Source organism: Magnolia sinica, chromosome 8 (genome assembly GCF_029962835.1).
Source record: "Magnolia sinica isolate HGM2019 chromosome 8, MsV1, whole genome shotgun sequence".
NCBI lineage: Eukaryota > Viridiplantae > Streptophyta > Magnoliopsida > Magnoliales > Magnoliaceae > Magnolia > Magnolia sinica.
The window spans coordinates 75663451-75735539 of NC_080580.1; the positions used below are offsets into that span (position 1 = coordinate 75663451).

General features: G+C 38.4%; 2 protein-coding genes and 2 long non-coding RNA genes across 12 annotated transcripts; 3 read left to right on the forward strand and 1 right to left on the reverse strand.

Annotated features, from left to right (window-relative positions):
* Positions 1 to 19351: 19351 nt before the first annotated feature.
* LOC131253447 (uncharacterized) lies at positions 19352 to 22957 on the forward strand. The gene is made up of 6 exons (XM_058254429.1): positions 19352 to 19622; positions 19700 to 19903; positions 20009 to 20056; positions 20205 to 20300; positions 20398 to 20566; positions 22840 to 22957. Exons 1-5 carry the CDS (start codon positions 19455 to 19457, stop codon positions 20458 to 20460), a joined length of 579 nt encoding a protein of 192 aa, XP_058110412.1. The 5' UTR covers positions 19352 to 19454; the 3' UTR covers positions 20461 to 20566; positions 22840 to 22957.
* LOC131254317 (uncharacterized) lies at positions 22958 to 47615 on the forward strand. The gene is made up of 8 exons (XM_058255307.1): positions 22958 to 23061; positions 23144 to 23296; positions 43678 to 43737; positions 45045 to 45101; positions 46901 to 46945; positions 47075 to 47128; positions 47238 to 47299; positions 47558 to 47615. The coding sequence occupies exons 1-8, from the start codon at positions 23053 to 23055 to the stop codon at positions 47613 to 47615; spliced, it is 498 nt and encodes a 165-aa protein (XP_058111290.1). The 5' UTR covers positions 22958 to 23052.
* LOC131253448 (uncharacterized) lies at positions 30435 to 32216 on the forward strand. Its single transcript, XR_009175182.1, has 3 exons — positions 30435 to 30816; positions 31793 to 31836; positions 32153 to 32216. It is a non-coding gene; the product is annotated as an uncharacterized LOC131253448 (long non-coding RNA).
* Positions 47616 to 63068: 15453 nt separating the features above from the next.
* Positions 63069 to 67200, reverse strand: LOC131253449 (uncharacterized). 9 transcript variants are annotated; one of them, XR_009175190.1, is made up of 6 exons: positions 66805 to 67200; positions 66640 to 66687; positions 66467 to 66557; positions 65821 to 66309; positions 63811 to 64442; positions 63069 to 63173 (listed from the first exon to the last, which is right to left on the reverse strand). It is a non-coding gene; the product is annotated as an uncharacterized LOC131253449 (long non-coding RNA). The 9 variants fall into 9 exon arrangements; XR_009175188.1 differs by having other exon boundaries at positions 66403 to 66557; XR_009175187.1 differs by having other exon boundaries at positions 64046 to 64133; positions 64334 to 64442; positions 65821 to 66557.
* Between the last annotated feature and the right edge of the window lie 4889 nt (positions 67201 to 72089).

The following is a 72089-nucleotide window of genomic DNA, read 5'->3' on the forward strand; positions in this document are numbered from 1 at the left end:
ATATTATATATATGCATAGCCGCCCTTTTGTGTTGGTAATTAGTCCTTATGGACTAACTCCTTTTGGATAGGCCCATTGATCTTGGGCCTATACTCTCCCATCTATTGTGATGGGCTTAGGGGCAAGAATATGCAAGAAGCTGGGCCTTGGCCACCCATTAAAATTGACCCTATACTTGGGCTAAAAAGTGAGGCCCAACTCATATGTGTTAAATGTGAGAATTGCACATGTAAATGAACTATTGGGCTGCCCATGAAGCCAACCACAACATATGGGTTTTTGACCCTTATGGTTGGGCCCAAACCTCACTTGCAGGCCCACTATATGGTCTATGAGATTGGACTCGGAGTATGACCCACTAGACCATACATTACTTAGGCCTAAGACCTTACATTACATGCATAGTGGGTTACCTTTTGGGACCCAGTTGAGGTTGGATGTCCTCCTTGGTGGCCCTAAGGTAAGCCCATAGAGGCCCTTATAGGTGGTTGAAGGTCCACTAGAGGATTTTTCTTCTCCCAGAACACATGTCTATGTGCTTAGACCTTAACCCTCCTTAGGATGGAGGATTCCATATTTCACAGGTAGCACACTTACATTCTTGTGACCCATATGCATCATTTGTATGAATTGATTGCATTGTATGATGGTCATTGAGGGATGGAGTTTCTCCCCTCGTGCACATTGTGTGCCTGCAGCTAGTGCATGATTTGTGTGTGTGATTTATGCATTGCCATTGCATTTCATGATGATACCGCCCTTGCTTCATCAGGGCCTTGCCTCCACAGGGACGTTCATGGATGGTCGTATGTATGGACACTGAAAATATTATTTGAGCATACCGAGTGCATAGGATGTCTATGGGTGAAATTTTCAAAACTTTCATGGTACCAAGGGAATGCCCTAACGCCGTGACCGAGTGAAAACTATGAGCGCACGAGGGCCTTATACTGTTAGGCCACGACTCCCACTGTCGTGTAGTCAGTTGGGTAGGGATGTGGCCTTATCCACCTGTGAGGGAGGGCATTATTAGGCTGAATCTGACCAGCTCGTGAAATGGGTCCACTACCGCCAGGCCTTGATGGTGATTGACTGTTCAAAGGCAGGTAGTGAGGTCTCTTACGCTCATTTGACTGTGCAAGTCTGTAGAGCGTTAGTCATTCAGCAATGTATTGGACCCCGGTGATTTCCTTATGATTGGAAATGTACTTGATATGTGGTTTGAATATGAGCGCTGGCATTACTTACATCGCATTAGCATTGGCTGTGTAAGCCCCTTTATCTATTACCTTGGTATGGCGCCTAGTACTCATTGCATGGTATTCTTGATAAGCCTTGGTAAGGCTAGTGATATTCTCATTGAGCATGTTCTTTCCTTGTACCTCCTGCTATTCTTTTGTGCACCATTGACACACTTACACCACCCTCTAAGCTTCTATAAGCTTATGCACGATTGATGCGTGCTAGAGACTCTAGGCAGGCGACGTAGCAGCAGAGCTTGGAGTAGAGTTGAGCTCAAGGACTCCAGTGTTATTGACCCTTTTCTCTCTTTTCCCATTATCTTATGTATGTCCTTTCTGACCTAATGTAAGCTTGTAAAAGTTTAAATTCTTAGTGGATTTTGTGATGTGTATCCTTTGTTATTTCCAGATGTACTTACTATGATCTTGGGTATGCTCACATCGAAAATGATTATACTGTTATGGAAATCCTCCTTGTAAGATCCCAAGATCGGAACCTACCTAAGGAGAAGAGAATGGGGTACTACGGAGGCTGTTGTGGCCAGAATCGGCCATCAGGTTCCTTGTGAGTTCGGTTACCGAGTCTGGGGTGTGACACAAACTACATGTATCTGATATATTCCAACCAAAGATACTAAGAAGCTCCATAAGGTGTTTATACTTGTTTCTTGAGGAATGTTGTGTAGGAACATAGAAATGAGACACATTCAATATCCATCTATTGTTTTCTTTAGCAAAATTATGCCTGTAGAAAGAAATTATCTTTTATTTTTTTATTTTTTTATTGTTATTATTATTTTTAATTTTCTGAAGGGTTAGAAATTGATAAATCCCAACTTTACTAATGACTTTTTCTTAAAAACTTTACTAATGTCTTAATTCTTGAATCGTGATGTGCGTCTTTCCTTATAACAAGTAACACTATTTATCTTGGTTATCTTACCGAAACATTAAAGTTGCTTATGTAATGAACTTTTCTATTTATTTTTTATTTTTTTTTTTTGTAAATCATAATAATTCAAGGATAAAAGAAAAATAAAACTTTTAGAGTTTTTAAACATGCTCGGCTCAAGAGCATCTTTAGAGTTTTTAAACATGTCTTTCGAAAATAAACCTTTATATAAGGTTTTTTATTATTAGTATTATTATTTTTTTAAAATGATAAATTGAATATTTTAGAGTTTCTAAACATGCTCGGCTCAAGAGCATCTTTAGACAGAATTCCTCAATAATTACGATATTACCAAATAATGCCTTGACTAATTGAAATTCGTGTGTGGCGCTTTTCAAGGGAAGAAATGACTAATGCCCTCTATAAATTTTCTTTAAAAAACTGATAAGAAGTTACGTTGTATTTAATGTTGAGAAAGTGATGTGGACCCAAGCCTTTTTGGGCGTGGGCAAGGCTGAACTCGTGGGACGCACATTGATGTATGTGTATAATCCTTTTTGCCATGTCATTTTAGGGCTATAGCCCAAATATCAGCTTGATCCAGAGTTCATGTGGGCCACATAATAGAAAATAATAGTGCAGTGACACCCACTGTTGAAACTTTTCAGGCTCACTGTGATGTATGTTACCAATGGCTAGCCTTTCATTTGGTAGTAAAGGAAGTGAACATATAACATTGACACCTACGACCCATATAACATGACAACTATGACTCATATAATAGGACAACTATGACCCAGATAACATGACAACTACAATCCATATAATAGGACATCTATGACCCATGACAACCACGACCCATATAACATGACAACTATGACCCATAAAACAGGACAATTACGACCTATACAACTACGACCCATATAACGGGACGATTATGATTCATATAACATGACAACTACAACTCATATAACAGGACAACTACGACCTATATAACATGACAACTACGATCTATTACAACCACGAACCATATAACATGACAACTATGACCTATAACAACCATGACCCATATAATATGAAAACCTCAACCCTTACCAAATCACAACCACGATTGATCTAACATGACGATCATGACCCACATAACATGACAACCATGACCTTGACACTTACTATAATACAAACATGACTTTAATCCGTAGCCTTTGATCCATTTTTGGTAATATAGGCAGTGAACAAGTGACAATCTCAACCCTTAACACATCACAACCCTGATCCTTAACACATGATAACCCTGATGACCCCGACCCTCACAACCTCAACTCTTAACACATGAGGTTGAGGTTGTCATGTGTTAAGGGTCGATGTTGTCGTGTGTCAAGGGTTGAGATTGTCACTTGTTCACTACTTACACCACTAAAAATGGATCAAAGGTTATGGATTAAGGTCATGGTTGTAATGTAGAAAGGTTCAAGGTCATGGTTGTCATGTTATGTGGGTCGTGATTGTCATGTTAGATAGGTCATGATTGTAATATGGTAAGGGTTGAGGTTTTCATGTTATATGCGTCGTAGTTCTCATGTTATATGGGTCGTAGTTGTTATGTTATATAGGTCATGGTTGTCATGGGTCATAGTTGTCATGTTATATGAGTCGTAGTTGTCCTGTTATATAGATTGTAGTTGTATTGGTCATATTTGTCGTGTTATATGGGTCGTATTTGTCATGTTATATGGGTTGTGGTTGTCATGGGTCATAGTTGTCATGTTATATGGGCCGTGATTTACATGGGTTGTAGTTGTCATGTTATATTGGTCGAGTTGTCATGTTATATGTTCATTTCTTTTACTACCAAATGAAAGGCTAGCCATTAGTACTATACCCTAAAGCCCACAATAGGGTAATTCATTCCATCCACCTAGAGCTGGGCATATCTAACCCGATCCAGTGGATCTAACCCGATCCAACCAGTTCTGAACCGAACCAATGGCCTAGATCAGTGCAGATCGGGTAGGGTCATTTAGATCTGACATTTTTTTGGATCAAGATCGGGTTGTGGTCAATCCGGACTGATCTGATCCGAAAACCCGATCCGAATGGATCCGAACCGACCCGATCCAGGGTAGTTCTTATCAGTAATTCTACTTTTTCTAGTGGTATGGTCCACTTAGAGCTTTAAATATGCATCAATTTTGGGTTTAACCACTGAAATGATCTGAAAAAATGAATGGACGGCGTGGATAAACCACATGCATTCACGATGGGCCCCAACAGAGTTTACTTAGTATAATAGCAAGAGGTTTGCTGGTATACCATACACAGCTATATAGCTGTTGTAGGATAGGATAGGATAACTAATGTAGGCTATAGGTTATAGCTGGAGGTGCGTGTCATGTGAAGAAGAGCACTGACGCTCCCTCGAGCTCCGAGTTGTACGAACGGTTCAAAGGAGATCAAAGTTAAATGGGCCCCATAGTGATGTATTTATTATATCTACACCGTTCATCTATTTTTAGAGATCATTTTAGAACATTATCTAAAAAATGAATCATATCCAAAGATCATGTGGACCACACCACAAATAGCAGTGAAGATAATGATTTTCACCCCTAAACAATTCATAGGGCCCACCATAACGTTTATTTTCCATCCAATCTGTTCATGAGGTCACAAAGACCTAAATTAAGAGGCAAAACAAATTTCAAATTGATCCAAAACTTCTATGAGGCTTGTGACCCCCAAAAGGCTTTCAATGGTAGACGTTTAATCCCCATTGCTTTTTTCAATGTGGTCCACCTAATGGTTAGATCTACCTTATTTTTCGTCTCAAGCCTTAAAACTAGCTCGCCAAATGGATGAATGGTTTGGATATAACACATGTTCCATGATAAGACCCACAAAACTTGCTAACATATGTAGCGATGTAGGCACTTTCGTGCACGGCACGCTGCACACCGTGTACAGCACATAAACGCAGTTGTAGCCTGTAGCTCCTCGAGCTCCGAGTTGTACGAATGACTCAAATGGGAACAAAGTGGTTAGTGGTCTGTGGGCCCCAAAATGATGTATGTGTTTCATCCATGTCGTCCATCTATTTTTCCAGGTCATTTTATGGTGTGAGACAAAAAATGAGGTTTATCCAAATCTCAAGTGGAACACATTACAGGAAACAGTGTTGAATGAGCATTGGCCATTAAAAAAACTTTTGGGTGTCATAAAAGTTTTAGATCAATCTATTCTTTATTTCTTCCATTCATCTGGACCTTTATGACCTAATCAATAGATTGGATTTCAAATAAACAGTACATTGGGCATTAGGAGGATTTTAATTGTGGATATCCAATCACTATTGTCTTCCTTTGGTGTGGTCCACCTGAGATTTATATCCCTCTCATATATTTGAGTCAAGTGCTAAAATGATCTTTAAAAATTGATGAATGGAATGGATATAAAACACACATCATGGTGGGTCCCACAGAACACCGACCACCAGCCACGGGGCTGGTGGTAGGGGGAGTAGCTAATCCATTTCTACTCAAATGAGATTAACATCACATGAGCCCCATACTGAAGTATTTATTATATCCATACCGTTTATACATTTTTCGTGATCATTTTAGAGCATTTGGAAAAAAAATGAATCATAGCTAAAGCTCAAATAGACCACATCAAAAATAGCAGTGAGGATAATGATTTTCACTGTTAAAAAAAGACGATCCGAATCGTATCCAACCCGATCCAACTCTGTTCTCGTGACCGAGTCGGACTCGGTTCAGGTTAGGTTAACTGCGTATCAGATTGGTTTGAGTCCTGTGTCCCAGACTCGGTCTCGGATCGGATCTGGTTCGGATCAGGCCAGCTACATTTCGGACCGAATCGAGTTGGACCGAATCTGATCCGACTCGGTCCGATGCCTAGCTCTACATCCACCTTGTCGGCCACCACATCATGGGCCAAAAAGTCTTGATTTGGGCAGTGTCCACTTCTAACATACATCATAGTGAGCCTGAAAAGTTTTAATAGTGGGTGACACTGTCACCATTATTTTCTATCATGTGACCCACATGAGCTCTGGATCAGGCTGATATTTGGGCCCTAGCCCTAAAATGACACGGCAAAAAGGATGGGCGGTGTGGATTATACACATCCATCAATGTGGGCCCCACGAGTTGGGCCTTACCCATGCCTAAAAAGGCTTCTGTTCACGTCACTTTCTTGGGATTAAAATAATATGTAACTTCTTCCGCACTTTAAACCGTACAATTACTTATCCAAGCATAAGGGCATTTTAGTCTAAAAATTTTTCCAAAGCTTGTTAGAAGGCCACCCTGGGAATATTTGAAAGGTTGAATCCCTCTATGAATTGTTTAGCACATGGGTTTAAAGGGGATTAGGTGGGAGTGGGTTTTAATATCCCATGGATCATCCCAACGTCCAGTTTGGGATTGGGTTGCGAAGCCTCTTCTTGAAATCTGCATCTAGGCAGGGGATTTCTGCATTCTTACTTTGGTTAGTGTTATTTAGACCCCACCATGATGTATGAGTTTTATCCACGCCGTCCATCCATTTTGAAATATAACTTTAGGGCTTGATCGCAAAAATGAGGTAGACATAAGTCTCAGGTGGACCACACCATGCGAAAATAGTAGTGATTGAATTCCACCATTAAAAATCTCCTAGGGCCAACTGTAATGGTTATTTGACATCTAATCGGTTAATTATGTCATAAAGACATGGATGAAGGGAAAAATATATATCAGCTTGATCTAAAACTTTTATGGCCCCCAAAAAGTTTTTAATGGTGGTCGTTCAATCAACACTATGTGGACCACTTGAGATTTGGATCAAACTCATTTTTGGGCTCTTACCATAAAATGATCTGGAAGAATGAGTGGACGGCATGGATGATACACATACATCATGGTGGGGCACACAGAGCACCGACCAGTAGTAGTAAGGTGATTTGCCAATCTGTTTTCATTCCAACGCCAAGCCACGGGATTAAACAATCCCTGACACCGTGTAATTATTACATTTTCCAATTCCATCCCACTTAAACCCATGTAATCCCATGCACCATATACCCCTTTGGGAATTTGACCATACAACAAGGCTAGTACGGTCAAAATCCTATGCAAAATAGATTCTCAAGAAAAAGTGCATGTTTGGTAAACATGTATTTAGAGAAAATGACCACTGTAGACAAAACCTTTTATCCAGCGGTTTTTATTAAGGAATACAAACTTAAGTTACCAACTTAGACTAGCATGTGCGGACAATGAATTTGAGGATGAAACTACCCCTCCTTTCACTACTATTGCATTTCCTCTCCCTCCCTTCCCTTGCTCCATTTTCAAAAAACAAGAGATGAAAAATCCAGCACTACTTCCACTTGCTTGGATCGCACCACCCTTTAGCTGGATCCCACCCTCTCTATTCATCAGCATTATCTCATTTTTCTGAAAATGGTCCTTCCACGGAAGAAAGCACGCACCATAGGTATAATGTAGTACACTACCTAAATGGTGTAAATTTTTATTTTACATGATGGCTTACAAATAAAACATCAGTATGGGGGCATAACAAGGTTTCTACGATGGAACCACTGTTTCCTGTGGTATGATCCACTTGATATTTCGATATGCCACCATTTTGGGCTGAAACCCTTACTGTAGATGGAAAAATGGATGAACGTCGTGGATAGTCCACATACATTGAAGGCGGGCCCAACTCAGTTTATTTTTTATTTTTTATTTTTTATTTTTTTGGGTTAGCTTATTAGTACACACCCATGTTAGTACACACACTCCATGTTAGCCACCCCCATTAGGGATCGATACCAAGACCTCAAGTTTTGACACGGAGGTATCTCCACTCAGTCTGCCAATTGAGCTATGGATTTGGGTGTGCCCAACTCAATTAACTCAACACTATACGAGCGTACTAAGCAGACTATAAATCCAATTTGCAAGAGGTTTTGGTCTGTTTGACGTAGTTATTGGTTCATGATTGGTGAATTTCCCTAAATAATTCATAAATTTGATGGAGATATCATAAAAATATGATGGGGAACTTCCACGGATTCATGTAATGTAACGAAAAATTTTATGAACCGATTAGTCAATTTCATTAATTGCTCGGTCAAATTCACCGAAGAGAATTTCATGTAAAGCTCAGTCAATTTCATTAACTGCTCGGTCAAATTCACCAAAGAGAAAATTGTCAGGCTAGGTCAATGTTAAGGGTCAAATATTGCATATTAGACCCAAATTATCACATGATTTTGCATACATGATAATGCTTAATGACCTGTTATAATCGTGTTTGTGTTGCGAGGTGTATTAGGAACCTGGACTGAAAAGGGTACTAAAAGCATGGATATGACGCTCTGAAGTCACCGAGGCAAGGGAAGGACCCTTGAGGACTGAGATCAAAGAATTTACATGTCAGATATACAAGAAAATCACGCCACTCACATTAAACGGGCCTGAAAATCATCCAAAATGCAAGGTCACAGGGTTTGCACTATCCGTTCATCTCGAAACTTTATATTTGGCCTGAGGATCATAAATTAACCATACACGTCAAAATTTAGCCCTTTGATCAGTGTATAATGACCCGATGGGCAAGATCAGACAATAACCATTAAGAAATCATCTTGGACATCCTTGGGAGATCGGGACCCCAACTGACCCGATGGAAAGAGCATGAAAAACGGGAGACACCCGCCAAATTTCAGGGAATTTGGCAATGTACTCTGATATAATAGACGTCGGAAGATGATTGAAGAATTGATCGTAAATTCGTAAATAGAGCTATAATCATGCATGCCACTATTCAACAAATCGATTTAACGTGAGTGTTAATTTCCATTTATTTAGATGGTACGGCCCACCTGATTTACGAAACTTCCTCATCTTTTACCCTGTGTCATAACATAGTAGGACAAAGACGGTGAACGAAGTGAATTGCTTACCAAACATTACAGTGGACCCTACTTGATGCTACAACCAATATATGCCAATGTTACGTTGCCTCAACAGTAACGTTAGAGCTTTATCCGGTCGGATTGTCAAATGTGTTATGGCCCACCATGGCCATCCAAATGGTTGATCTGAACCATCCAACCTGACTGGACAAGGGTTTCAACCAAACCCTAGTCATTTTCATACATCCATGGCCACAGAATAATAAAAATTTCACTACGTCGGTTGATGGTGTGGCCCACCCAAGACTCGAATTCAATTCAGATTTTGGCTCATGGCCTAAACCGACCTCACTAATCAGATGGACGGAATTGATGCTTTAAACATCATAAAATGCAACCCCACCGTTCACACAAACATCCATTTTCCGTATGTTTTACGCACTAACATGCGTTCGGAGAGACCGGAACGATCTGGGTCATTCTATGACCATGGACAGGATCAGTCCGACGATCCTGATAGTCCAAATCTAGCTCAGGGGACCACCGACCAAACTCAAGGAGCTTGAATGGCTCAGATCTTACATATGAGATGGCCATGGGCCGACAATGCTGGAAAAATGCAAGTCAGTGCTGCGTAAATCTCTGTTGCTGCATAAGGCTTTACGAAAAAAATCGACCAACTTCCACCGCCTCGCTTTGTACGAAAATTGCCTCCCATCCACCGTCTTCAGAAGTTATAAAGAGGAGATGAGAGAGAGAGAGAGAGAGAGAGAGAGAGAGAGAAGGGCATATGGGGGCTGGACGTGAAGCACAGAATGAGGGAGAGAGAGTAGAGTTATTTTTCTTTTTCTTTCTATTTTTATTTTTCTTTATTTTATTTTTGTTTAAGGGATCTAGCCTAATCATATTGCTAGGCTAAACCTCTTAGCTAGGGCTAAGAGGTGAAGCTTGTAGCATGATGGGAGACTTTTTGCTTGTACCTTTTGTTTAGATTGAATTGATGTTGATTTTGGTTTAATTAAGGGATTGTTTTTCATTTTTAATGGTCTATTGTAACTAAAATTACAATGGGTCTGCGATAGCTTTGAGCATGTTCCTTTCCTTTTTATGATAATGACGTCAAGAAGTCCTGTTGTTCACCATCATCTCTTGGGCATGGTTGGATGACAGTATCCTTCCTAACCTTCATATATTCTCTGATTGGTTGATAATTAGTTTAATTCTATTATTTTCTTTGTCTCTTGGGCATGGTTTGGTGATGGAATCCATTCTAATTCTTATACCTTCCATCTCTTGAAAAGTAGATCAAAGGAAGTTCAGTTTTGATTTTCATGGTTACACCCTCCAACTGGATGATGAGGAGACTCTAAATCCAGTTGAGTTCTTGAAGCAGGCATAAGATCTCCCTAATCTCCACAAGTGGATCCTCTGAATCCCTAGTTTCCTTCCTCTGAATTCTCTAAAATTTAGATAAATATTTCACCATTACTCCTTAAATTTATTTGATTTAGATTTCTTCTTAGTCTAGTTCTAGTTCTACTTAGTTTCAGATAACGTACAGGTATCAGTCCCTTGGGATTTGACCTCAGTCTCACTAAGTTTATTACTACATCACAATCCTATACTTGGGGAGTAAACAAGTTTTTGGCGCCGTTGTTGGGGATTGACGGCTTCGTTTTTCTAAAATTAATTAGTCTTAGGATTAGTTTAAGATTATGTTTTATTTCTAGTTTTTCCTTTCTTATTGATTTCTAGAAATTAACCTATTTTCCTATTTTGTAGGATCCTAACATAAACGTCTAATTTGGTAATCCCTTTCTAAATTCTCTACTTTTTCTATTTTTAGAATTAGGATTTTTGTTTTAGAAATTTTTTCCTTTTTTTAAGAAACTAACTCATCTTTCCTTTACTTTTCTATTTTTAGTAACTTTCTAATTCTAGGATTTCTTTTGTTTTTAGAAACTAATATACTTTTAAATTTTAGGTTTAGAACTTTCCTAATTGTCTTAGAAACTTTCTAATTTTAGGATTTCTATTTGTAAAAGTTAATTTCTTTTATTTCCTTTTGCAAGATTTTAACGTAGGAACTCTAATATGGTAACTTCTTTCTAACTTCTCCTCTATTTACTTTCTATATTACTGTAGGATTTTTTCTTTAGGATTAGATTCAGAGTTAGGGTTTCACCATGTATATGCACGAGTGGGAACGTTAGTATGCTAAGAAGAATAAGATATATTGGGATGATGATTATGATAGAAATCAACGTATGTCTTAAAACTTCTCTATCATCGAGAACTGACCAGAATATAATGATCCACCAGTTAAGAAGTCCTTACGCGATCATATGAAGGAGAACAATTATACCCCCCGAATTAACAAAACAGTATGTGAGTGTTGGGGTTATCATAACTATGGGAGTGATAATTATTATCACCCATCTGATAAAAAGAAAATAATGCGTGATTATATTATGAGTGAAATATATATTACCAACCATCAGATTCTCCCACCTATGATCCGTATGACTATAATCAGTGGAAACATTAAAATTGGAGAAATGAACCAACAACATATTATAATGATTATTTTCTTGGATCCCCTACCTTCGAGATCCAACCAGAAACGATCCAAGAGGATTTAATTCAGCGTCACATGGCCTGTCTTGCTATAATTAGAAAATTGTTGGAAGTGCTTAATTCGCGCCTTGATAAGGTAGAGAAGGCTCGTTCATCCCAACCACAATTCATTCTAGAAATACAATGTGAGGAAAGTGATCCTAACATACTTTTAAAGAATTCTGGAATTACAAATGAGGAGTTGGAGTCCATTAATGAGCATATGGTTCAATTTCCCGATGAGTCGATCTCGATAATGGTCCACAGGAATGGTCAAGAGACATGGGTGTCTTTCAAATACAATGATGATAACACACTTCACTCACATGACATACTCGAGTTCAATGATGAGGAAGAGGTTAGTTTATGTGAACCTCAACCCGATCTGGGAATAGAATGTGAGGAAAGCGATCCCATCCCAAGTGTGCACTGCATTGAACTAGACTACGATGAGTATTGGGATGATGATCATGAATGTGCAGCCCCATGCCCCTGGAATTAATCTCAAGTTTGTTCCAGGTCAATGATCAAGAAGTACACAAAGTGAGCGGTCATAATGAGCTACTCCACTCACTTGAACTGTTTGATTCAAAAGTGGATAAGCACCTTACAACCAACCCTTCTATCTCTTGTGAGACATGTTTCAACGACTCCCTCGAATTGAATGATGATATGATTCAGGAGGTGGACAATTTACTTTATATGACTCTGGAATTTGAAACCACCCAGTTAAGGCCACCATCTGAGCTATACACATTCGCTGATTCAATGCCTCGACTGAGTAGTTTCAATTAATAGAGTGTTCACATCAATGCTTTACCTATTGATTTCTAATCTGTTTGTGCAGGGTAAGAATAGGAGAGCATATGTTCATCCACTTTCAGAGACGATGGAATCATTGGGCAGATCATCACAAACTTTGATGCAAAAAATGAGCCATTCTCAAATGAATTACCCAACTCTTTGGACAATTGCTTGGCACATTTTTCAGATTCAAATGATCATATGATCAAAAAAATAGTGGATGCCTCGCAAGAGAATATCTCGATAGTTATCACGGACCGAGAGAACCCTTACTCTGAAGCCCCTCCCTCCCCAGATCCTCACTGTCTACCATTAAATGAGGAGGAGCTGACAATGGCATCGAAGTCTAATACTTCGGAATGTGTTGAGACTACATCACTTCCTGAGAAGTTTTCTGAACTTTATCTACTTGTAGTCTCTGATTCACCATGGGATACTAACGCTGAAACTTCTTCTGTCACAGGTGAATCGTATATACTCTGGATACCTAAAGAAATTCAATGACAAATTTCTTATGAGATACATAAGTTTCTTTGGAAAGTCATGCTCCACGGCATTCAAATCTATTACAAAAAAGGGCTTTTGGATGATCCTGTTGAGGAACTTACTGAGAAACTTATCAAGATACTAGCCGAAAGAGGAACCTTGCATCATGACTCAGTAGTTTTTCTCTACTTTCATAGGACTAGGGTAGTTTTCTTTATGTTGTTCTAGGATAGACAGTTTTGTGCCATTAAGTTACTTTGCTTCTTGCATTGTTTTAGGATAGTTTGCTTTCGTGTCTTCACTCTCATGTTAATCGACTTTTATGCTCCAATCTCTTGGAAAGTCTCTCGCAATTCGTTATCCAGTTACTATCTTTCCATTACTTCTCATTTACTTTTGTTGTCCCATGTGCATTACATGCTCATATATCTTTTACATTGAGGACAATGTAGATTTTAGGTTGGGGATGGGAGATTAGGTTACTTAAGCAGTGTTTTCTTAGTCTTGAGCAGAAATTTGTGAAAATTTTTCAAATTTTTCTAGAATTTCTTCTAAATTCGAAGTGATTTTGAAGGATAGTCGTGATTTTAGAATTACAAGATATGTGATGTTGGTAATTTATGACTCATGGATTCAGTTATCCGTTAGATTTCACAGTTAAGTTCGAATTGTTAATCTATGATTAGAAGTTTTAAACATTGATTGAGTCATGATTTCACAGGACACATCTCACTTGCACATTAAGGTTTCAGCTCGATATTGAATTGTAACTTGGTGGTCATTAAGTATGGAAGGAACCAGCTTAGAAAATTTTTTGCCCGTCATGATCAATTGAAGAAAAAGAAAACACCTTCCTAAAAAAAAAACAGATACCTTTGGAAAGGGTTGAGCGAATAATCTTCATTATAGGTTTGCTCCCTATAGGTGAGGATTTGATTCCCCATGGATGATATGTGAAAAGGGTTGGGTGTACGGTCTTCACCATAGGTTTGCTCCTTATAGGTGAGGATTTGATTCCCCTTCTTGGCGTTAATTTTAATAAAAAATCAAAAGCTGGAATAATGAAAAGATGATCTGTGACGCAAGTTTTTGTTTAAGTTTTGGTTATCATGAATTCTCTTGTTGGTTACCAATGATATCCTGAAATAGAGAAGTGAATTTTAATGATGATAAGCTGTGATTAAACTATACACTCATGGATCCTAATGTTTATGATTTTTTCTAATTGATGGATTAATACTTTGATCTTAATTACAAAGTCTACCGAGCACTTGAGTATAGGGAACATAATGCCTAACATTTATGAATCTTAGACTTCTAGTATCATGATTATTTTCAAAAATTACTTGAGTTTTTAGAAATTGTCCTGTAATTCTCAACTTATTTTTCGCATACTTTGCTCGGGACTAAAAAAATGCTGGTTGGGGGTTGTGTTGAGGGTTAAATATTACATATTAGACCCCAATTATCACATCATTTTGCGTACATGATAATGCTTAACGACCTGTTTTAATCGTGTTAGTGTTGCAAGGTGTATTTAGGAGCCTGGACTGAAAAGGGTACTAAAAGCATGGATTTGGCGCTCTGAAGCCACCGAGGCAAGGGACGGACCCTAGAGGACTGAGATCGAAGAATTTACATGTCAAAGATCCGAGAAAATCACGCCACTCACATTAAACGAGCCCAAAAATCATCCAAATGCAAGATCACAGGGTTTCCACCATCTGTTCGTCTCGAAACTTTATATCTAGCCTGAGGATCATAAATTAACTGTACACGTTAAAATTTAGCCCTTGGATCAGTGTATAAGTGACCCGATGGGCAAGATTAGACAATAACCATTAAGAAAGCATCTTGGACATCCTTGGGAGATCGGGACCCCAACTGAACCGATGGAAAGAGCATGAAAAACAGGAGATACCCGCCAAATTTTAGGGAATTTGGACAATGCACTCTGACATAACAAACGTCGAAAGATGATTGAAGAATTGATGGCAAATCCGTAAATAGAGCTATAACCATGCATGCCACTATTCAACAAATAGATTTAACGGTGAGTGCTAATTTCCATTTATTTAGATGGTCAGCCCACCTGATTTACGAAATTTCCTCATCTTTTACCCCGTGTCATAACATAGTAGGACAAAGACGGTGAAAGGAGTGGATTGCTTACCAAACATTACAGTGGACCCCGCTTGATGCTATGACCAATATATGCCAATGTTACATTGCCTTAATAGTACCGTTTGAGCTTTATACAATCATATTGTTAAATGTGTTATGGCCGACTATGGCCATCCAAATGGTTGATCTGAACCGTCCAACCTAACTGGACGAGGTTTTCAACCAAAACCTAGTCATTTTCATACATCCATGCATGCATTCATGGCCATAAAAAAAATAAAAAATTTTCTACATCGATTGATGGTGTGGCCCACCCAAGACTCAGATCCAATTCAGATTTTGGCTCATGGCCTAAATCAACCTCACTAATCAGATGGATGGAACTGATGCTTTAAACATCATAGAATGCAGGGCCCACCATTAACACAAGCATCCATTTTTTGTATGTTTTACGCATTGACGTGCGTCCTGAGAGACCGGAACGATCTGGGTCATTCTACGACCTTGGATAGGATCAGTCCAAGACGATCCTGACCGTCCAAATCCAACCTAGGGGACCACCGACCAAGCTCTAGGAGCTTGAATAGATCGGATCTTGCATATGAGATGGCCGTGGGCCGACAATGCTAGAAAAATGCAAGTGAGTGCTGCATAAATCTTTGTTGTTGCGTAAGGCTTTACGCACTAAACCGACCAACTTCCACCACCTCGCTTTGTGCAGAAATTACATCCCATCCACCATCTTCAGAAGCTATAAAGAGGAGACGAGAGAGAGAGAGAGAAGGGCATAAGGGGGCTGAACGTGATGCACAGAACGAGGGAGAGAGAGTAGAGTTGTTTTTCTTTTTCTTTTTCTTTATTTTATTTTTGTTTAAGGGATCTAGCCTAATCATGTTGCTAGGCTAAACCTCTTAGCTAGGGTTAAGAGGTGAAGCTTGTAGCGTGATGGGAGACTTTTTGCTTGTGCCTTTTGTTTAGATTGAACTGATGTTAATTTTGGTTTAATTAAAGGAATGTTTTTAGTTTCTAATGGTCCGTTTTGACTAAAATTACAATGGGTCTGCAATAGCTTTGAGCATGCTCCTTTTCTTTTTATGATAATGACGTCAGGAAGCCCTATTGTTCACCATCATCTCCTAGGCATGGTTAGATGATGGTACCCTTCCTAACCTTCATATATCCTCTGATTGGTTGATAATTAGTTTAATTTGTTGTTTACTTTGTCTCCTGGGCATGGTTTGGTGATGGAATCCATTCTAATTCTTATACCTTTGATCTCTTGAAAACTAGATCAAACGAAGTTCAGTTTTGATTTTCATGGTTACACCCTCCAACTGGATGAAGATGAGACTCTAAATCCAATTGAGGTCTTGAAGCAGGCATAAGATCTCCCTGATCTCTATAAGTGGATCCTCTGAATCCCTAGTTTCCTTCCTCTAAATTCTCTAAATTTTAGATAAATATTTCACCATTACTGCTTAAATTTATTTGATTTAGATTTCGTCTTAGTCTAGTTCTAGTTCTACTTAGTTTCAGATAATGTACAGGTATCAGTCTCTTGGGATTCGACCTCGATCTCACTGAGTTTATCACTACATCACAACCTTATACTTGGAGAGTGAACAGTCAATTACATTTAAAGTTCATTCCAATTCATGTTAGCCTCACCCAATTTCAAGCTTGCCTCGCTCAAATTCATGTTTCCCTTGCTCAATTTCTCGATTGCCTCGCTAAATTTCTACGTTTCCTTGCTCAATTCCTAGGTTCCCTCACTCAATTTCTGGGTTACCTCGCTCAATTTCTAACTTCCCTCGCTCAATTCAGAAGACTTTTTTTACTACATAAATCTTATCTTCCAGAACCCTGGCAGAGGAATGAGGATAATCTCATTTGGCAGCTCAATCCTCGCGGTCATAATTATACTAATTCTACCTACAAATCTCTTCAGGTGATCAAGAGGGCCCCCTTTTCCAGTAGATGAGATTAAGATGAAAGGTATTATCTTAATACTTCTTTCTCTATCTTACTCTTAAAAATCATTGAATCTAAAGCCCTCGAAGAAGAAAGCTCTCCTGATAAAAAATGAGGGGGATCTCTCTTCTATATTATATCTATGAGAAAAGATATAGAGATCTTCTCTATTCTATCTATTTCTCTATCTATGAGAGGATAGATAGTCTCTCAAAAAAAGTCATTCTCATCTTTGTTGATGATTTAACTAGTGCTTAATCCATTGGTTGCCTCGCTGAATTTCTAGGTTCCCTTGCTCAATTTCTAGCTTCCCTCGCTCAATTCTTCGGTTGTCTCACTGTATTTCTACTTTGCCTCACTCAATTCCTAGGTACCCTCGCTCAATTTCTAGGTTACCTCGCTGAATTTCTAGCTTCCCTCGCTCAATTCCTAGGTTGCCTTGTTCAATTTATAGGTTGCCTCACTGAATTTCTTGGTTCCCTCTCTTAATTTCTAGCTCCCTTTACTTAATTTCTAGCTTCCTTTAGCTTCCCTAGCTCAATTCCTAGGTTTCCACGCTGAATTTCCATGTTGCCTCGCTCAATTCCTAAGTTGCCTCACTCAAATCCTAGGTTTCCTTGCTGAATTTCTACGGTCCCTCGCTCAATTTCTAGGTTTCATCACGCTCAATTTCTATGTTGCCTCGCTCAATTCCTAAGTTGCCTCATTCAATTTCTAGGTTCCCTCACTTAATTCATAGGTTGCCTCGCTCAATTGATAGGTTGTCTCGCTCAATTTCTAGGTTCCCTGGCTTAATTACTACGTTGCCTCGCTCAATTGATAGGTTGACTCGCTCAATTTGTATCTTTCCTCACTCAATTCCTAGGTTCCCTCGGTTGCCTCGCTCAAATCCTACGTTGCCTCGCTGAATTCCTACTTTGCCTCGCTCAAATCCTCGGTTGCCTTCCTCAATTCGTAGGTTCCCTCACTCAATTGTTAGGTTGCTTCGCTCAATTCCTAGGTTGCCTCACTCCATTTTTAGCTTCCCTCGCTCAATTCCTAGGTTGCCTTACTCAATTTCTAGGTTCCCTCACTCAATTTCTATCTTTACTTGCTCAAATCCTAGGTTGCCCCACTGAATTTCTAGGTTCCCTCACTTTATTTCTAGCTTTCCTCCCTCAATTCATAGGATTCCTCGCTCAATTCCTAGGTTCCCTCGCTCAATTCCTACGTTGCCTTGCTCAATTCCTAAGTTGCCTCGCTCAAATCCTAGGTTGCCTCGCTCAATTTCTAGGTTCCCTCGCATAATTTGTAGCTTCCCTCACTCAAATCCTAGGTTACCTCGCTGAATTTCTAGGTTCCCTTGCTCAATTCCTAGGATTCCTCATTGAATTTCTACGTTACCTCACTCAATTCCTAGGTTCCCACTCTCAATCCCTACGTTGCCTCGCTCAATTCGTAGGTTGCCTCGCTCAAATCCTAGGTTTTCTCGCTCAATTTCTAGGTTCCCTCGCTCAATTTGTAGCTTCCCTCACTCAAATCCTAGGTTGCCTCGCTGAATTTCTACGTTCCTTCGCTGAATTTCTACGTTGCCTCGCTCAATTCCAACGTTGCCTCGCTCAATTCCTACGTTGCCTCGCTCAATTCCTAGGTTGTCTCGCTCAATTTCTAGCTTTCCTCGCTCAAATCATAGGTTGCCTCGCTCAATTTCTAACTTCACTCGCTCAATTCCTAGGTTACCTCGCTGAATTCCTACATTGCCTCGCTCAATTCCTACATTGCCTCGCTCAATTTCTAGCTTCCATCGTTCAATTTCTAGCTTCTCTTGCTCAATTCCTAGGTTGCCTTGCTCAATTGATAGGTTGCCTCGCTCAATTTCTAGCCTTCCTCGCTCAATTCCTAGGTTGCCTCGCTCAATTTCTACGTTCCCTCGCTCATTGTCTCGCTCAATTTTTAAGGTTGGCTGGGATCAGTTATAAAGGACTTTGATATGTTTGTATTAAAATAGATGAAATACTATTAGAACATGGTTTAATACTTGTACTCTATTTTATTGGCATTTGTATAGCTTAAACATTAGTTAAATTTCAAGAGGATGGATAACCTACAATCAGTTGTATGCTGCAATCAAGATTTTTATGTCAAAACTTCAGTTTCCAGTTTTGCCTATGAAAATAATATTATATATTTTCAAAAGCGAAGTGCTTAGAAAAATGTGGCCGATGCTTGTAAGGCAGCTGATTGTAGACCCTTATTTGTCAATCTACCATTTAAAGCCAACCGTATCTTGCTAGAAGAGAGGTGAAGATGATATATTTGTGAGCCTTTGCATGTCCATGTTTTAGATTCTCTTTATTCATTGTGGAGAACAATATATGTATACAAAGCTATGCTTCATTTCTACCTATCCAGGATATGAAATCTCTCGTTTTGGATTTTATAGTACCTCAAATAGTAATATTGGTAGAAATACTTCTGAAAATGTTTAGCGATGTCTATAGGGAACATCGCCATCTGCAGTTTCCTGTTCATGGCAACAAAGGGGAGCTTAAGCGAAGATCTCAATTTTTCGATAGCTCAAAGGTACATGCATGGTTTTTTTAAAAAAAAATACATGGTTTTAGAGTAAAATTTTAATCGAAATTACTGTTACGTTGCAGAGATGCCGCATACTTGGTGGAAATTTCAGATATAGGTCGAATCTCCAATCTCCAATCTCCCTATCGAAAACCTCTCTACAATTTTGTCCCTTCCAACAAATACCAACATATGAACATATTTGGGCAAACTTCCATCCAATACAACAGCTTGGATTAGAGAAGCCGGACGTGGTGCCTCTCATCCAATACAATATCTTAGAAGAGGTATTGTCCTATTTTCAACTAAGAGGCCTTTTTCTAATCCTGACTCATAGAAAATCCTTAATTCCTTAAGATAGAAATATTAATTTAGTTATAGGCATATTTCAGGACCTCCACATTGTAAGGTCTTCATTTGAGCAGGCTCGCTTCAATCTGGTATTTACAACTTTATGCACGCAGACTATTCTATCCATATTCAACACTAATACTTCCAGCAGAGATGCATTGATATGAGATCCTAAATATAGATATCTAATGATAGCCAGTGGCCAATGCCATTAATTGTCATATTCTCTCTTTCCAGGTCACAGTTCTTTCTAATGTCGAGGCCAAGAAGAGGTTTGAGTGTTTGGAAGCTGTTAGTGAGGCAATGGATGCTCACCTTATTCGTTATTTCAAACAAGTACACATACGATTTCCTTGTTCACTATCCTATTAAATGTAGTTTGCTGCTCTTCTTTGGTGCTTCTCTAAGAGCTTTTGACCAGGATTTCTTGCAAGGATATGAGCTATTGCATCAGATGGAGCCATATGTCCACCAGATCTGTTTTTGTTTATGAATTGCCATAGAAAATGTGTAGGGTGCTTAATTTAGCAACATGAGTTAGTGCATAGACTAGATGTGATCTGCATTCTTCTGATCAGTTAGAAGACTCTATGGCACAAGTAAAGGGTCTCTTCTGTAGAAATCATCCATATAAAGTGATTATGAACCTCAATATTTTTCATCATCACCTAAAACCAAGCTCTTGGTTATCCAAGTAGAGAAATCATTGCAGGGGTAGCCTTTCAATTTTATTTTATTTTATTACAGGAGTAAGTAGTCTAAAAAAACAGTTCCAAGCCTGTGATTTATTTCCATTTTGCAAGAATCTTATGGGTCTTCCCTGTAAAAACAACAAGCTTTATTTTAAGGTGTCTCTATTGTCATGAATCCTAACATTTTTTAGTGACAAATCACTTCTTTCCAAGTTAAAAATGGATGCTCATGTGTCCATGAGGAACTGTTAGGGATCGTTTGGATGGTGTAAATGGGGCAAGTAGTAAATGATTTAGTAGGAAATCATTTACTACTTGTGTTTGGATGCTCTAATTTGGTTGTAAATCATTTACTTCTTGTAAATTATTTCCTAGCAAAGCCCCCTTCTCATTTACCAGTAAAAGGGTGAATTTTCATTTAATAGTAAACGAGGAGATGGCAAGGCTCTATTTTTATTTTTATTTTTGAATGAAAGCCTATAAAGTAGATTTTTACCATTTACCACCATCCAAACGACCCCTTATGGCTTTTGTAATATGCTACATATGCTCGCCATTGGTGAAGTATCCAGGAACACCATCCACCTCTCTTATGCAGTCCCTCCATGGTTTTCATGGCCAGCTGAAAGTGCCGTCAAGGGTCGCTTTTGTTTACTAGATATGGTCATTACCCTGATTATGGAGTTCTTTATTTTTCACTTGTCTTTGTCAACTTCTATATGTAACCATGACTCATGTCTCTCCTATTCAAAACTGATCACTACTCTAATTCCTCACTTGGCTCTCCCTCTCTGACTAACATGACCTTTGGGTGTGTTCCAAAATGCAACTGCTTTGCCTAAGTCGTCGGTGAGTTGAAAACGGGTTAGCTGTCATTTGAGATGAATATCACAATGCTATAAAACATGTGCCTACTTTTATTTTGTTTCAAATTTGAATTGATATCTAACCAAATATCAATTTGGCAGATACCCGAATAGTCCCCAAACTGAAATGCTCAGTAGTTTGCCTGTATCGAATGCATGACTTGAATCGCTTTGTGAAATCAATTGGCTTTTTTGTACCTTTGAATTGTGTGTTACATTCCATTTTGCTACAATTGCCATGCATTTTCCAGCTTCTGAGGATACATGTCAAAGATCTTGCAAAGTGTGATGGATGATACGTAGGCACTTAGAAATTGCATACATGTCATACATGGTGGAAAAATCTGATCAAGCACATGTGTGGCTGAGTGTAGATGGACAGGGACAGCACTCTCCACATGTGTGGAACTAGCAAACCTCCCGAATGCTGAAATGTTGCATTTATAGTTCTATAAATTGTTCAATTAATTATTTTTATATGGTCAGGGACATCACTCTCCACATGGACAGGGACATCACTCTCCACATGGACAGGGACAACACACTAATTGTTTGATGAAATCCCCTAGCCAAATCCTTTTTTGGATGAAACCATGCTATCAATTGGACTTGAGACCACCCTTCTCAATTGGGATTAGCGGCCAAGTCAATGTTACAATGACAACTACATTTCTTAAACCTTAATCCAAAATTTATCTTGATGGCTGCAACACCATGGGCAAGGGTGCATACATGATGCTGCACAGATTAGATAATCTCTAGCCCATTTGATGGATGGATTGGGTCTTGCTCCAATTTGCCACATTAGTGTGTAGTACCCATTCTTCATGTTTACACATGGTTGCATGTATATGGGCTGTTCTTTTTCATAGATTACGGTAAATGAGTCATTATTATTCTCTAAGCATGACTGATTTTCTTGGAAGAGAATAGTTCCATAGTTCATAATAGTCACTTCTTGGACTACAACAGCCAGATTTTATTTAAAACTTAGAATTTGTTAAATCTTGCAAACACATGAAACAGAAATGACTTTAGAAAAAGTGCTATTGATGTCACTTTTCTTGATGAAATGGAAAGAACTCTGAAACATTCCATTTCCTTTTCCACTAATTTCTGCGTGAACGCATTTCAATGAAATAATCCTTTTCTCAAAAGTCAGACCATGCTCCCAAATAGGGCCTTACAAAAATTCAATCCACTTTGAAGACAAATCTGGATGCCTATACTCATAATAGCAGTCTCATTATTGGTATTATAGTTGCATGATATTTTACATTCTAAATGAGTCTCATTACTAAACTTTTGTTGCAGTTGAACTAGCTTTGATTTTTTCGCACACCAAAAAACATCGAGATGAACCACCGCATCTGAATGTGAAAAGGTTGGTTATTAGTGTCTACATATAACAACTTTGTGAATTCAATTCTAGGCTTTTGTGAGTGTGTATGCTGTGACTGGAAAAGATGTTGACACTAGAAGTCTTTTGGCAGCACTGGCAGAAGTTGGATTCCTTATTGGATTGGAATGGAACAGGTCTGTATATTCATGTTTTTTTCCATCATGAAGGGCTTGTCATGTATAAGATTTTTGTCTGTGCATGTGTGTGTGAATGCAGATTCATGAATTCATAGTTTTTGGTCATTTCTTCCTTCATTGCTCATCCATGATGGGTGGTTTTATGAGCATTGTGCTTCCATTCTATGGATTTCTCCTCATGGTGTTTAATTCCTCAAGCTTGCAGATGGGATCCACAGTAAAATGGGTGAAGGTTAGTTTATGCAACCAACATAATCTCAAGTAATAAATATTCTGTTTGTCTTATGTGATATTTAAAGCATGTTGTAAGTTTTCCTGTCCATATATAGGCCTTGCATGATAGCAAACACAGTGGGCTTCTATCTCTCAAAGTTAGTTCCTTGACTTAAGAAATTTTTTAGATGTTCTTAGATTGGGATTAGAAAAACCCTATTAGCAGAAGTACCAGTTATTAACCTACATTGAGCTATCTATTTTTTGCCATCTCTCTTCATCACTAGAGTAATTCTACCCTTAAAAGAGTATTGAAATCCTTGTCATGCTATTTAGGTTCCCTTTTTGCAGGTGCAAGCTGGTCTTTCTGCACTTGAAGAAGCAACGGAGGCAGGATATGAAGATTTCAAGGTAATCAACCCAATTTCTCAAACTCCACATTTTTTTAATCATAAGATTGATGTCAGCAGAATGTTTTCCTTCAAACAAGAGGTTGGCCAATCCCATATGCTTATAAAAGGCAGCCCAACATGCATTGTATCTGCCAATGAGGTGCACGGGGTGCTAAATGGCCTCACTTTTATGCGAGGCAATCTAAACTCAAATTAAACTAACTAAATTATGTACCAATGTATCTATGTCGGACATCTCGGACACTTAAGACTTCAAGTTTTGACCATTTCAATACAGTTCTAGGTGTAACTTGCAAGCATTTCATAGCTTTAAACAAACCATTTTAACAGCCTCTAGGATATTGAGACTTCAGGTTTTGTGCTCAATCATCATCTTACTTGCACATCCATGGACTAGATGCTTTTTTTTTATAAAGCAAAGCTTACGATTGACAGGGGAGAAAATTGCCTGCAAGGAGTCTCCATTGGGATTCATTATGCAATTATTCTTTAATGGTCATCAATTGAGGTTTCAATCATACTCTGAAAATTTTAATTTTAACAAATTCTATTATGAAATTCCATTCCACACCCTCAATTCTTGTCCGTTACAGTATTTACTTTAATTTTATTTTTTATTAAAGCATCCGTTGCATTTTCTTGGGTGTGCATGAATGCCCCACAAATATATGATGAAACCCTACTCTCTCACAGCAATGTGAGAATAGCAACACTCCAGATATGTATATCCTTTATCTTTCTTGTATGTAGTTACATGTCGAATTTCTTCATTCTTTGCTTCTCAATCCCACAGATATTGATAAAATAAAAGAAAGATAATTCATCCTTCTCTTCCTCTGGCCATGTCATAGGTTTTTGAATGCAGGAGCTTTAAAAGGCACCACAAGCTATTTAATATCACTTAATATTCTTTCTGCCACTGCTGCTGTCAGTATAGACATACTTATAGTCAAGCTTTTGTTTTCCCTTTTCTAGATGACTCTTAGACAAATCATAAGAAACTAAATGGAAGTCGAAAGGTACAAATCTTTTCATAATATGCGAGTTCAGCATTTTTTACTTATTTTTTGGTTATATTATTCCCTTTTTCGACTTATTAATTACCATTCTATACAAGTCCTTATGTGTATTGTCTTGCCATAGCATTCCTCGTGCTCAATGGTTGAGCAAGGTTCAACTAATTAAGTTAAAGCTTTATTCAGCTTCACATAGAAATGTTTATTAAATTTGACCATACCTCAGGTCTCAACATTATTCATATAAGACCCATATCCTAGACCGTACTATTCTGTAGGCTTCCGCAGTCCTCTTGATCGAATTCCGGCAACTCTCGATCTGTATCCGATGTTTGCATGCGATCCTAAGCCGAGAGCTGCATACCGAAGTCAACTCGACCCGAAACTTGTATCTTAGCGACCGCGCCGTCGCTGTGGTTCCAATGTCGTGACTCGCGCACCGATCCGATACCCAGGCTAGGAGTTGTGGGCCCGCATTCATTTTGAGGAAAATGTTGCCTGTTACGAATTTTGAGGGAATCTCTACAACATGTCCCATCAATCAATCAATCAATCAAGTCAAGTACACTCCATACCTCAAGTACAAGCAATCCATCCCTCCTTTTTCCTAAGTCAACTCTCTCTTCCCCTACCCATCCCTCCTTTTCCAACTTTCAAACTAAACCTTACCTCTCTATCTCCTTTCCTTATAACACCCATCCATATCATCTCATTACTCCTCTCCCTCTCTCATTCTCTAGCAATTTTTCAAATTCCATAAGAGCTCCAATGTCCAAGCTCCTCTCTCCCAAATGTTAAGTGTGGCCCACCTTCTCATCTCCCATCTCAACCTTCCAATCACCATCAACCTCCATCAAAAGTGAAGGCAAGGAGTATACAAGTCCAAGGAGCTAAAGAAGGAGTGATATAGGTGTGTGATCCACTATTGATTTCAAGTTTTGGGCCCACTTATTGTGGGATCCACATTGATGTATGCAATGTAAAGAGGGGCCCATAGTGGCGGGGTCCCTCTATCTCACCGTTTCTCTTTCTCTCTCTCTCTCTCTTATATGAATGGTGTGTGTGGCCTATCATGAAGTAAGTATTTCATTCATGCCGTCCACCGAGTGGCCCACATGGCGATCCATTTGGACGGGCCTGATCGAAGGAAAACACAAGTATCAGTTTGATCCGAAGCCGATGTGGGCCACATGTGTGGAACCACCATGGCATTTGCATTAGCTCCACATTGTCCAGGGGTCAGGATGGCAGGGCCCACCCTCATATTGATGTGGATTAATCCACGCCATCTAGAGCGTCCAGACATCTTGGACGTTAGACATGTATTATATATACATGATATATGTTATATATTTATATATATTATTATAATATATATTATCATGATATGAGGTGGGCCACACTTGTGGACCCACCATGTAAATATATATGAGATCTCCACCATCCAAAACATCCAGGGGTCTGGACAGTGGCTCTTTATAATTTATATATATTATATTATATTATAATATGATATATTATATTATATTATATTATATTATAGTATAGTATATTATAATATATGTAAGGTGGGCCATGTGCATGGAACCCACCACTGATTTGTGTTTGTATCCATGTCGTCCAGCAAGCTGGACAGGTGGAGTGCACCATGATGTATGTTTGTATCTACACCGTCCATTCATCTAGCGAGCTCGTCTTTGGCTCAAGACGAAAATGAAGTAGATTTAGTCCTCTAGTGGGCCACGTACGTGGACCCCACCCCTGATGTTTGTATTACATCCAAACCGTCCATCTATTTTGGACCACCTCATCTCACGGCTTAAGACTAAGAATAAGACAGATCTAGTTATTAAGTGGACCACACCATACGAAACAGTGGATTGAACACCCACCATTAAAACCCCCTTTTAGGTTACAAAAGTTTTGAACCAATATGATATTTATTTTCCCTCACTGTTCAGGTTTTTGGGGAACTTATGAATAGTCTGGATGGGAAATAAATGCTATGGTGGGCCCTCTAAATTTTAACAGTGGAAATCATTATCACACTATTATTCGTGGTATGGTCTAGATGATCTTTTGATCTGATTTATCATTTGGATAATGCTCTAAAATAATCTCTATAGATGGATGAATGGTGCGGCCCACTTATTGTATTTGAGAGGCCCAATATGACATATTTGGGGCCCATGGTTAGAGGCCCATTGTGATGTATTTAAAGCACATGGGTAGAGGCCCACTGTGATATACTCGGCCCATTTGATCGGCCTAATTTATTCAGCCCATTGGTACCGGCCCATTTGATTAAGCCATTCGACTCGGCCTATTCAATTCGGCCCATTTGATTCGGCCCATTGAATTGGCCCATTTGTATCGACCCATTTGTATCGACCCATTTGATCGACCCAATTGACTTGGCCCATTTGATTTGGCCCATCGACTTGGCCCATTTGTATCAGCCCATTTGATCGACCCAATTGACTTGGCCCATTTGAATCGACCCATTTGATTCGGCCCATTGAATCGACCTATTTGAATCAGGCCATTTGTATCGGCCCATTTGATCAACCTAATTGATTTGGCCCATCGACTCGGCCCATTTGTATCATCCCATTTGATTGACCCAATTGACTTGGCCCATTTGAATCGGCCCATTTGATTTGGCCCATTGACTAGGCCCATTTGTATCGGCCCATTTAATCGACCCAATTACTTGGCCCATTTAATTCAGCCCATTGACGTGGCCCATTTGATCGACTTGGCCCATTTAAATCGGCCTATTTGATTTGGCCCATTGACTCGGCCCATTTGTATTAGCCCATTTGATCAACCCAATTGACTTGCCCCATTTGATTCAGCCCATCGACTCGGCCCATTTATATCGGCCCACTTGATCGACCCAATTGACTTTAGCCCATTTGATTCGGCCCATTGACTTGGCCCATTCGTACTGGCCCATTTGATTCGGTCCATTTGATTCGACCCGTTAATACGACCCGATGTTATATACATTGGCCCATGAGTGAGGCCCAATGTGATGCGTATATGCCCCATAAGCAAGGCCCGTGATGTTGTGTATTAAACCATTGTATGAGACCGTGGATTCATTATACGATTGAGCTTATGAGCGTCATTCCTTAGGAGCAATGTTGGTTAAAGGTCCACATTGATGGGCAATAATGGTTGGACGCCCACATTGTGACCTTCCTTAGGCCTTGTTAGGCCCTTCCTCATCATTTTCTCGTGGGTTAACCTTAATCATTGGGCCCGCATCCGTCATAGACCGATGATTTTGCGTTATCGGGTTTGATAGAACCACGGCCAAAAGCCGATCTTTATATTATGGTTCGATCGACTGTTTATATATGGACCCCGCCTTACTTATAGGCCGATTATCGATGCCGATTATTAATGTTGATTATTGGTGCTGATTATCGAGGCCGATCCAATTGTCAAGGCCGATTTTGATTATTAAGGCTGATTCCGATTGTCGAGGTCGATTTCGACTATCGAGGCCGATTCCATTTATTAAGGTCGATTTTGATTATCGAGGCCGACTCCGATTGTCGTGGCCGATTGTCGAGGCTGATTTCTATGGCCCATTGTGATGTATATGCAGCCTGTATTTGAGGCCCATTTAAATGAGCATTCGGCCTTAGCTTGATGTATTTGAAGCCTATATAATGTATGTGAGGCCTATGTGATGAGGCCCATTGTGGTGAATTTGAAGGCCAGGCGATGAAGCCCGTTGTGTTGTATATCAGGCCTATGTGAGAGGCCCATCGTAAAGTATATTAAACTCTTAAGTGAGGCCCATGGTATTGTATATTAGGCCCTTGTGTGAGGCCATGGGTCCACTAGATGTTAGGCTCTATGCGAGTCATTCCTTGGAGGCAATGTTGGTTAAATGTCCACATTGTCGAGGCCGATGGTCGATACCAGTTATTGATACTGATTATGAGTATGTGACAGCATAGCATCATGATACATGCCCATATGCATCATCTGCATATTTATTGTGAGATGTGATTGATCATTACATACGTCATAATACAGATGATTTATGGGAATCCCTGATAAGTAGAGTTATCCCACATGATCGCACGGTATGCGCAGGATTGATGCATGATTGGACTACATGACTCATGCATCTTACATTGTGTGGTAGTGATTACTACACGTCCTAGTGACATCAGGGCTGTGACCTCCACAGGCATGTCGTGGATGACTAGATGGGACATCAAAAATATTTGGTTCAAGCATCTGGGCACTTTGGATATTCGTGGGTGAAAGTCCCTAAACCTCCGAGGACAAGAGACGCCCCAATGTCGAGACTGAGTGGATACATGAGCGCCCGAGTGCCGAATACCAGGAGGTCGTGTCTCCCACTGTGTTGTGGTCGGTTGGGTGGGGGTGTGGCCTTACCCGCCTAAGAGTAGGGGGTATAGCTAGGCTGACTTTGACCAACTCGTGAATGGGTCCGCTATCGACGTGCCGGGTAGATATTGGTTGACTACTGGCCAGGCGGATAGTGAGGTCTCTTCCACTTACACAGTTGCACGTCAGTGGGCGACGATTTGCATGTAGAGTGTACTAGACCCCGATGATGATCCCAGAGATGTATAATAATGATTTGTGGAGTAGGAGTTGCATACTCATCCATTCATTCACTATCCACTCAGGCTGGTGGTGCGCAACTATTTGTTATGTGTACCTTCGTAATGGCCAAGATTTCGGTTGGGGCACGCAACTAACCTAAGATCAGGAGTTTACTACATTGAGTCTTACTATCTAAATTAGGTATGAGACTAGTTTAGATAGAAGTCCCTTGTAATGGATTCCATAGCTTGCAATACTACGTACCATTATCCTGACTTCACACTCCAGCATGGCCATTTCATTCGCACCGTATATTGCATTACATCCGTGACATATGACATTTTGAGTTACTGTGTTTCTGCATATATATGGTCTAGATACGGTTGACGGCATTCGTGAACTCATCAGGAATTATATATTACATTGCATCCTTGGCATCTGATATTTGGCACTTTATGACTCATCTCTTGTATAGCTGATCTGTATGTGTACTCTGATATCGTATGATTCATGATCTTACCAGTATTTCTGATCTTGTATGATTATAGCATTGTATTGAATACTTGGCATTTACCTTGTGCACACACTTACACCACCCTCTGAGCTTTCTATAAGATTATGCACGATAGATGCGTGCAGGTGATGTTAGGTTGCAGTAGCATAGAGCTTGGAGCATGTAGCAGACTTCTAGAGCTTTGATTTTGACATATGTATTTCCCTTTCAGCATTATATTTAAATGTTTATATTAGTGGATATGTGATGATGATGTTGCCTTTGTGATTTAGGTAAACTTGTGGTTATGCTTCTTATGAGATAAACGGATGCTAGAAAATCCTCCTTGTAAGATCCCAGGATCAGAACCTGGCATATGGGCACTAGGAGCCGAGAATGGGGTACTAAAGAGGCTGTCGTCACCGAATCCAGCGATCGGGATTCTTATGAATCCGATTTTCGGGTTTGGGGCATGACAATTCACCACCATCACCATCATAATATTATTTTATTGTTTCCTTCTTTTAAGCATTGCTTGAATATTTATTGGATGATCAGGATAAGATGTCTCATGAGATGTCTATGGGAACTGATCCTCTGGAGAAAGCATTAATCATTTTGTGAAGGTTAGTTTATGCAACCAACATAATCTCAAGTGATAAATATTCTGTTTGTCATATGTGATATTTAAAGCATGTTGTAAGTTTTCCTGTCCATGGATAGGCCTTGCATGATAGCAAACACAGTGGGCTTCTATCTCTCAAAGTTAGTGCCTTGACTTGAGAAATTCTTCAGATGTTCTTAGATTGGGATTAGAAAAACCCTATTAGCAGAAGTACCAGTTATTAATCTGCATTGAGCTATCTATATTTTGCCGTCTCTCTTCATCACTAGAGTAATTCTACCCTTAAAAGAGTATTGAAATCCTTATCATGCTATTTAGGTTCCCTTTTTGCAGGTGCAAGCTAGTCTTTCTGCACTTGAAGATGTAAGGGAGGCAGGATATGAATATTTCAAGGTAATAAACGCAATTTCTCAAAATCTACATTTTTTTAATCGTAAGATTGATGTCAGCAGATTGCTTTCCTTCAAACAAGAGGTTGGCTAATCCCATATGCTTGTAAAAGGCAGCCCAACATGCATTGCATCTGCCAATGAGGTGCACAAGTGCTAAACGGCCTCACTTTTATGCGAGGCAATCTAAACTCAAATTAAACTAACTAAATTATGTACCAATGTATCTATGTTGGACATCTCAGACACTTCAAACTTCAAGTTTTGACCATTTCAATACAGTTCTAGGTGTAACTTGCAAGCATTTCATAGCTTTAAACAAACCATTTTAACAGCCTCTAGGATATTGAGACTTCAGGTTTTGTGTTCAATCATCATCTTAATTGCACATCCATGGATGCTTTTTATAAAGCAAAGCTTATGATTGAGAGGGGAGAAAATTGCCTGCAAGGAGTCTCCATTGGGATTCATTATGCAATTATTCTTTAATGGTCATCAATTGAGGTTTCAATCATCCTCTAAAAATTTTAATTTTAACAAATTCTATTATGAAATTCCAGTCCACGCCCTCAGTTCTTGTCTGTTACAGTTTTAACTTTAATTTTATTTTTTTATTTTTTTATTAAAGCATCCACTGCATTTTCTTAGGTGTGCATGAATGCCCCACAAATATATAATGAAACCCTACTCTCTTACAGCAATGTGAGAATAGCAGCACTCTAGATATGCATATCCTTTATCTTTCTTGTATGTAGTTACATGTCGAATTTCTTCGTTCTTTGCTTCTCAATCCCACAGATATTGATAAAATAAAAGAAAGATAATTCATCCTTCTCTTCTTCTGGCCATGTCATGGATTTTTAAAAGCAAGAGCTTTAAAAGGCACAACAAGCTGTTTAATATCACTTAATATTCTTTCTGCCACTGCTACTGCTAGTATGGACATACTAATAGTCAAGCTTTTGTTTTCCCTTTTCTAGATGACTCTTGGACAAATCATAAGAAACTAAATGGAAGTCGAAAGGTACACATCTTTTCATAACATGTGAGTTCAACATTTTTTACTTATTTTTTTGGTTATATTATTCCCTTTTTCGACTTTGTAATTACCATTCTATACAAGTCCTTGTGTTTATTGTCTTGCCATAGCATTCCTTGCACTCAATGGTTGAGCAAGGTTCAACTGCTTAAGTTAAAGCTTTATTCATCTTCACATAGAAATGTTTATTAAATTCGACCGTACCTCAGGTCTCAACGTTATTCACCACCATCACCATCATAATATTATTATTATTGTTTCCTTCTTTTAGGCATTGGTTGAATATTTATTGGATGATCAGGATGAGATGTCTCATGAGATGTCTGTGGGAACTGATCCTCTGGAGAAAGCATTAATCATTCTGTGAAGGTTAGTTTATGCAACCAACATAATCTCAAGTGATAAATATTTTGTTCGTCTTATGTGATATTGAAAAGGCCTAGCTATATGTCCTAGAGGGGGGGTGAATAGGACAATGCCAAATAAAACTTATAACAGCGAAATTAAAAAGAATATGATAGCCAAAATAAATCACAATGGAAGAAAGTAAAATAACCTCAAAATTCAGATCTTGAGAGGTTGATACAAATGTTGTTCTAAGGACAGCCTTACACCAAAAACCAGAGTTTATGGTAGGACAACCTTATTTCTAGAAAGATCTTTGTATCAAATCTCAAACCAAAGAGGAATACAAAAATAAATATAAACTGAATTGAAATAAATTGTAATCACAAATGTATTGTTCTAGGGACAGCCATACACCATAAAAATGGCAGGGCAACCTTGCTGGAACAAGTTTTAAAGGAAATTGAATATCAAGCTGATAAAGGAATAGCAGAAAATAAATTCTAAACTATTACAAAATTCTCACAATGCTTGAATTAAATGATTACAACATTCACCACCATACATACATCCCACAAAAGAATAATTAAAGATCAGAAGTATAAATCATTCAACCACAACACAAGGGATTATAGTGGTTCGCCTGTGTGTTCACCAACTGTTAAACAACAACCACACAGAATGCTACTCCACTCCTAATATCCTCACACAGGGGATATTAGCGTTCACTAACAAAATAAGTTTTCCCAGGTTCACCCAAAACCTTTACAATTATGTCTTTGTCTGTGGGCTTACACAATTAAAAAACCCCACTTCTGAGTTTTCCTGGCTCTCCTCAGATAACCAATACAACAAGATTTTTCTGGCAAATCTTGAAAGAAACCAAAATAGAAAGGAATTTACAATTAAATGTAAAATACCTAATTATCTCCTTCGTTGTAGCAGCCCGGTAGAACCAAATCAGAGTAGATGATTGAATGTCCAAGTTCAATGTCTAGTACTCAATTACAATGGTTCTATTTCTAATAGATTTTAAATTAAACCAAATAGGGCTTGCCTTAATTGATTTTAATTCCAAAGAAAAGGGAATAACAATTCCTCTTATCAAATTAGATTGGAATAGTAGAAACAAAATCAATTAAATAAAGCTAAGGAAAGAGAATATTAAATAAGCACACTTAGCTTAGATGGAGCACAGAATTATCTCTCAGAAGTTCGACGAAGATTGGCTTGAATGGATTAATTAATTCGATGATTTCTTCTGAGATTCGTGCATTATTTATAGGTGAGCAGATCGCGTCTTCGACTGGTCTAGGGAGCTCTTTGACTAGTCGAAGCAATAACAGATATTTGAAAAATCAGGCGTGATAAGCTTTGACCATTCTACGACTGGTCAAAGGTCTCCTTCGACTGGTCATAGGTCACCTTCGACTGGTCGAAGGTCTCCTTAGACTGGTCGAAGAACTCGAAAATATCTGGATTTTGAGTCGAAAATTTTCGATCGTCAAGATGCGTGACACTGCTCCTTCGATCGTCAAACAGATTCCTGGACTAGTCGAAGCCTAACAGATTTTATCCGAAATTTGTAACAAACTCACGACTGATCGAGGAATTCTTAGACAGGTCGAAGCAACTCTAGGACTAGTCGAAGAAGGCCTAGGACAGTCGAAGAATAGACCAAACTTAAGTAAAATAAACATTCGATTTATGTATCCAAAGTGACCTACTTCTAAGGTCAACCTAAGGTCAGTCAAACCTCAACCATGAAGTAAGGACATTGAAACATTAGGAACTAGTTACCTTGAAGTATGAGCCTTGAAGTCTTGATGTAGTTCAATCTTAAAATCTTGATGTAACTCAATCTTGAAAGTGTCTTGAGTTCTTTACAAACTGCCTTGAACTCTTCTTGAAGTCTTGCAGCTTGAGTCTTGTCTTGTGAGCAGTTCTTGCATTCAAGATTGATCCTTGTACTTGTGAGCTTTGCTTGTTGTGAGCTTAACTTGTTTATGAATGTTGATCCTTGAGAGAGCTTCACTTATGCAAGTTATATATAACAGTGATTTTGGCACCACAAATTTGACAACAGACAGGGATATAAACTATAGCACTTACAATCTCCCCCTTTGTCAAATTAGTGACAAAACACATAACCAAGATAAACATAAAGTAAAACAACTGGTTAAAGAGTTATGAACCAGGTCATATAAACTGGCTTACCTGCAAATCAATATTCAATATTCAACATTCAACATTTAACCAGTTTCATTCAACTAGTTCAAACATACTCCCCCTGAGTAACATAACCAATGCTACTCCTCTCACAATCACACCGTTAAGAACAAACCATTCTCCCCCTTTTTGTCACAATATGACAAAGGAAACAACAATAAAGGAGAACTAAATAAAGGGATATATGAGAGTAAACATGAGGAGTTATGAGAGTATAACAAAACAGTGATAGAGATACTCAGCATAGCTTCACATAGAATAAATATCCAGCATAAAACATAGATAGTATCCAACTCAAAATCAGTCAACCAAGTGCTAAGTTATAAAGTTATTATAGACCAGAAGTCTCATATAAACTTGTCAGAACCAGAACCAAATGACGGAGCAGGAATAGAGGGATCAAGTTGGTGAATCATGAGCAAGAGACATGTTTTCCATCTTTACATTTATATTCTCAACTTTATCCTCTAATGCACTCAGATGAACATCAACATCAGATGGTTCAAAATTTGGATCATTTGTTGAGTCAGAATCCAGTTCCTCAAAAATGTCATCCATATTAATGTCATCACCAGCTTCTTTATGACCACCACCACCACCACCACCTTGTTCAAGAAGTAGATCCAGCTTCATCTTATTGATATTAGTATTGTTGAAGATCAGATGATGGATTGGTGCCTCATCAACCGGCATATCGACTAACATATGTGTAGCCAATACAGTCATTAAATAGGCAAAAGGAATGTCACTATGACCAGGATGGAGTCTAAACTGAAGAATGAAATGACAGATTAAGGATGGTAAACAAATTTGAGTACCATTGAAAATAGCATGGATAACACGAACCATAAACGAAGTCAAGTCAGTTTTATTACCCGAACGAGGATACAAATTAGACACAAAGATTTTGTGGAGAATTCTATATTTGGGTAACAAATACCTTGCGGGAAGCATATTCCCTTTTTGTGTCCATTGAACATCCATGTTGCACAAATCTCTAGTGAGCATGTGTTTTTCAGACATTGAGGGTTTATCAGTTAAGTTATGGATAGGAATACCCTCATCATTCACAGGAATGTCCATAAGGGCTGAAATTAAATGACGATCAATGTCAAAAGGCCCTTCTCTAGTAAATATTTTAAAAGTTAAATTATCCTGTGAGAAAGCACTAATACATGTAAACATGGATTGGGCAATGGACCGGTATGCAAACCCACCCCAATATAATAAGTTAACCCAACCTACAGCTTCAAGCATAGGAAGGATGTCAAAAGGTGCAATATGATTAACATCAACAGGATGTTCAACAATAACATTACGTAATCTAATGTCCCTAACATAAGATGGATCATCATTGGGAACAAGAAGATGACGCTTAGAGATAATGGACGATCTGGAGGAAAAAGAAGGACCACGGGAAGTAGTTTTTCTACCTCTAGAAGCCATTTGCAACAAAGATATCAAGGAATTAAGAAGTTACAAAGGATTGAGAAGTGGGTTTACTCAAAACAGATTTTTCAAAATCCAAACCCCAAATCTCAATGAAATCCAAAATAGAAAGCTTCAAGCTAGAAAAGTAAACAATCTAGACACCAATCTGCAAGAAAAATGTAATTTGGATCACTAACCTTGAAGAACATGAAAGATGGGTTCGACAAGTCGAAGCTCAGCTCCTTAGAGAGAAAAAAACGGAATGAGGAAGAAAGCAAAAATCTCTAAATTTTAAGTGATTCCCGAGTTTTACGACTGGTCGTGGATATCTACGACCGGTCGAAGGTCGACTGGTCGAGTATACTCACGACTGGTTGAAGAATGTCCAAAAATTCATATTTCTTGCAAATTATACAAAAATTGAAATTCAATCTAGCAAATATATACACCATAATACAAGTAGGCATAAATAATCATTTTAAAATGCACATGCCAAGATCAAATTTTATCTTCTTAAACCTGCTTTTATCGAGAGGTTTTGTGAAAATGTCAGCTCGTTGATCTTCGGTAAGAATATATTCTAGAGATATAACTTTTTCTTCTACTAATTCCCTTATATAATGAAATCTAATGTCAATGTGCTTAGTACGAGAATGCTGAATAGGATTTTTTGAAATATTTATCGCACTGGAATTATCACAATGTAATAACATAGAATCCTATTTAATTCCATAATCACTTAGCATTCGTTGCATCCAAACAAGCTGTGTACATGCATTACCAGCTGCGATATACTCAGCTTCAGCTGTTGAAAGTGATATAGAATTTTGTTTCTTACTAAACCAGGAAACTAGACAATTTCCAATGTAAAAACAACCACCACTGGTTGATTTTCTATCATCTAGATTACCAGCCCAGTCAGCATCCGCTAATTGGACACCGGTCTCATGAGGATACCAGAGACCGAGATTTACGATTTGCGACATATCTAATAATTCGCTTGATAGCAATCAAGTGAGATTCTTTTGGATCAGATTGATATCTTGCGCAAATACCAACACTTAGAGAAATATCAGGTCTACTAGCAGTTAAATATAACAAACTACCAATCATACTCTGATAAAGTTTTGAGTAAACATTTTTACCATTAGAGTCTTTTGAGAGTTTCAGGGTAGTACTCATAGGAGTATCGAAATTCTTGCCATTCTCAAATCCAAATCTCTTGATTAGATTCAAAGCATACTTAGATTAAGAAATGAATATTCCTTCAGGTTGTTGCTTTACTTGCAATCCAAGAAAATAAGTCAATTCCCTAACCATGCTCATTTCGAACTGTGATTTCATCAAATCTGCAAACTCAGTAGTCAAGTCAGTACAAGTTGATCCATAAATGATATCATCAACATAAATTTGCACTATTAAGATATGATCATTATGTTTTTTAACAAACAGAGTTTTATCAACAGATCCCATTTGAAAATTATGACTTAAAAGAAATTTCGTTAGTTTCTCATACCATGCCCTAGGTGCTTGTTTTAATCCATAAAGTGCCTTTTTAAGCCGATATACATAATCAGTATTTTTGGAATCTTCAAAACCCATTGGCTGTTCAACATAGACTTCTTTATGTAAATCGCCATTTAGAAAAGTACTTTTCACATCCATCTGATAGATCTTTATCTTTCTAAAACATACAATGGATATAAATAGTCTGATAGATTCAAGACGTGCTACTGGTGTAAAAGTTTTATCGAAATCAATCCCTTCAATTTGAGTATAACCTTGTACCACTAGTCTAGCCTTGTTTCTAATTATATTTCCATACTCGTCAGACTTATTTTTAAAAATCCATTTTGTTCCAATGATGTGTTTATCTTTAGGTCTTGGTACGAGATACCAAACATCATTTCTTACGAATTGGTTGAGTTCTTCTTGCATCGCAACAATCCAGTTCTCATCAGCAAGAGCTTCTTTTACGTTAGATGGTTCTATTTGGGATGTAAAATATACATAATTACATATATCCTCAAGTTTTCTACGGGTGCGAACACCGGTGAGAGGGTTTCCAAGAATTTGTGTGGTTGGATGATCTTTAACAGTCCTCAACTCAGAATCAATCTGATTCGATGAAGTATCGGTTTATCAATGATTAGTACTTCATCATTATCGAATTAGAAATTGGCGTGTTTAAGTGATCATCAATGACAACATTAATAGGATTCTTAAATCACACCAGTCCTTTTGTTCAGAACCCTATAAGCTCGATGGTTTAAGGAATATCCTAGAAAAATACCTTCATCACTCTTCGTATCGAATTTTCCCAAATTTTCACGATCACGTAAAATATAGCACTTCGACTGATCGAGGGTATTTAACAGTAGGCTTTTTATTGAACCATAATTCGTAAGCCATTTTATTATTATCTTTGCTAGTGTAGACTCGGTTAATAATATAGCAAGCTGTGTTGACTGCTTCAGCCCAAAGATTTTTAGAGAGCTTCATGCTATTCAACATGACATTAGCCATTTCTTGAAGCACCCTATTCTTTCTTTCTACAATTCCATTTTGTTGTGGAGTTTTGGGAGTAGAGAATTCATGTAATATTCCTTGGTCGGTACAGAACTTCTCAAAATTGCTATTCTCAAATTCAGATCCATGATCACTACGAATTTTACTGATTTGAGAAGATTTTTCAGTTTGAATCCTTTTGAAAACTTTTCTTACTTCTTCAAGGGTTTCAGATTTATCCCTTAAGAAGACTACCCAAGTGAATCTGGTAAAGTCATCAACTATTACCAGGATATACTTTTTTCCACCACGACTTTCTGTTCTGGTAGGTCCTATCAGATCCATGTGGAGAAGTTCGAGCGGTCTTGATGTGGTATTTGAATTCACCTTTTTATGTGAGTTCTTTGTTTGTTTGCCTATCTTACACTCACCACATATTTTATCTAATTTCTGAAGTTTGGGTAAACCTCTTATAAGTTCTCGTTTGCTCAATCTATATAAATTTCAATAATGTACATGCCAAGACATTTGTGCCATAAATCAGTCTCGTCTGTATGGACCATGTAACATGTTTGATTAGATGAGCTGGATTCACTAATAATATAGCAATTTTCAGACGTTCTACGTCTAGTTAATATTACAGAACCCTTATTGTTTAGTATCTCACAGCTTTGATTAGAAAACCGAACACTATGGTTATTATCACATATTTGAGATATACTAAGCAAGTTATGTTTTAAGCCTTCAACATATAAAACATTTTTAAACACAGGAAGATTAAAAAGTTGAACCGTACCTTGGCCTATAATCTTGCAGTTGCTACCATCACTAAATGTGACTGAACCATCAGTCATATCTTTCAGATCTGTGAATAAAGCTTTGTCACCTGTCATATGCCTGGAGCATCCACTGTCTAGGTACCACTTTGAATGACTTGTTGCTTTAAAAGCAGTGTGAGCAACCAAGCAGGTAACTTTAGGAACCCATTTCATAACTATTTTGGGTTTAGGAACATAGTTGGTCTTCTTTTGTGTATATTTGTAGGAATGACCTATAGAGTTAGATTTTAAGAGCTCCTTGAGTAAATCAACTATCTTTTCAGCTAATGGATTTTGTTTCTGATTAAAGTTGACATGGCTGCTTCTAGGTTTTTGAAAATTTTTTGAATTTCTAGAAAAATCTTGATAAGTACTTTTCCCTTTTGAGTTTGAGGACTCTCCTTTAACAAACATAGGAGGAGTATACTTTTGTTTAGGAAGTAAATTTTTATCATAGCCCAACCCAGATAGATCGCCACATTTTCTTGATCCGGATAAAAGTTTCTCTAACTTTGGATCACCTTGGGCATATTTCCATGTGTCCTTTAGACTCAGAAGAGAAGATACTTCAGTTTTAAGTTTCTCAATTTCAGATTTTAAATCAATAATTAAGGAGTTTTTGAATTTTAAATCGCATTTTGATTTTTCAAAATAATCTGAAATTTGTGATTTTTCTAAGACAAGTGATTCAAAACATTTTTTGAGTTTTAGAAAACTTTTCTTTTTGAAGTTTAAGTTTGACAGCAATTTTACAACTTTCCTTATATAGGGCATTGTAAGCGTCTTGAAGATCATCTTCATTTTCACATTCACTACTCAGATTTTCTTCACTTGTTGAGTCATTATCTAAAAATGTGAATTTGGCTAGAGTCATAAAAGCTTTAACCTCATTGCTCGACTTAGTTTCAGAATCTTCTGATTCAGAAGAACCTTCAGAATCAGATGATTCATCCCATGTAGCCAACATACTCTTCTTCTTGGGTTTGTCCCTTTTAGGACATCTATTTGCTAAGTGCCCATATTCTTGACAGTTGTAACATTGACTATCTTTCAAAGATTTTTGAGATTTGGGTCTAAACTTCTTTTTATCATTTGATTTTTGAAAATCAACCATTTTCTTGCTTTTGAAAATCTTGTAAAATTTCTTAGCTAAAAGAGCCATATCATCTTCTGAATCGGAATTTTCTCAATTACATTTAGAAGATTTTAGTGCGATAGATTTACCTTTAGGAGCTTTAAAGTTTAACTCGTAGGTTTGTAGAGAACCAACTAGTTCTTCTACCCTCATATTATCCGTATCACGAAGTTCCTGGATCGCGGTTACTTTAGAATTGAACCGTTCAGGAAGTGAGCGTAATATTTTTGCACACACTTTACTTTCTGGGATTTTATCGCCAAGACCCCACATTGAGTTTACAATGTCATTCAATCTAGTGTAAAAGTCCATAAACATTTCATTTTCCTCCATATAAATTTCTTCAAATTTGGTTGTGAGGAGTTGGACTTTAGATTTTTTGATAATTGTAGTACCCTCGTGTGTCATTTCTAATATATCCCAAGCTTGCTTTGCAGTATCACAGGAAATGATTCTTTTGAACTCATCTGGTGATAATGCGCAAGTAATTGCATTTAGTGCTTTAGCATTTGCACTACTCTCACTTTTCTAAAGAGTGGTCCATTGGTAATATGGTATGACTTTCATAGATTTTGAACCATCAACCCCAGTAACTTCCATGATAGGAGGTTTCCATTTAGTCACTGTGGCTTGCCACACATTTTCATCCATTGATTTGAGGAAGATCCTCATTCTGGCTTTCCAATAGGCATAGTTGGAGCCATCAAAGGGTGGAGGTCTTGTGACTGAAAGGCTATCAAAATTTGACATCTTAAATAGCTTAAATCGTTAGCTCAGGAATTAAATCCAAGAATTAAAAAAGAGCTATTAGGCTCTGATACCACTTGAAAAGGCCTAGCAATATGTCCTAGAGGGGGGTGAATAGGACAATGCCAAATAAAACTTATAACAACGAAATTAAAAAGAATATGATAGCCAAAATAAATCACAATGCAAGAAAGTAAAATAACCTCAAAATTCAGATCTTGAGAGGTTGATACAAATGTTGTTCTAAGGATAACCTTACACCAAAAACCAGAGTTTATGGTAGGACAACCTTATTTCTAGAAAGATCTTTGTATCAAATCTCAAACCAAAGAGGAATACAAAAATAAATACAAACTGAATTGAAATAAATTGTAATCACAAATGTATTGTTCTAGGGACAGCCATACACCATAAAAGTAAAATAACCTCAAAATTCAGATCTTGAGAGGTTGATACAAATGTTGTTCTAAGGACAACCTTACACCAAAAACCAGAGTTTATGGTAGGACAACCTTATTTCTAGAAAGATCTTTGTATCAAATCTCAAACCAAAGAGGAATACAAAAATAAATACAAACTGAATTGAAATAAATTGTAATCACAAATGTATTGTTCTAGGGACAGCCATACACCATAAAAATGGCAGGGCAACCTTGCTGGAACAACTTTTAAAGGAAATTGAATATCAAGCTGATAAAGGAATAGCAGAAAATAAATTCTAAACTATTTCAAAATTCTCACAATGCTTGAATTAAATGATTACAACATTCACCACCATACATACATCCCACAAAAGAATAATTAAAGATCAGAAGTATAAATCATTCAACCACAACACAAGGGATTATAGTGGTTCACCTGTGTGTTCACCAACTGTTAAACAATAGCCACACAGAATGCTACTCCACTCCTAATATCCTCACACAGGGGATATTAGCGTTCACTAACAAAATAGGTTTTTCCAGGTTCACCCAAAACCTTTACAATTGTGTCTTTATCTGTGGGCTTACACAATTAAAAAACCCCACTTCTGAGTTTTCCTGGCTCTCCTCAGATAACCAATACAATAAGATTTTTCTGGCAAATCTTGAAAGAAACCAAAACAGAAAGGAATTTACAATTAAATGTAAAATACCTGATTATCTCCTTCGTTGTAGCAGCCCGGTAGAACCAAATCAGAGTAGATGATTGAATATCCAGGTTCAATGTCCAGTACTCAATTACAATGGTTCTAATTCTAATAGATTTTAAATTAAACCAAATAGGGCTTGCCTTAATTGATTTTGATTCCAAAGAAAAGGGAATAACAATTCCTCTTATCAAATTAGATTGGAATAGCAGAAACAAAATCAATTAAATAAAGCTAAGGAAAGAGAATATTAAATAAGCACACTTAGCTTAGATGGAGCACAGAATTATCTCTCAGAAGTTCGACGAAGATTGGCTTGAATGGATTAATTAATTCGATGATTTCTTCTGAGATTCGTACACTATTTATAGGTGAGCAGATCGCGTCTTCGACTGGTCTAGGGAGCTCTTCGACTAGTCGAAGCAATAACAGATATTTGAAAAATCAGGCGCGATAAGCTTTGACCGTTTTATAACTGGTCAAAGGTCTCCTTCGACTGGTCGTAGGTCACATTCGACTGGTCGAAGGTCTCCTTAGACTAGTCGAAGAACCTTAAAAACATCGTTGGATTTTGAGTCGAAGATTTTCGACTGGTCGAAGATGCAGTCGACACTGTTCCTTCGACTGGTCGAACAGATTCCTGGACTAGTCGAAGTCTAACAGATTTTATTCGAAATTTGTAACAAACTCACAACTGATTGAGTAATTTCTTAGACTGGTCGAAGCAACTCTAGGACTAGTCGAAGAAGGCCTAGGACTAGTCGAAGAACAGACCAAACTTATGTAAAATAAGCATTCGACTTATGTATCCAAAGTGACCTACTTCTAAGGTCAACCTAAGGTCAGTCAAACCTCAACCATGAAGTAAGGACATTAAAACATTAGGAACTAGTGACCTTGAAGTATGAGCCTTGAAGTCTTGATGTAGTTCAATCTTGAAATCTTGATGTAGCTCAATCTTAAAAGTGTCTTGAGTTCTTTACAAATTGCCTTGCACTCTTCTTGAAGTCTTACAGCTTGAGTCTTGTCTTGTGAGCAATTCTTGCATTCAAGATTGATCCTTGTACTTGTGAGCTTTGCTTGTTGTGAGCTTAGCTTGTTTATAAATGTTGATCCTTGAGAGAGCTTCACTTATGCAAGTTATATATAACAGTGATTTTGGCACCACAAATTTGACAACAGACAGGGATATAAACTATAGCACTTACAGATATTTAAAGCATGTTGTAAGTTTTCTTATCCATGCATAGGCCTTGCATGATAGCAAACACAGTGGGCTTCTATCTCTTAAAGTTAGTGCCTTGAATTGAGAAATTCTTCAGATGTTCTTAGATTGGGATTAGAAAAACCCTGTTAGTAGAAGTACCAGTTATTAACCTGCATTGAGCTATCTATTTTTTGTTGTCTCTCTTCATCACTAGAGTAATTCTAGTGATAAAGAGTATTGAAATCCTTGTCATGCTATTTAGGTTCCCTTTTTGCAGGTGCAAGCTAGTCTTTCTGCACTTGAAGATGCAACGGAGGCAGGATATGAAGATTTCAAGGTAATCAACCCAATTTCTCAAAATCTACATTTTTTCAATCATAAGATTGATGTCAGCAGAATGTTTTCCTTCAAACAAGAGGTTGGCTAATCCCATATGCATGTAAAAGGCAGCCCAACATGCATTGCATCTGCCAATGAGGTGCACAAGTGCTAAATGGCCTCACTTTTATACAAGGCAATCTAAACTCAAATTAAACTGACTAAATTATGTACTAATGTCTCTATGTCGGACATCTCGGACACTTGAGACTTCAAGTTTTGACCATTTCAATACAATTCTAGGTGTAACTTGAAAGCATTTCGTAGCTTTAAACAAACCATTTTAACAGCCTCTAGGATATTGAGACTTCAGGTTTTGTGTTCAATCATCTTGCTTGCACATCCATGGACCAAATGCTTTTTTATAAAGCAAAGCTTACGATTGAGAGCAGAGAAAATTGCCTGCAAGGAGTCTCCATTGGGATTCATTATGTAATTATTCTTTAATGGTCATCAATTGAGGTTTCAATCATCCTCTGAAAATTTTAATTTTAACAAATTCTATTATGAAATTCCAATCCACGCCCTCAATTCTTGCCTGTTACAATATTTACTTTAATTTTATTTTTTTATTTTTTTATTAAAGCATCCGCTGCATTTTCTTAGGTGTGCATGAATGCCCATAAATATATGATGAAACCCTACTCTCTCACAGCAATGTGAGAATAGCAGCACTCCAGATATGTATATCCTTTATCTTTCTTGTATGTAGTTACATGTCGAATTTCTTCGTTCTTTGCTTCTCAATCCCACAGATATTGATAAAATAAAAGAAAGATATATCATCCTTCTCTTCCTCTGGCCATGTCATAGGATTTTGAAAGCAGGAGCTTTAAAAGGCACCACAAGCTGTTTAATATCACTTAATTTTCTTTCTGCCACTGCTGCTGTCAGTATAGACATACTTATAGTCAAGCTTTTGTTTTCCCTTTTCTAGATGACTCTTGGACAAATCATAAGAAACTAAATGGAAGTCGAAAGGTACACATCTTTTCATAATATGCAAGTTCAGCATTTTTTACTTATTTTTTGGTTATATTATTCCCTTTTTCGACTTTGTAATTACCATTCTATACAAGTCCTTATGTGTATTTTCTTGCCATAGCATTCCTCGCGCTCAATGGTTGAGCAAGATTCAACTGCTTAAGTTAAAGATTTATTCATCTTCACATAGAAATGTTTATTAAATTCGACCGTACCTCAGGTCTCAACATTATTCACCACCATCAGCATCATAATAATATTATTATTGTTTCCTTCTTTTAGGCATTGCTTGAATATTTATTGGATGATCAAGATAAGATGTCTCATGAGATGTCTGTGGGAACTGATACTCTGGAGAAAGCATTAATCATTCCATGAAGGATAGTTTATGCAACCAACATATTCTCAAGTGATAAATATTCTATTTGTCTTATCTGATATTTAAAGCATGTTGTAAGTTTTCCTATCCATGCATAGGCCTTGCATGATAGCAAACGCAGTGGGCTTCTATCTCTTAAAGTTAGTGCCTTGACTTGAGAAATTCTTCAGATGTTCTTAGATTGGGATTAGAAAAACCCTATTAGTAGAAGTACCAGTTATTAACCTGCATTGAGCTATCTATTTTTTGTCATCTCTCTTCATCACTAGAGTAATTCTACCCTTGAAAAGAGTATTGAAATCCTTGTCATGCTATTTAGGTTCTCTTTTTGCAGGTGCAAGCTGGTCTTTCTGTACTTGAAGATGCAACGGAGGCCGGATATGAAGATTTCAAGGTAATAAACCCAATTTCTCAAAATCTACACTTTTTTAATCATAAGATTGATGTCAGTAGAATGTTTTCCTTCAAACAAGAGGTTGGCCAATCCCATATGCTTGTAAAAGGCAGCCTAACATGCATTGCATCTGCCAATGAGGTGCACGGGTGCTAAATGGCCTTACTTTTATGCGAGGCAATCTAAACTCAAATTAAACTGACTAAATTATGTACCAGTGTCTCTATGTCAGACATCTCGGACACTTGAGACTTCAGGTTTTGACCATTTCAATATAGTTCTAGGTGTAACTTGCAAGCATTTCATAGCTTTAAATAAACCATTTTAACAGCCTCTGGGATATTGAGACTTCAGGTTTTGTATTCAATCACCATCTTACTTGCACGTCCATGGACCAGATGCTTTTTTATAAAGCAAAGCTTATGATTGAGAGGGGAGAAAATAGCCTGCAAGGAGTCTCCATTGGGATTCATTATGCAATTATTCTTTAATGGTCATTAATTGAGCTTTCAATCATCCTTTGAAAATTTTAAATTTAACAAATTCTATTATGAAATTCCAGTCCACTCCCTTAGTTCTTGTCTATTACATTATTTACTTTAATTTTATTTTTTTATTTTTTTATTAAAGCATCCGCTGCATTTTCTTGGGTGTGCATGAATGCCCCACAAATATATGATGAAACCCTACTCTCTCATAGCAATGTGGGAATAGCAACCCTCCAGATATGCATATCCTTTATCTTTCTTGTATGTAGTTACATGTCGAATTTCTTCGTTATTTACTTCTCAATCCCATAGATATTGATAAAATCAAAGAAAGATAATTCATCCTTCTCTTCCTCTAGCCATGTCATAGGTTTTTGAAAGCAGGAGCTTTATAAGGCACCACAAGCTATTTAATATCACTTAATATTCTTTCTGCCACTACTGCTGTCAGTATAGACATACTTATATTTAAGCTTTTGTTTTCTCTTTTCTAGATGAATCTTGGACAAATCATAAGAAACTAAATGGAAGTCGAAAGGTACACATCTTTTCATAATATGCGAGTTCAACATTTATTACTTATTTTTTGGTTATATTATTCCCTTTTTCGACTTTGTATTACCATTCTATACCAGTCCTGGTGTGTATTGTCTTGCCATAACATTCCTCGCGCTCAATGGTTGAGCAAGGTTCAACTGCTTAAGTTAAAGCTTTATTCATCTACATATAGAAATGTTTATTAAATTCGACTGTACCTCAGGTCTCAACATTATTCACCACCATCACCATCATAATATTATTATTATTATTTCCTTCTTTTAGGCATTGCTTGAATATTTATTGGATGATCAGGATAAGATGTCTCATGAGATGCAGTGGAACTGATCCTCTGGAGAAAGCATTAATCATTCCGTCAGAAAGGGTCTGTCATGGTCATTCCAGTGTAGCTTTTCTTGTATTGGAGGTCTGCTTCTTCTCTGCTTATGGTCATCTCCATGCACCGATGAATCTTCTTAGTGATTTTACTATCTTTACCGTAAACATTGACAAGGTTTTTGAGAAGTGCAAAGGTCCAGATCCATCATGTGCCCAAAACCCTTTTAAGGTGTGCATTGAACTTCTATTATGATTGCCTACAAAGATTGCCATAATGGCATTGACATTTCACTATTTTTTATATGTTGTTGGTAAGTAATGAAATGTTATTTCCATAGGTCCTTCAGTTTTTGAATGGACACAGTGGAGAAGAGAGGATTTTACACTTGTATGATGAATGGTAAGCACATTGGACATTTTGGCAATGAAACCTTCTACATGTTTCTACCTTCTTATTGATTTGGCACTCGTATCAAAATTTTCAGGTTTTATGTTCAAAAATTGCCTTTTTTGAGAAACAGGATCTACATAAATGGTCCCAAATGTCACTGACTTCACAAATCATAGTTATAAAAAGGATCTCATCCAATGTATATCTTTGCTATTTAGATATCTCTCATGTTACCAGAGCTGAGGCTGTGTGTGTCGGTTTGTGCAGGGGCCATACTACTGTGGTGCCAGAGTTGACAAGGCATTTGGACGATCCTTCAGGATGATCTCTGCTCCTATTATACTTACAACTGGTGATCTGTTGTATTCTAAAATTTGTTTATTTAGAAATGTGAATGTAGGATGCATTGTATGATTTGATTGCTATTTGTAATATGAATGCATCATTTTCTTTCCTGATTGCATTTTATGTACTATTCCTAGCAGCATTAATTGTATTAGCTTAGATGAGTTGGTCAATCACAGCAGGTTCTTGCAATGGTAACAGACACCATTGTTACAATCTTTTTTAATTCGCTACGGATATTAGACGTCATTCTTGAACTAAAAACCCTAGCAATAGATATTATTTGTAGTTGTATATATAGCTACGAATTATATCCATAGCTTTTTGATATCTATTGCTACGGATTTAATTCATAGCCATAGCCTTTTAACCTTTAGCTACACCACTAATTGCTTCGTGCTACGAACTATAACCATAACAATAGGGATTTAACTATGGTTTTTATCCATAGCCTTTGTCCCTTTTTTTAGTAGTGAATGGTTTTGACTGTGGCATATTTGTAATGAAATTCATCGATATACTGTGCAGCGGTCACACCTTGGAGGGATATGACATGCAAAAATTCACTATACATTAGAGGAAGTCGATAACATATGATTGTTTGTCTGTAACCTATAAATGATACTTGTCGTAGGCATGAGATGAAGAGGATAAATTTGTGGAATGTTGTATTATATATAGTGTTGTATATACCCCGCATAATTTGTACTTAAGGAAAATTTATAATGAATTAAATTTCATAACATGTAAATGTTTCCATCATTTAACTTTTATGCTTGCTTTATTCAACTTTTAGTTTGCCCCGCCTAATTTCAAGTTTCCCTATCTCACCTTATACTTACCCTCGCTCAATTCTTATGTTGCCTCGCTTAATTTCTACATTGCCTCACTCAATTCCTAGATTCTCTCGCTCAATTTATACATTGCCTAACTAAATTTCTAGCTTCCCTCGCTCAATTCCTAGGTCATCCCTCGCTCAATTCATAGGTTGCCTTGCTCAATTCATAGGTTGTCTCGCTGAATATCTATATTGTCTCACTCAATTGCTAGGTTCTCTCACTTAATTTATATGTTACCATGCTCAATTTCTAGCTTCCCTTACTCAATTCCTAGGTTGCCTCGCTCAATTCATAGGTTGCCTCGCTGAATTTCTACATTGCCTCACTCAATTCCTAGGTTCCTTCGCTGAATTTCTAGCTTCACTCGCTCAATTCTTAGGTTGCCTTGCTTAATTTCTACCTTTCCTCGCTCAATTCCTAGGTTCCCTCGCTCAATTCCTAGGTTCTCTCGCTCAATTTTTAGGTTGCCTCACTGAATTTCTAGCTTCTCTCGCTCAATTACTAGGCTATCTCACTCAATTCATAGGTTCCCTCGCTAAATTTCTAGCTTCCCTCACTCAATTTTTAGCTTCCCTCGCTCAATTCGTAGGTTGCCTCGCTGAATTTCTACGTTGCATTGCTCAATTGCTAGGTTACCTCGCTTAATTGCTAGGTTCCTTCGCTCAATTTATATATTGCCTCACTAAATTTCTAGCTTCCCTCGCTCAATTCCTAAGTTCCCTCGCTCAATTTTTAGGTTCCCTCACTCAATTCCTAGGTTCTCTCACTCATTGTTTAGGTTGCCTCGCTGAATTTTTAGCTTCCTTCGCTCAATTCCTAGGCTGTCTCGCTCAATTCATAGGTTCCCTCATTGAATTTCTAGCTTCCCTTACTCAATTTCTAGCTTCCCTCACTCAATTCATAGGTTGCCTCACTTAATTTCTGGGTTGCCTTGCTCAAATCTTATGTTCCCTCACTGAATTTCTAGCTTCTCTTGCTGAATTTCTATCTTCCCTCGCTCAATTTGTAGGTTCCCTTGCTCAAATCCTATGTTCCCTCGGTCATTTCCTAGGTTCCGTCGCTCAATTTCTAGCTTCCCTCGCTCAATTACTACTTCTCTTGCTCAATTATTAGCTTCCCTTGCTCCATTCCTAAGTTGCCTCGTTCAATTCCTATGTTGCCTCGCTCAATTTCTAGCTTCCCTCGCTCAATTCCTAGGTTGCCTCGCTGAATTCCTAGGTTGCCTCGCTGAATTTCTAGGTTGTCTCACTCAATTTCTAGCTTTCGTCACTCAATTCCTAGGTTGCCTTGCTCAAATCGTAGGTTGCCTTACTGAATTTCTATGTTCCCTTGCTCAATTTCTAGCTTCCCTCGCTCAATTTCTATGCTGCCTCGCTCAATTTCTAGGTTGCCTCATTTAATTCCTAGGTTACCTTGCTCAATTTATAGGTTACCTCGCTGAATTTCTAGGTTCTCTCACTCAATTTTTAGGTTCCCTCGCTCAATTCTTTGGTTGCCTCGCTAAAGTCCTACGTTGCCTCGCTCAACTCCTAGGTTGCCTCACTCAATTCCTAGGTTGCCTTGCTGAATTTTTAAGTTGCAACGCTTAATTTCTAGCTTCACTCGTTCAATTCCTATGTTGCCTCGCTCAATTTCTAGCTTCCCTCGTTTAATTCCTAGGTTGCCTCGCTGAATTTCTATGATGCCGCGTTGAATTTGTAATTTTTCTCGCTCAATTTCTTAGTTGCCTCGCTCAATTTCTAGCTTCCCTCGCTCAATACTTACATTGCCTCTCTCAATTTGTATGTTGCCTCATTTAAATCCTACATTCCCTCGCTCAATTCCTAGGTTGCCTCGCTCAATTCCTAGGTTCCCTCGCTCAATTTCTAGCTTCCCTCGCTCAATTCCTAGGATACCTCGCTGAATTTCTATGTTACCTTGCTTAATTTATAGGTTGTCTCGCTCAATTTATAGGTTCCCTCGCTCAATTCCTATGTTCCCTCACTCAGTTTGTAGGTTGCCTTGCTCAATTCCTTGGTTGCCTCGCTTAATTTCTACGCCTCGATCAATTCCTTGGTTGTCTCGCTCAATTTCTACGTTGCCTTGCTCAATTTCTAGGTTACCTTGCTCAATTCTTAGGCTACCTTGCTCAATTCGTAGGTTCCCTCGCTCAATTTCTACATTGCTTCGCTCAAATTCTAGGTTGCCTCATTCAATTCTTAGGTTGCCTCACTCAATTTGTAATTTATCTCACTCAATTCCTTATTTTACCTCGCTTAATTTGTAGGTTGCCTTGCTTAATTCCTTGGTTGCCTCGCTCAATTTCTAAGTTCCCTCGCTCAATTTCTAAGTTTCCTCTCTCAGTTTTGAGCTTGTCTCGCTCAATTTCTAGGTTGCCTCGCTCAATTCCTAGTTTGCCTCGCTCAATTTCTAGGTTGCTTTACTCAATTTGTAGGTTGCCTCACTGAATTTCTATGTTCCCTCGCTCAATTCCTAGGTTTCCTCGCTCAATTTCTACGTTACCTCACTCAATTCCTAGGTCCCCTTGCTCAATTTTTAGGATCCATTGATCAATTTCTAGGTTGCCTCACTCAATATTTATGTTGTCTCGCTGAATTTTTAGCTTCCCTTACTCAATTTATAGGTTGCCTCGCCGAATTTTTAGGTTCCTTTGCTCAATTTCTAACTTCCCTTACTCAATTCCTAGCTTCCCTCGCTCAATTTGTAGGTTGCCTCGCTCAATTTTTAGGTTACCTCGCTCAATTTCTACATTACCTCGCTCAATTTGTAGGTTGTCTCGGACGTGATCATGTGCTTATGGCATATCCAAGACTTGGAATTTCATCATTTTGAGGTAAAATATATATTTTAATGGGATTATTATAAACATTATGTCAAACATTACATACATACCTAATTAAATATATTAAAATTGATTTAATAATTAAATTCAAAGCCCCATAAATATACTACGCATAGCTACTCCATTCTTACCTAGGACTATTTCTACTTGATTCTTACCCTATTTCTACTCCTTTTTACCCTTTTCACTCTCAAATCATCACCCCATTATCTTCCCAAACTCTCAAAACTCAATCCTTAAGTCTTAATCTTACCTTTCACCACTTTATTCTTCAAATTTTCTAGTACTTTCATGTTGAACACAACTCCTAAAGCTCATGGGATGACGAGCTAAACTAAAACTCATAACAAAAAGCAAAAGTATAAATTAAATGGATTTTAGACCATTAACCTGATGGAATATTGTGAAATAACTAGGATATTTGGATAGAGTAGATTCTCCTACCCCAAATTCATGTATGGCACATTGAATAACTCATTTTGAAGTGCGTGCATGAATAAGGGTGTACTAATAAGCTAACAAAAAAAAGCCACATCCCGCTGACCCGGTCGACCCCGAGTCACTGTCCCACTGACCCGGTCGAGCTCGATTCAATGACATGTCCCACTGTTGGGGTCGGCTGCCAGATCGGATATGGTATCTATGGCTGCAGTTATAATCCGTAGCTATAGAAGGCTGTCAAATCCGTAGCTATAGATCATCTTACTTAAAAAGCAAGGGTATTTTCATCCTTAAATTCAATGTCCGCACGTGCTAGTCTAAGTTGGTACCTTAAGTTTGTACTCCATAAAAACCGCTGGATAAAAGGTATTGTCTACAGTGGTAAATTTCCCATGTATTTAACAAACAATTTTCTCAGGTTTCACTGGTGTATGTTGACTCCCTACTGTTTCATGTGTTGAGGTCCACTTAAGTCTTGGATCTACCTCATTTTTCTAGACATACCCCAGCGTGACAAGGTGAAACAGATGGATGGAGTGCATGTTGCACGGTCATCGCGGTAGACCCCATAGCGTTGCAGGTGGAGGTTATAGGAAGGACGCGGGTTTCCTGTGGAGAAATTTGCGACTGTACGACCCATTTATGGCCCATTTACGAGACGAAGCCCACCTCATTTTACCTTACAAGAATAAGCCCCGGCTGTACGGACGAGTTGCCAAAGGTCGAAAATGCCCCTGCTTTTTCCTTCAAGCGGATCGGTGGTGCTTGAAGACGAGCGCTGACGCTCCTCGAACTCTGAGTTGTACGAACGGTTCAAAAGATATCAAAGTTACATGGGCCCCACAGTTACGTATTTATTATATCCACAACGTTCATCCATATTTCGAGATCATTTCAGAGCATTAAAAAATCATATCTAAAGATCAATTGGACCACACCACAAAGAGCAGCGGGAAAATTGATTTTCACCATTAAAATTTTTTTAGGGCCCACCATAATATTTATTTTCCATCCAATCCATTCACAAGGTCACAAAGACCTAGATGAAGAGGAAAAATAAATTTCATAATGATCCAAAACTTCTGTGACCCCTAAAAGGGTTTCAATGGCAGACGTTCAATCCTCCAAAGCCTTTTACAGTGTGGTCCACTTGATAGCTAGATCTGTCTTATTTTTCTTCTCAAGCCTTAATACGAGTTTGCCAAATAGATGGACGGTTTAGATATAACACATACCTCATAATAAGACCCACAAAAAGCGGTGGGGATTACAATAGCAAAAAATAAAATAAGTAATAATAATAATAATAATAATAATAAACCAAGAATTTACGGCTACGGAGTTTCCTACGGCTACAGATTATAACCATAGCAATAGCCATTACCCTTGCCATTTCGATATGTCCTTTTATATGTATCGAAGGTCTTTCGATATGTCTTTCAATATGTATCGAATGTCTTTCGATTAATCGAAAAAGGTCCAGAACTGTCCAGTGAGTTTGCCTAAAAAATCCTACAATTTTCAATACATATCGAAGAGTCTTCGATATGTATTGAAGGTATTTTTACCAACGGCTACGGATTACAACCGTAGCCATAATTGTAGTCTGTGTTAGTCTATGAATTTTATTTTATATTTTTTATTATTTTTTATTTTTTTACACGGAGAACTTTATTCTACCTACAATTTTCTCTAGTACATATTTGTATAAATATGTATATATAAGCATATAAATTTTTTTTCCTCACTTTTTTTCATTTCTTTCTTTATTCATTTAATAAGAATATCTTCTAAACCAAAATTAGTTACTTGACATACCCTATATGATTTTGGGGTAGGAGAAGCTACTTTAGCCAACCAACCTAGTTATTTTTCAAGATTTCATCAGGTCAATGGTCGAAAATCGATTTCATTCACTTCGCGGTCAATTTCAATCAGTTCGCGATCAATTTCGTTCCTTTCAATTACTTCGCGATCAATTCCATGCATTTCACGGTCAATCCCGGCGATTCTGTTTTGATTCACGGTCATTTCCATGCATTTCACGGTCAATTCCCATCACTTCACAGTCATTTTCATACATTTCACGATCAATCCCGACAATTCCGTTTCATTTCACAGTCATTTCCATGCATTTCACAGTCAATTCCCTTTACTTCACGGTCATTTCCATGCATTTCACAGTCAATCCCAACGATTCCATTTTGATTCACGGTCATTTCCATGCATTTCACGGTCAATTCCCTTCACTTCACGGTCATTTCCATGCATTTCACGGTCAATTCCCTTCACTTCCTAGTCATTTCCATGCATTTCACGATCATTCTCGCGATTTCGTGTTGATTCACGGTCATTTCCACGCATTTCACGGTCAATTCCCTTCACTTCACGGTCATTTCTATGTATTTCATGGTCAATTCGCTTCACTTCACGATTATTTCTATGCATTTCACGGTCATTCCCGGCGATTCCGTGTTAATTCACGGTCATTTCCATGCATTTGACGGTCAATTCCCTTCACTTCATGGTCATTTCCATGCATTCAACGGTCAATTCGCTTCACTTCACGGTCATTTCCATGCATTTCATGGTCATTCCCACCAATTCCGTGTTGATATACGGTCATTTCCATGCATTTCACGGTCAATTCCCTTCACCTCACGATCATTTCCACGCATTTCACGGTATGACTGTGAAATGCACCGAAATGACTGTGAAGTGAAGGGGCATGACCGTGAAATGCGCCGAATTGACCATGAATCAACACGGAATAGGCGGGAATGACCATGATTTGCCTAGAAATGACTGTGAAGTGCAGCAATTAAACTGTGAAATGCGTGGAAATGACCGTGAAGTGAAGGGGTATGACCATTAAATGCGCAAAAATGACCGTGAATCAACACGAAATAGGCGGGAATGACCGCGATATGCATGGAAATGACCGTGAAGTGAGGCGATTGCACCTCGAAATGCGTGGAAATGACCCTGAAGTGAAGGGGTATGACCGTGAAATGCACCGAAATGACCGTGAATCAACATGGAATCCCCGGGAATGACCGTGATATGCATGGAAATGACCGTGTAGTGAAGCGAATAGACCATGAAATGCGTGAAAATGACTGTGAAGTGAAGGGGCATGACCATGAAATGCACCGAAATGACCGTGAATCAACACGGAATAGGCGGGAATGACCGTGATATGCTTGGAAATGACCATGAAGTGAGGCGTTTGTACCGCGAAATGCGCGGAAATGACCGTGAAGTGAAGCGGCATGACCATAAAATGTGCCAAAATGACCGTGAATCAACACGAAATAGGCAGGGAATGACCGTGATATGCATGGAAATGACCGTGAAGTGCAGCGATTAGACCGTGAAATGCGTGAAAATGACCATGAAGTGAATGGGCATGACCGTGAAAAGCGCCGAAATGACCATAAATCAACACAGAATATGCGAGAATGACCGTGATATGCATGGAAATGATCGTAAAGTAAGGCGATTGTACCACAAAATGTGCGGAAATGATTGTGAAGTGAAGGAGCATAACCGTGAAATGCACCAAAATGACCGTGAATCAACATAGAATCGTCGGGAATGACCGTGATATGCATGGAAATGACCGTGAAGTTAGGCGAATGGACCGTGAAATGCGCGGAAATGACCGTGAAGTGAAGGGGCATGACCGTGAAATGCACCGAAATGACCGTGAATCAACACGGAATTGTCAGGAATGACCTTGATATGCATGGAAATGACCGTGAGGCGAGGCGAATGGACTATGAAATGCACGAAAATGACCGTGAAGTGAAGGGGCATGACCGTGAAATGCGCCGAAATGACTGTGAATCAACACGAAATAGGCCGGAATGACCGTGATATGCACGGAAATGACCGTGAAGTGAGGCGATTGTACCACGAAATGCATGAAAATGACCGTGAAGTGAAGGGGCATGACCGTTAAATGTGCCGAAATAACCGTGAATCAACACGGAATAGGCGGGGATGACCGTGATATGCATGGAAATGACCGTGAAGTGAGGCGATTGTACCGCGAAATGTGCGGAAATGACTGTGAAGTGAAGGGGCATGACCGTGAAATGTGCTAAAATGACCGTGAATCAATACGGAATCGCCAGGAATGATCGTGATATGCATGGAAATGACCATGAAGTGCAGCGATTGGACCGTGAAATGCGCGGAAATGACCGTGAAGGGGCATGACCGTGAAATGCGCCGAAATGACCATGAATCAACACGGAATAGGCGGGAATGACCGTGATATGCATGGCAATGACCGTGAAGTGAAGCGATTGGACCTTGAAATGTGCAGAAATGACCGTGAAGTGAAGGGGTATGACCGTGAAATACGCCGAAATGACCGTGAATCAACACAGAATCCCCGGGAATGACCGTGATATGCATGAAAATGACCGTGAAGTTATGCGAATGAACCGTGAAATGTGTGGAAATCACCGTGAAGTGGAGGGGCATGACTGTGAAATGAGCCGAAATGATCGTGAGTCAACAGGAATAGTCGAGAATGACCGTGATATGCATGGTGAGTGATTCACGGTCATTTCGGCGCATTTCACGGTCATGCTCCGTCACTTCACGATTATTTTTGCGCATTACGTGGTCCAATCACTTCACTTGATTGTCATTCCCATGCATATCACGGTCATTCCCACCTATTCCATGTTGATTCATGGTCATTTCGACGCATTTCATGGTCATGCCCCTTCACTTCACGGCCATTTCCGCGCATTTCACGGTCCATTCGCATCACTTCACGGTCATTTCCATGCATATCATGGTCATTCCTAGCGATTTCTTGTTGATTCATGGTCATTTCAGCGCATTTCACAGTCATGCCCCTTCACTTTACAATTATTTCTGCGCATTTCGCGGTACAATCGCCTCACTTTCCGGTCATTTCCATGCATATCACGGTCATTCCCGCTTATTCCGTGTTGATTCACGGTCATTTCGGCGCATTTCACGGTCATGCCCCTTTACTTCACGATCATTTTCGTGCATTTCACGGTCCAATCGCTGCACTTCACGGTCATTTCCATGCATATCACGGTCATTCCCACCTATTTCATGTTGATTCACGGTCATTTCGACACATTTTACGCTCATGCCCCTTCACTTCATGGTCATTTCTGCGCATTTCATGGTCCATTCGCCTCACTTCATGGTCATTTTCATGCATATCACAGTCATTCCTACCTATTCCGTGTTAATTCACGGTCATTTCGTCGCATTTCACGGTCATGCCCCTTCACTTCACTGTCATTTCCGCACATTTCGTGGTACAATCGCCTCACTTCACGGTCATTTCCCCGTATATCACAGTCATTCCCGCCTATTCCGTGTTGATTCACAGTCATTTCGATGCATTTCACGGTCATGCCCCTTCACTTCACGGTCATTTCCATGCATTTCACTGTCCAATCGCTGCACTTCACGGTCATTTCCATGCATATCACAGTCATTCCCGCGTATTTCGTGTTGATTCACAGTCAATTCGGCGCATTTCATGGTCATGCCCCTTCACTTCACGGTCATGACCGTGAAATGCATGAAAATGACCGTGAGGTGAAGGGAATTGATCGTGAAATGCATGGAAATGACCGTGAATCAACACGGAATCGACGGGAATGACCGTGAAATGCATGGAAATGACCATGAAGTGAAGCGAATTGACTATGAAATGCATGGAAATGACCATGAAGTGAAAGGAATTGACTGTGAAATGCATGGAAATGATCGTGAACCAACATGGAATCACCGGGAATGACCGTGAAATGCATGAAAATGACCGTGAAGTGAAGCGAATTGACTATGAAATACGTGGGAATGACCGTGAAGTGAAGGGAATTTACCGTGAAATGCGTGGAAATGACCGTGAATCAACACGAAATCGCCGGGAATGACCGTGAAATGCATGGAAATGACCGTGAAGTGAAGGGAATTGACTGTGAAATGCTTGGAAATGACCGTGAATTAAAACAGAATCGCTCGGATTGACCGTGAAATGCATGGAAATGACCGTGAAGTGAAGGGAATTGACCGTGAAATGCAAGGAAATGATTGCGAAATAAAACGGAATTGTTGGGATTGACCGTGAAATGCATGAAAATGACTGTGAAGTGAAGGGAATTAACCGTGAAATGCATGGAAATGACTATGAATCAAAACGGAATCGTCGGGATTGATCGTGAAATGCATGGAATTGATCGCGAAGTAAATGAATTGAATGAAATTGACCGCGAACTGATTGAAATTGACTGCGAAGTGAATGGAATGGATTTTCGACCATTGACCTGATAAAATCTTGAAAAATAACCAGGTTGTGGGCTAAAGTAGCTTCTCCTACCCCAAAATCATATAGGGTACGTCAAGTAACTAATTTTGGTTTAGAAGATATTCTTGTTAAATGAATAAAGAAAGAAATGAAAAAAAGAGAGAAAAAATTTTATATGCTTATATATACATATTTATATAAATATGTACTAGAGAAAATTGTAGGTAGAATAAAGTTCTCTATGTAAAAATAAAAAAAAACAAAAAAAAAAACAAACAAACAAAAAAAAAATAAATAAATAAATAAATCATAGACCAGCACAGACTACAGTGATGGCTACAGTTATAATCCGTAGCCATTGGTAAAATACCTTCGATACCTATCAAATACTCTTCGATATGTATCGAAAATTACAGGATTTTTGAGCCAAACTCGTTGTACAGTTTTGGACCTTTTTCGATTAATCGAAAGACATTCGATACATATCGAAAGACCTTCGATACATATAAAAGGACATATCGAAAAGGAAGGGGCTATGGCTATTGCTATGGTTATAATCCGTAGCCATAGAAAACTCCGTAGCCGTGACTTCCTGATTTATTATTATTATTATTATTATTATATTTTTTTATTTTTTACTATTGTAATCCCCACCACTTTTTGTGGGTCTATCATGAGGTATGTGTTATATCCAAACCGTCCATCTATTTGGAAAACTCCTATTAAAGCTTGAGAGGAAAATAAGACAGATCTAGCTATCAAGTGGACCACATTGTAAAAGGTTTTAGAGGATTGAACGTCTACCATTGAAACCCTTTTAAGGGTTACAGAAATTTTGGATCATTATGAAATTTATTTTTACACTTCATCCAGGTCTTCGTGACCTTATGAATAGATTGGATGGAAAATAAATGTTATGGTGGGCCCTACAAAATTTTTAACGGTGAAAATCAATTTTCCCGCTGCTCTTTGTGGTGTGGTCCAGTTGATCTTTAGATATGATTTTTTCTTTTTGATAATGCTCCGAAATGATCTCGAAATATGGATGAACGTTGTGGATATAATAAATACATAACTGTGGGGCCCATGTAACTTTGATATCTTTTGAACCGTTCGTACGACTCGGAGTTCGAGGAGCGTCAGCGCTCGTCTTCGAGCACCACCGATCCGCTTGAAGGAAAAAAGCAGGGGGCATTTTCGACCTATGGCAAGTCGTCCGTACAGCTGGGGCTTATTCTTGTAAGGTAAAATGAGGTGGGCTTTGTCTCGTAAATGACCATAAATGGGTCGTACAGTCGTAAAATTTTCTTCCCTGTGAAAGCCTTTCGCAGGAAGTTCTGCACGGGGATGGTAGGTGGGGCCCACCTTGATGTTTGGGAGAAATCCAGCCTGTCCATCCGTTTTCCGAGATAATTTTAAGAAATGAAACCAAAAATGGGGTGGATAAAAAACTTAAATGTGCCACACTCTAGGAAACAGTGGGGATTTAGCGATCACCGTTGAAACATTCACGGGACCACAAAAACTTCGTATCAAGCTATTATTTATTTATTTATTTATTTAATTTTGTAATTTCACTTCAATCTCAGTGGGAATGACTTTATAAACGTTTTGATGGGATATAAACATTAAGTGGATACCATAAAGGTTTCAATGGTAGGAAACTATTTTCCCAATTTTCCTTCTTGTATGGCTCACTTAATTTTTAAATTGAGCCTCATTGTTTTCGTCTCACCACCTAAAATGATCCAGTAAAACGGATGGACGGGGTAGATTTCTCCCAAGCATCACGGTGGGCCACACCTAGCATCCCGCGTCCTTATAGGAAAGTAGCGTCTGTTCGTCCTCTCCGGATGAGATTCGCGAGCATGGGACGGGAATTTCCTGCTACACCTAGCATGGGCGGATTAGGTACTTCCCCGCCTGTTCGGAGCTCCGGACAGGCGGAGGCTCTGAGGGCCACTGAGGGTCCACCGTGATGTTTTAATTTTATCGAAACCGTCCATCTATTTTTCCATATCATTTTAGAGTATTAAATAAAAAACAAGACAGATCCAACACTCAATTGCACCACACCACAGGAAGTAGCTGTGCTAAGGATGCCCACAGTTGAAACCTTCTTAGGGTCCACCGTGCTTTTTATTTGCCATCAAACCTGTTGATACGATCATATACACCTGGCTGAATTGAAAAAGAAAATAAAAAATCATCTTGATCCAAAACTACTATTGGTCCCAAGAATTTTTCAACGGTAGGAATCTAATCCCCACCTTGTGGTCCATTTATCTTCTCCATTTTTTTTAAATAATTTAAAATGATATGAAAAAATGAATGGACAGTGAGGATAAAATGAAAACATCACGGTGTACCTTCAGTTGCCCTCATAGCCTCCGCCTGTCCCGAGCTCCGAACAGGCGGAGAAGTACCTAACCCGCACCCAGCATTCATCCCGCGTACCTACTGGAAAGTAGCGTCTGTTCGTCTTCCCCAGGTGTGAGATTCGCTGACCCCACGAGCAGGGGACGGGAATTTCCTGCTAAAGCCTAGAAACATCAAGTTCCTGCACAAGGATGCTAGGTGGAGCCCACTGCGATGTTTGTGAGAAATCCACTCCGTCCATCCTTTTTGCGATCTCATTTTAGGATGAGCTAAAAAAAATGAGATGTACCCAACACTCAAGTGGGCCACACAAGGTGGAAACAGTGAGAATTAAGTGAGCACCGTTGAAGCATTCTTATGGCTTTAAAAGTTTTGTATCAGGCTATCCTTTTGGTGTTTTCAAAGTTTCAGGAATTTCTTTCCCCAGTTTATTTTTTTTTTTTTTTTTTTTTTTTTTTTAACGTTGCTAGTGATTTTTCAAGTGTACAAAGATGCCCATTAATGTGAGAAAGATAATAATATTTGGAGGCATTCAAAAGCTAAAGGTCACCAGATTCACCAACCAATCCTGTTCCGTCGTCCCAACATGGCATGCAGACGCATGAGATCCAGAAAGTCCTTAGATTCCTCAACTCTTTTCCAAGCAGCTCGAAAAAAAAAAAAAAAAAAAAAAAAAACAGATTAACAAAGTAAGGAAAAACAGAATTAGAAAAAGAAGAAGATGCTGATTAAGAAAAATGTGAAATAAGAAACAATCTGGAGGGGGATGCAACGGTATGGATCAAATCTACATATGTAAATGCATACCAACAAAGAGCTAAAAGAAAAAAGAAGAAATGAAGAAAGAATCTAAATCTGTCTACGAAAACTGCAATTAATGGGCTAGCTTTACATAGATTCAGATTTAATTTCCCGTTGAAAAAATATTGGTATTATAAGCAACTCACTATCATCAATTTGTCAATTAAAACAGAAAGATAGCTTCAAATGATCAAACACCAAAACAGTACTTTGATTGTTCTTTATTTCATAGTAACAAGAAGATAACATCTGCAGGGATATAAAATCGAATCAAAGAATATAGAGAAGAAATGATCGAATTCCAAAACAAATTCCCAACGTGCCAAATCACTAGATAACATCAATTCTCCAGCCATGCACGAGAACAAAAATCCTCAACAAAGCCAAAAAGTTGTCCAAAAAAAGAAAATCAAGACGATGAAAACAAGATTTAGCAGAACATTCTACTGGGGAAAAAAACTAGTGGACATTCAAAACCATATGAAAATAAATAAATAAATAAATAAAATTACCAGATGAAAAGCCTAGATTACGACCTAGGATGATCTTATTCTAAGAAAGGAGAACTTACCAGTTTTAACTCTGCCAATGATCAAGTAATATCTCCACCTAATGAGATCTTGAATTGTGAATTCTCTCTATATCGAACTCGAAAGTGGGAAGTGGGCCTTTGTGATTTCAATCTCTATTTTATACTTTGATGAGAAACTAAAGAAAAAGATTAAAAATAAAAACCCACCAGGGAAGGGAGGTATGCTTTTGGCAGAGAAAGAGATGCAAAAGGTTAGATGGAGAGAGAGAGAGAGAGAGAGAGAGAGAGAGAGAGAGAGAGAATATAGTCTATTAGTAGTGATGGATAGTCTTTCCAGAGAGAGAAAGAGAGAGAATATAATGCATTTGGTGGGGAGGTATGCTTTTAGCAGTGATGAATATAGTCTTTCCAGAGAGAGAGAGAGAGAGAGAGAGAGAGAGAGAGAGAGAGAGAGAGAGTTCCTATATTCGATTGGTTTGAAAGTGAATAGCAGTGATGTCAAGCACCAACATTACAATTGACATCTGACAATAGCCTAACCAGGAAAAAAAATGAAATTCAACAAGTGAAGCCAGCCTGACAACTGAAACTCCCCACCAAATGGAATTTAAAAAAAAAAAAAAGTGTTCTTGAAAAGCTTAATGCATGCCGATAGGATTTATCTATTAAGAAGCGATCTGCATCCAAATCAATGAAGGTCGATGGGTCATCTTTACTCAATCAATGAAAAGATTTCTCAATTAGTACTGTCTGCTCCATCAGGAACGAAATCAGCACAGGATTCCCAATGCAATACAGATTCAACAAACTGAAATAAAATCTGGGATAGCAGTAGTTCAAACACTACTAGAGCTCATGAAGAATGCAAAAGTTATTTACTACTAGAGCTCATGAAGAATGCAAAAGTTATTTACTACTAGAGCTCATGAAGTTTCAGATCAACCAAAAACTAAACTACTTCTAGTAGAATCCCATGCTTCTTTACACTGTCAACCTAAAAACAAAACATCCCATTTAGTATCATTTTAAGAAGGTTTCTAATACATAGAAGAACAAAAAATCAGTAACGGTGTGTTTGGGTGCACTAAATATCATGAAATTTCATAATATTTCATTATTAATCAGTCTAGTTTAGTGCAAGACATCAAGAAATTTCATTATATTTGGTGCAACCAAATGCACCCTATATATAAACAACTTTTTGGAAAATAAAAAAACAGAAACACTGAATATTTCTCTCTTCTGATTCAACTTTTTGGTGCATTAGATCATTCCTCTACATCTAATGAAAAAGCATAACTTTCTTACCTCTTATCTTTTTTAGCTGAGCTTCCACAGAAGCCTTCTTTGTGTTCTCCCACGATCCGATCGCCGACAGCTTCTTCTGGGCCCTGTTTAAAAGAGTTAGCACGTTTAATACCCCGGCATTGAGGAATGATCAAATCACTTCAACTCAATAAACAAAAACACAAACAGGAAAAGCTAGAGAAAAAACAAGAATCTGTAATGATCATTACAGTAATAACCTGGGACTGACTGTTGCAATTGAATTAGGTTTTATCAACATCATGTAAATGCAATTTTCCAACATTTTCAATTTCATCAGCTTAAGGTTTATAGTAACACACCCACATGAATGGCCCAAAGCTCAAGCCGAACGTGTAGGAAATGTAGATATTTAAGTGGACTATCCTAGGTCTTAAAAATTATTCAGCTACTCCTCTAAATATAAAACATAAGCAACTTAAGAAATGTGTAATAGGAAATGTCCATTTTGATTTTGAACTCGATGACGCGTGATGCTGCAGCCTAGGAGTTGGTTCCACGAAAGCCCAGGAGTGGGCCCCACAAGCTGTTTGATCAGAGATTAGGGGGCCCTACAATAACAATCCAATACAGAGTTGAGTAATTGGTCAGGCTTTTTTGTATTAAAAAATCTTATGTGGTCAGACATTTCAAGCAATTGATCAACATTTCAGATAACCAATTTCCACAAAAAAAAAAAAAGAAGAAGAAATTTTTTTTGACTTGAGGTGCTTCCATGAGGTAATGCTTGGGGAAATCAACTTGGAGCTGGTACGATTCAATGGTGAGAAACAGAGTCTGGTTGAGGAATTTTGTCAAACATGTAGAATAGCATGAAATTCAACCTGCACTGCATCTTCCCTTCACAAACCCCCATGCTCCAATTTTTCATTTATGGCATGCACTTACTTTTTGTGCCCAAACACAATAGCGATAGTTCTCTAAAATTTCAACTAACCTGATGATGCATTCGGACCCGAAGTTTATTCATCTCTATGAAGTTTTGAAGTACAAATTCCATAACATCATTAACAGTGTTAACATCCCTGTAGGAAGACAATGGATAGGGTAAAGAGCATTTTATCAACGATCTATAAAAAGATATCATTCATTTATCAAGATATCTACACCATATATCACATAAGAACCTTAGATCTGACAAGAAATCAAGGAAAATCAAAGTAGAAGGGCAGAAAATACAGATATTGCAGGAAAAAGATCTCAGATCTGAGGAAAACTCACTGACCTGGATGTTTAGATTTCCAAAAGGCATTGTTCTGGAAATTATGTAAATACATTCTAAGACTAGTGAATCAGATTTCAAGATTGAAGTATAGCCATAGTTGTCTTTTCATCTAGCAAGAAAACAAGTCAATAGACTAAAATGAAACATAAACAAAATGAGTTGGGAGAAGTAAACTAAAATTTCATTCATCATTCGGTCATAAAAGAATTACATGCATATGTACTTTTTCCCAAGCAAATTAACCCTGGTTTAGTATTAAACATTCTTCATTCTAATTAGGATCATCCATTTTAACAAAATATTTTTAAAATGACAAATTATCTAAATCCCATCATACTACTCTTACCTAATTCCATCATAATAGTTCATTTAAATGATATCAGAGTCACAAGTAAGAAAAATGACATAAAGAGTCCATGATATTTGATTGTTTGAGAGCTATATCAATAGGCTTTCAAAACAGGACCATTTTTTTTTGTCATTCAGACATCATCTGGGGCCCACAAAACCATATGGATGGTTTTTTAGAACACACATGTCTCCCTTTTATAAACATTTTAAAAATGACCTTTGGGGACGATTTGCAATCCCTGGATTTTGTAAGCCAGTTAAACAGGTGAATTTATAAATCAGGATTTGAACACCCCAAAATCTAGGTTGCCAGACATGAGAATAGGCCCTGCAACTGTGCTGAAATCCCAGTTACCAAATTGACAAACAACCCTACGCATCTGATTAGGACAGAAACACAAAACAGAGTCCCATCCATCTATAAAACGGACAGATTATTAAAACTCTAAAACAGAGTCCTATCCATCTATATTTTGTTATTTAGCGGTTCTCCTCATGTGGCTAACCTATTATAACGATTTCACATTCACTTAATAGGTTGGAAGTACTTATCCATTCGGTGGACCATACATTGTAGGCTGAATAATTAGACTTAAAACCTCCTCTAAATGAGAAGGTCTTAAGTCCAACTCCAACTGCTCAGACTCTTTAATTACTTTCAAAAGGGTACACAGCTTAAAAATTACAAAGTATTATTTGCCTGATTTATTAGTTCCATTCAATCAGTATTATTCACCTTTCTTAAGTCCTTTTTCAAGTAATCCACATATAAAGCAATCTGATTTATGGATCAGTGAGGATTGCCAATTTCTATGTTCTAAATTGTCTTTGAAAGTTTTTATTATCTATATTTTATTGATAAAGACATATTTAAGTCAATTTTTTTTTATTGAAAAAGACATTTAATTTCAAAACATATAGAGTTTTAAACCTTTTTTAATCAATTACACAGGTTCCTTTCAAAATGGAGTTTTGTTAATCTAGCAAATTTTCTTATTTTTGTAAAAGGTAGGGTACACCCCTAAGAAATTTTATTAAGACAGAAAAGAATGCTTTACATCCGTTGAAGGAAAAAAAAACTGGGTCACACCCATCACATATCACCCAGTCACAAAATATATACAAAGGTAGCTTACATATATTAATTGCATGCATGGCTACTTGCCTCCCCAGCCATACAACCATGCTGAACCAACCACAAAAATCTACAAGCTGTGAAAATATTTAAACACCCCAAGACCCTGAGAAAGAACACATCCACCACAGAATCCCTAAAAACATCATATGATCCTTAAGCGAGCCAACTAGGACACTTGAAGAGAAAGCTAAGACCTACGAAACAACCGATTAGAAATAAGAAACATAGGCGATCACAGATACCCACCGACACCCAAGTAGAACCCAACCAATAAAACAAAAACTTCAGCCAATCTAGGCCTTTCCAGCATCCTTATCATTCATGCACTGGGCTCAAAGCTTCATGCTGTAACTATAACAAGGTCATTGCTTTGAATGCAGGGAAAACTTACTACAGTGAAGGCAGGAGAGCAACAACAACAGAGAGAGCTGCCGAAGGAGCTGGGGACTAGCATTCTCAACATGTCATAGCATTTCCCAAAATACTTCTACCAAGTTATCAATATCAGAAGAATAATGCAATATAGAACTAAAAGATTTTCCTTTTTCTATTGATAACTAAAAATTGCATTTTCACTCACTAGATTTTGTTTCCGCTAGTGTACATTTCAATTAAATACAAGAAACATGAAACTAGGAGATCACCTTCATGAGTCAATGCCAAGCTATCATAAGGAATGATGATTTCATATGTTAGAGTAGCTGGGTCTTACTTCATTCAATATGTTGTGCTTCTCTGCTACCATATAACAAGACAAAAAAATCAAGTGATGAAATTGCAAGATCCGGAGAAATTGGAAGAGTTCGATTCGTTGTACCTTAGATAATGAGACATGAGATTCACGAATCCAAATTTCTCATTTTCACTAAATAAAAAATAAAAAATAAAAAATCAAATCTTGTTGAGTCATTTCATCAAATAGTTAGCATTCATGAAATCTGAAAGAGCGACAGAAAGAGACAGAGAGAGGAAGAGATTAAACCTGCAGAGAGGAGCTTTAAATTCCTTCAATTTTAAGAAATGCCACAAAAATTTGAAAATGGGCTTTCGAATGGTGCATGGTTCCTTCGGGCAGCTGCTGCAATGGAGATCCGAGTAAAAAGATGATGTAAGGGAGATAGAAGAGATGGTGGAGATGCGTTGGATAGAGAGAGAGAGGGAGGTGAATGAGAGAGATGGAGTAGGTGAGGGAGAGGAGAGAGGAGAGAGGAAAGGGAAATGGAGATTGGGAGAGAGAGAGAGAGTGAAAGAGGAGAATCAGGAGCGGAGATGAAAAAAGAGAAAGAGAGGGAAAGAGGAGAATCGGGAGAGAGGGAGAGACAGGAATGGGGGCGGAACAGAGAGAGAGAGAGAGAGAGAGAGAGAGAGAGAGAGCAAATGAAGGGCCAATTAAGGTTATTGAGAATCGGGAGAGAGGGAGAGACAGGAATGGGGGCGGAAACAGAGAGAGAGAGAGAGAGAGAGAGAGAGAGAGAGAGAGCAAATGAAGGGCCAATTAGGGTTATTGATATGTTTGGCACCCTTTGCCGAATGAAGGGCCAATTAGGGTTATTGATATGTTTGGCACCCTTTTCCGACAATGCACGTTCGACACAAAAAAAAAGGGTCGGTAATGCCGCACTTTGTTGTAGTGTGGGTTTGATGATAAACAAAATTTCAATTTGGGCATAAAGGAGAAAGCAACTTTCAGCGGTGGACATTACATGGATCAGTGCTTTCTATTGTGTGGTCGATCTGAGCTTTGGATCTACCTTCATTTTCAGATTTATGCCCTATTGCAAACCGGATGGACGGACGGTGTGGATAAGTCACATACATCAACATCATAGTGAGGCCACTATTTTAAGTCAATTCTTTCTGAACCAATTTTGGAGGTGGAAGAATTCGATCGATCTTTAAAAAAAAATGTTAAAAGTAATAATTAATGACCGTTTTACAGGTATTTACCAAGGTTTTGAAAAGCAAACGCACCCTTACGAAAAACATGGTTAGATCAACTGACGGATGGATTTGAGACGTAAGTGCTATGATGTGGGGAGGTGTACTACTTTGACTAAGTGTGTGTGGTATGATGTGGAGAGGTGTGCTACTTTGACAAAGTGTACAATTAACAAATGTTTCAATAAGAGTGTGAAGGACCTTACTTTGGTGTCATTTTTATAAATAGGAATGCTGTTACTGAGGTCTTTTTTTCCTAAGGGAAGATAAGATAGAGCACAAGTTTCTGTCGATGGTATTAGATTAGTACCCAGCCATGGTATTTGATTATGACCGAGCCTTTATTAATATAGGTTAGAGGGATAAGGAGTTTGAAACCCATCAAAACTCTGTTGAGATGTGGAACCACATCTGAGGGCCGCTCGACCGGTCGAGTGGCCTACTCGACCAGTCGTGGACTGGCTCAACTCATAGTCCAGCGAGCATCAGGTTTTGGGTTCTGAGGTGGTCGACCAGTCGTGGTGTATACTCGACCAGTCGAGGTTACACAGATTTGTTTCCGAATTTGATGCAGACTGCGAATTTTTGAGTCGGTTTTCGCAGAGGTGCGATAGGGAAGTTGCCTAAACTATAAATAGGTGTGGGCAAAGGGTTTTCTCTGTACTTTCAAGGGAGAGGTTAGTATATTGCCTTGTAATCTTCATTTTTCTTTATAGTGAAAGTTTGCTTCCGTGGTTTTTTACCCTTGTTGGGGTTTTTCCACATATATCTTATCTTATGGTTTGTTTGGAATGCTTTGATTCTTTTTCTAGTTTATATTTTTTTCTGTTTATCGTTTGTGGGTGAGACCGGAGATTGGATCTCGGTTCATTGCGTTGGTGGCGTGCTGCGCAACAACTGGTATTGGAGCTATTGGTTTTAGTTCTATTAAGAACGATAACAGAAGAAGGGAAGACTAGAATTGAGAAGTTTGTTGATTCAAACTTTATCTTTTGGAAGATGCAGATGGAGGATTATCTGTATCAGAAAGACCTCTATATTCCTATAGGAGGAAAAGAGAAGAAACCAGAAGAGATGATAGATGATGAATGGTTTTTACTGGATTGGAAGGCTTTAGAAACGATTCGACTCTCTTTGTCTAAGAGCGTCGCCTTCAATATATCCAAGATGAAAACTACAAAAGAATTAATGAAAGCCCTATCCACCATGTATGAAAAACCCTCAGCGTCCAAAAAGGTTCATCTTATGAAACAACTATTCAACATGAAGATATCAGATGGTGGGAGCGTGGCTGAACATATAAATGAGTTCAATACAGTCATGAGCCAGTTGGAATCTGTTAGCATTGTTTTTTAGGATAAGGTCAGGGCATTATTAATCTTATCCAGTATGTCAGACAGTTAGGATGGTTTGGTGATTGCTGTGAGCAATTCTTCAGGGTCGACAAAGCTGAAATTTGATGATATGGTCAGTCTAATTCTCAGCGAATAATATAGAAAAAAGGCATCAGGAGTTTCAGGGGATTCAGGGAATGCTCTAAACGTTGAAGGAAGAGGAATATCGCTGAACAAATGAGGCAATAAACACGGATGTTATACGTCGAGAAAGAAGTCCAAGGGACCGAAAGACAAAGACGGGTGTTAGCATTGCGGGAAGAAGGGGCACATGAAACGTGATTGCATGGCGTTCAAGAAACAACAAAGAAGCTCTCAAGGTGGGAATGATTCAGTGAATCTATCTGAGGAGAGTGACACAGAGGCGTTAATCTTGTCTCTTGATGCGAGGAATGAGTCTTGGGTTATAGACTCGGGTGCTTCATTTCATGCCATTTCATGTAAGGAAGTTTTGCGTAATTATGTATTAGGTGACTTCGGGAGAGTCTACCTGGGTGATGATGAGCCGTGCAATATCGTTGGAAAGGGAGACGTTCATGTAAATCAGAAAGACGGAATGACTTTGAAGACATGTGCTGAGTTTGAAACGGAACTTGATCTCAGTGGGGCAGTTGACAGATACCTGTTATGTGACGACATTCACCAGTGATTCCTGGAAGATCGCAAAAGGTGCCTTGGTGATATCTCGAGGCAAAAAGGAAGGTACTTTGTACATGACTTCAAGATCGTATAGTTCACTCGTAGTCGCATCAACTTGAGTAAATGGGCAGTTATGGCATCAGAGTTGGGACATATGAGTGAGAAATAGATGAAAGTGCTATTGTCAAAAGGGAAGCTACCAGGGCTGAAGTCCATTGACTTGGAATTCTGCGAAGACTGCGTGTATGGCAAGTAGAAGAGGGTAAGTTTCAAGAAGACCGAACGCGCTCCAAAGATGCATCTGTTAGAACTTGTACACACTGATGTGTGGGGACTGACATAGGTATCATCTCTGGTGGTTCATGTTATTTTGTTTCCTTTATTTATGATGCTAGTAGAAAAGTGTGGATTTAGTTCTTAAAGCACGAATCTGATGTGTTTGATGTATTTAAGAAATGAAAAATAATGGTAGAAAACGAGATAGGTAAAATAGTAAAATGTCTTAGATCTGATAATGGGGGAGAATACTGTGATAAGAGATTTGAGGATTATTATGCAACAAATGGAATCAAACATCAAAAAACGATTTCAGGGACACCTCAGTAGAATGGTGTGGCTGAGCGCATTAACAGGACCATCCATAAGCATGCCAGGAGCATGATGTTACATGCAGGGTTACCCAAGACATTTTGGGCAGATGCTGTGAATATTGCCGCATATCTCATCAATACAAGTCCCTCAGCACCATTGGATGGTGGTCTACCAGAAGAAGCATGGACTGGGAAAGAAGTGAACCTTGTAAATCTCAGAGTATTTGGTTGCACTTCATATGTTCACATTGATGCAGAGCACAGAAATAAGCTGGATGTGAAGTACATGAGGTACACGTTTGTAAGCTACGGGTAGCATGATTTTGGCTACAGGTTTTGGGATGCAGAAAATAGAAAAATCATCAGAAGTAAGGACGTAGTCTTCAATGAAAAAGTGATGCATAAGGACAGTGTGCAGGAAAATAAAGCGAAGGAGAAAGAATTCGTAGAGTTAGAAGAGTTACTGGACACGAGTGTTACATCGCCACAGGATGATCATGCACAGGAGCATTATGAGGCAGAGCCGTATACACTGGTTGTGAGGAGCTCTACTTGGGAGAGGAGAACCACGGTCCAATACTCACCCTCCTTACATTATCTGGTGCTGATAGATAATGGTGAATCAGAGTGTTTTGAAGAGGCATTACAGTCGGATACATGGGTTAAGTGGGAGTAGGCAATGGATGATGACATGGACTTTCTTGAGTCTAATCGTACATGGGAGCTAGTCACTCTACTCAAGGGTAAGAAAGCTCTTCATAACAAGTGGGTTTACAGAATGAAGGAGGAGCATGATGGTTCGAAATGGTACAAGGTTAGACTAGTAGTGAAAGGGTTTTAACAAAAGGCGGGTATCGATTTCACTGAAATATTTTCACCGGCAGTGAAAATGTCTATGATTTGCATGGTATTGAGTATAATGGCTACAAAGGACTTAAATTTAGAGCAGCTAGATGTTAAGAAAGTCCTTTTTCATGGGGACCTTGAAGAAGAGATATATATGCATCAGCCGACAGGATACGTGGCAGTAGGAAAGGAGAACAAGGTGTGCAGACTAAAGAAGAGTTTATATGGCCTGAAGCAGGCCCCGAGGTAGTGGTACAAGAAGTTCGACAGTTTCATGTCGGAAAATAGTTTTAGGATATGTCATGTAGACCACTGCTGCTAGTTGAAGAAGTTTGATACATCGTACATCATCCTTCTTCTGTATGTTAATGATATGCTTATGGCTGGTTCAAGCATAAAGGACATCTCAGATCTCAAAAGACAACTATCTAGAGAATTTGCCATGAAGGATTTAGGAGTTGCAAAACAAATCCTAGGCATGAGGATAAAGCGTGACAGGAAAAATAAGAAAATAGTTTTATCACAAGCAGAGTACATAACCAAGGTACTTGATCGATTCATTATGGGTGGTGCTAAGTCGGTTAACACTCCATTAGCCAACCATTTCAAGCTTTCTAAGGAGCAATGTATAAAGACGTAGGAGGAACGAGACTACATGACTAAAGTCCCATACGCGTCAGCTATTGGGAGTTTCATGTATGCTATGGTTAGCACGAGACCAGACATTGCTCAAGCAGTAGGAGTTGTTAGTAGGTTCATGAACAACCTCAGGAAGGAACATTGGGAGGCTGTGAAGTATATTCTTATATACCTAGTGGGTACTAACGATGTAGGGTTGCGCTATGGTAGATCATAAATTA

Bases quoted from the DNA above. Each gene is read 5' to 3' on its own strand.
- LOC131253447 (XM_058254429.1), top strand. From the start codon at position 19,455: ATGAAATCTCTCGTTTTGGATTTTATAGTACCTCAAATAGTAATATTG. The intron at 19,904-20,008 runs GTATTGTCCTAT...GGCATATTTCAG, and splicing joins AATACAATATCTTAGAAGAG to GACCTCCACATTGTAAGGTC. The intron at 20,301-20,397 runs CAAGTACACATA...CAGGATTTCTTG, and splicing joins ACCTTATTCGTTATTTCAAA to CAAGGATATGAGCTATTGCA.
- LOC131254317 (XM_058255307.1), top strand. The intron at 47,129-47,237 runs GTGTGCATTGAA...TTATTTCCATAG, and splicing joins GTGCCCAAAACCCTTTTAAG to GTCCTTCAGTTTTTGAATGG. The intron at 47,300-47,557 runs GTAAGCACATTG...CGGTTTGTGCAG, and splicing joins TTACACTTGTATGATGAATG to GGGCCATACTACTGTGGTGC.